The sequence below is a fragment of the Daucus carota genome, chromosome 6 (genome assembly GCF_001625215.2).
Source record: "Daucus carota subsp. sativus chromosome 6, DH1 v3.0, whole genome shotgun sequence".
Lineage (NCBI taxonomy): Eukaryota > Viridiplantae > Streptophyta > Magnoliopsida > Apiales > Apiaceae > Daucus > Daucus carota.
In genome coordinates, this window is record NC_030386.2 from 30,874,674 (window position 1) to 30,932,032 (window position 57,359).

The 57,359-nt window shown below is 35.6% G+C and overlaps 10 protein-coding genes across 12 annotated transcripts; 6 read left to right on the forward strand and 4 right to left on the reverse strand.

Moving 5' to 3' along the window:
* The first annotated feature begins 966 nt into the window (after positions 1 to 966).
* Positions 967 to 10,228, forward strand: LOC108227219 (protein ESSENTIAL FOR POTEXVIRUS ACCUMULATION 1). Of its 2 annotated transcripts, none has more exons than XM_017402259.2 (10): positions 967 to 1,129; positions 2,846 to 2,946; positions 3,137 to 4,057; positions 4,134 to 4,239; positions 4,350 to 4,400; positions 4,842 to 5,603; positions 5,750 to 8,354; positions 8,917 to 9,098; positions 9,175 to 9,234; positions 9,544 to 10,228. In XM_017402259.2, the coding sequence occupies exons 1-10, from the start codon at positions 991 to 993 to the stop codon at positions 9,930 to 9,932; spliced, it is 5,316 nt and encodes a 1,771-aa protein (XP_017257748.2). In that variant the 5' UTR covers positions 967 to 990; the 3' UTR covers positions 9,933 to 10,228. The 2 variants fall into 2 exon arrangements, with proteins under 2 accessions (XP_017257748.2, XP_017257749.2); XM_017402260.2 differs by having other exon boundaries at positions 4,842 to 5,597.
* A 959-nt stretch (positions 10,229 to 11,187) lies between these two features.
* Positions 11,188 to 15,093, forward strand: LOC108224970 (outer envelope pore protein 24, chloroplastic). The gene is made up of 3 exons (XM_017399744.2): positions 11,188 to 11,479; positions 11,610 to 11,969; positions 14,800 to 15,093. The coding sequence occupies exons 1-3, from the start codon at positions 11,279 to 11,281 to the stop codon at positions 14,878 to 14,880; spliced, it is 642 nt and encodes a 213-aa protein (XP_017255233.1). The 5' UTR covers positions 11,188 to 11,278; the 3' UTR covers positions 14,881 to 15,093.
* Positions 15,094 to 16,886: 1,793 nt separating this feature from the next.
* LOC108192884 (uncharacterized membrane protein At1g75140) lies at positions 16,887 to 19,278 on the forward strand. The gene has a single exon (XM_017359406.2). It carries the CDS (start codon positions 17,017 to 17,019, stop codon positions 19,087 to 19,089), a length of 2,073 nt encoding a protein of 690 aa, XP_017214895.1. The 5' UTR covers positions 16,887 to 17,016; the 3' UTR covers positions 19,090 to 19,278.
* A 1,233-nt stretch (positions 19,279 to 20,511) lies between these two features.
* LOC108224788 (cytochrome P450 734A1-like) lies at positions 20,512 to 22,948 on the forward strand. Its single transcript, XM_017399509.2, has 4 exons — positions 20,512 to 21,116; positions 21,272 to 21,516; positions 21,666 to 22,029; positions 22,337 to 22,948. Exons 1-4 carry the CDS (start codon positions 20,637 to 20,639, stop codon positions 22,757 to 22,759), a joined length of 1,512 nt encoding a protein of 503 aa, XP_017254998.1. The 5' UTR covers positions 20,512 to 20,636; the 3' UTR covers positions 22,760 to 22,948.
* Positions 22,949 to 23,412: 464 nt separating this feature from the next.
* LOC108192952 (probable protein phosphatase 2C 55) lies at positions 23,413 to 28,608 on the forward strand. The gene is made up of 5 exons (XM_017359499.2): positions 23,413 to 23,641; positions 25,155 to 26,074; positions 26,346 to 26,670; positions 27,738 to 27,887; positions 28,050 to 28,608. The coding sequence occupies exons 2-5, from the start codon at positions 25,317 to 25,319 to the stop codon at positions 28,344 to 28,346; spliced, it is 1,530 nt and encodes a 509-aa protein (XP_017214988.1). The 5' UTR covers positions 23,413 to 23,641; positions 25,155 to 25,316; the 3' UTR covers positions 28,347 to 28,608.
* Positions 28,609 to 30,949: 2,341 nt separating this feature from the next.
* LOC108227653 (deSI-like protein At4g17486) lies at positions 30,950 to 35,025 on the forward strand. The gene is made up of 4 exons (XM_017402926.2): positions 30,950 to 31,309; positions 32,782 to 33,044; positions 34,077 to 34,364; positions 34,609 to 35,025. Exons 2-4 carry the CDS (start codon positions 32,831 to 32,833, stop codon positions 34,842 to 34,844), a joined length of 738 nt encoding a protein of 245 aa, XP_017258415.1. The 5' UTR covers positions 30,950 to 31,309; positions 32,782 to 32,830; the 3' UTR covers positions 34,845 to 35,025.
* A 1,111-nt stretch (positions 35,026 to 36,136) lies between these two features.
* LOC108227652 (lysophospholipid acyltransferase LPEAT1) lies at positions 36,137 to 43,502 on the reverse strand. Of its 2 annotated transcripts, XM_017402925.2 has the most exons (9): positions 42,904 to 43,501; positions 42,173 to 42,292; positions 42,027 to 42,064; positions 41,443 to 41,507; positions 40,809 to 40,877; positions 40,225 to 40,358; positions 39,999 to 40,139; positions 36,762 to 36,825; positions 36,137 to 36,316 (listed from the first exon to the last, which is right to left on the reverse strand). In XM_017402925.2, exons 1-9 carry the CDS (start codon positions 43,354 to 43,356, stop codon positions 36,297 to 36,299), a joined length of 1,104 nt encoding a protein of 367 aa, XP_017258414.1. In that variant the 5' UTR covers positions 43,357 to 43,501; the 3' UTR covers positions 36,137 to 36,296. The 2 variants fall into 2 exon arrangements, with proteins under 2 accessions (XP_017258414.1, XP_017258413.1); XM_017402924.2 differs by lacking the exon at positions 36,137 to 36,316 and having other exon boundaries at positions 36,438 to 36,825; positions 42,904 to 43,502.
* A 1,012-nt stretch (positions 43,503 to 44,514) lies between these two features.
* LOC108226796 (UDP-glycosyltransferase 72B1-like) lies at positions 44,515 to 46,377 on the reverse strand. Its single transcript, XM_017401789.2, has one exon. The coding sequence runs from the start codon at positions 46,177 to 46,179 to the stop codon at positions 44,749 to 44,751; it is 1,431 nt and encodes a 476-aa protein (XP_017257278.1). The 5' UTR covers positions 46,180 to 46,377; the 3' UTR covers positions 44,515 to 44,748.
* A 2,737-nt stretch (positions 46,378 to 49,114) lies between these two features.
* LOC108226597 (UDP-glycosyltransferase 72B1) lies at positions 49,115 to 50,710 on the reverse strand. The gene has a single exon (XM_017401579.2). It carries the CDS (start codon positions 50,688 to 50,690, stop codon positions 49,260 to 49,262), a length of 1,431 nt encoding a protein of 476 aa, XP_017257068.2. The 5' UTR covers positions 50,691 to 50,710; the 3' UTR covers positions 49,115 to 49,259.
* A 3,364-nt stretch (positions 50,711 to 54,074) lies between these two features.
* LOC108226230 (anthocyanidin 3-O-glucosyltransferase 5) lies at positions 54,075 to 55,478 on the reverse strand. The gene has a single exon (XM_017401177.2). The coding sequence runs from the start codon at positions 55,476 to 55,478 to the stop codon at positions 54,075 to 54,077; it is 1,404 nt and encodes a 467-aa protein (XP_017256666.2).
* Positions 55,479 to 57,359: the final 1,881 nt, after the last annotated feature.

The following is a 57,359-nucleotide window of genomic DNA, read 5'->3' on the forward strand; positions in this document are numbered from 1 at the left end:
ATAATCTTAGATATATTCAGTTTAGTTGAACACATGAAAGTTTTATAAAATATCATTTAAAACTCAACAATGTTTAGAAGAAATATTAAATAATATTTTTATTTTGAATTTACACAAATTATAAGAATTTTTATTCTAATTTGTTGGTTAGCGCAACTAACGGGTCCTAAATTAGATTTGTAACGGTTGAGCTATTGTTTGCCTATGCTATTTTCAATCCAAATAGTTTATGTCTAAGTTTTGGTACTTTCAGTTATGTTTGTATTCAGCCACAGACAATCATGTATGTAGTAGCGTTACAGAGTATCTTTTCACTAAAACCCTAGTAAGGTTAATTTGGTAATTACATCAGGTTGCCTGAGTTTTATGTGGCCGCAAACTGATTTTAAAGAATGAAAGGACTCTAAACGCTTTATGTGACTCGTCCATTTTGGAAAACAAAGAGATTAATATCAATTGTCTTGTTTTGACATTCATGTCAGAATTTTTTTTTCACGAATAAAAGTATCTATTTATTTTAACAATTGAATTTATCATTTATTATTGTTATTTTAATAACATATTTTCTTAGAAAATATCATCTCTCAAATCAACAATTTTTATCAATGACAACTCAAATATTTTTTGGATACACGAAATTATAAGAATTTACCATCATTCAAATATAAAAATGACAGAAAAATGAAAATTTTTATCCATATAGAATTAATGTAGAAAACTAACATCTAAAATTTCAATATATACTTTTCACTAGATAAAGTAATGAATTCCTAATAAACAAAGGGTGAAAAATCCACATTACTCCTGCCTCAAATATAAATGTGTCATTACAATAACAACTCTTATTTAAATTCAGAAAAAAAACCTTTTAAAACCTCTAAAAATTGAACTTTTTCCCCAATTTCCCAATATTATATATTTTTAATAAAAAAAATACATTTATCCATAATTTGCCCTCGAGTAAATTTGTGTATCTATATAATTACATACATGGTCGCTCTCATCTTGTCTACAGACACCATCAAGCAAGAGCAGTCAATCAAAAAGAAAAGAAGGGTTTCAATTCGCAGCAGATCATCATCTTCCATGGCGTCCCACCTCGATGTTCGCGACAATCAGATCTCCAATGGTAATCTACAGTGTCTCTTCTTTCCAATTGCTCTCTTCTTTTATTTCCCCCAATTGTTATGTCTCTGTTAATTGGCAAACCCTAATATACAAATCATTGATTTGTATCAGTTTTTAGTCGCGATACTTGCTAAGTGTATTGAAAGAATTTGTAATTTGTCATATCGCACAACCCCATTTCCGATTTACCCACAAATTTTACACCAACAGCTTAAAGTTTCAAATTTTAGGTCTTTTTTGTTTATTTGCTTTTTATGTGTGTATGTATATGTATTGATATGTAAGTGGGTTTGTCTAATCTGAAAGTGTCAGTAGCAAGAACTATTTTTTCTTACATCAATTGTTTATTTAACTCCTGAGAATTGTACTTTGTTCCTTGTTTGTGGGTTCACTCTGCCTATCATATGTCTGGTACTGATATTTGCTATAGTGTTTGTAATACAAAGACACTGCACTGAGTATGATTTTGGGTTATATAGACATAGTTGTTTTGACGCTCTGGTCATATAAATAATATGCCTCTGTTGGCAATTTCACTTGTCTATGGTATTGGTTAATATAATTTTGCTGCTCTTGGTTTGGTTTTGTATCCTTAAATTTGTTTTTTAGTTATGTGATCTTTTGGGCAAGCAATATAAAGCAGAAATTAGATGACCAATGATTGGTGAAATAATTATGTTGAGTGTGGATGTGGGCACTCTCTTGCAATGTTTCTTGTCAAAAGACATGTTTGAATGTATCTAAGAAGAGATACACAGTCATGGATGAACTCAATTTTTTTTTCCCTTCGGAGTGGAATATAGCCTGGATTTGTATCCAGACACTGTATGACTGTAATGTTTGCGGCGTTGACATTAGTTACTGTGTGGCTTATATTTGTTGTTTTTCCTGCCATGAGTATACAATCAAATTTTGATGTTACTTTTAGTGAACATGAACGGGTATTGTGATTTTTTAATTTTGGTTTTGGTGGGAAATAATGGAAGCATCGGGTGTAATTCAAGTATCTGTTTATGCACAGTGTACTGGGTACTCTGGTTGGTTGAAATGCCCAGTCTACGTATCAAATATATTTAACTGAAGAAAAAAAAGTGGCACTGATTTAATTTGTCCAAAGAAGATTTATCAATTAGATTTGCGAAATTAAGGGTGGAATGTTTAGTTGTCTTTTAGTTTATAACAAATTAGAAGCCGAGGCTTGCTATTGACTGAGTGGCCGTCGGCAGATATGTCACTGCTACCATGAAAGTCTCCTTGTATGAATGATAGGTTAATATTTTGATTGTTACTCAGAGTACCCTGCAGAAGCCTCTAATGTAAGAGCAAATCTTGTAGTTAGCCACCAGATTATACATTTTATATCATGTGCTTTTACTACTATACATGAGAAGGTGAATGAGATTTATATTGAAATCGGCATCTTAGGTCATATAGAAGCTAAAACATTGCACTTAAACAGAGTTAGGTTGTATATTCATGTATTGCATGCTTGCACGTGATGTTTCTTATTGCAATGCTTATCGTTGATGTCATTCCGTTTTATGGAATTGATATAATTTTGTGATGCGTATATGGTCTCTGTACTGAAATCTTTCTTATAAATTGTTGTTATTATTATTATTATTGCTTTAATAACTTGATTCTACCTCTAGAATATATGTTTTCCTTAACAGAGATCTTTTCTAGTAATTAACCAGGTTTTGTGTTCTTCATGTAGATGGGCAAGGATTTAACAATCCCAATCCCATTCCCATTCCCCTTTCGCCACAGTGGCTTCAGACGAAGCCTGGTGAGAATAAGAGTGGAATATCAACTGGGGTATGTTATCTATCTGTGATTGTTATTCTACATAATATGTAGCTTGGAGTGTATGTATGTCAAACATGATGTTCCGTTTTGAGGCCACCTGGCATCTGTGACTTATTTGGTGGCCTAAAAAATGTTATACTTAAACTAGTAGTTTGTGCATTAAGCCAGTGGTACTCTTTTGTATATTTTTTTGTCGCAGGAGAACCAGTTCGGTCCACATTCAGGTCATGGCGGTCGTCCAGCGGATGTTGTGAAGTCACCAGGTAATGGTGAAGAGGTTCATGATGTTCCGAAAAAGAAGGATGTGTTCAGACCATCCATCCTCGATGCTGAATCAGGGCGCCGTGATCGTTGGCGTGATGAAGAAAGAGATACGAATTCCTCTATCCGCAGGGATCGATGGAGAGAGGGAGATAAGGAGCTTGGGGACAACCGCAAGATGGATCGATGGACTGAGAACTCGGCTGGAAGACAGTTTGGAGAAGTTCGTCGTGCTCCTCCCGAGCGGTGGACTGATTCAAGCAACAGGGATACTAATGATCAGCGTCGTGAGACAAAGTGGAACACTCGCTGGGGGCCTGATGACAAGGAGTGTGACAATTCGCGTGAAAAGTGGCTGGATTCTGGTAAAGATGCTACCGATGTGTCCCTCGATAAGGGGTTATCTCATCATACTTATCACGGAAAGGATGACAAGGATGGAGATCACTACCGGCCTTGGAGATCCAACTCATCTCTTAGCCGAGGTAAATCTGATCCTCCTCATCAACAAACTCCAGTGCTTAACAAACAGACCACTTCATTTGTTCAAGGTCGGGGACGTGGAGAAAATGTATCCTCGACATTCTCTCTTGGACGTGGCAGGGTTCCTTCTGGAGGCAACTTCAACAATAGCTTGTCAAGTTATCAGCCCTCTCTTGGTTCATTTGCAGAGAAGGGTGATAATCATGGAGATCCATCTCCATTGAAATATAGCCGAATAAAGTTGCTGGATCTATACAGGAGTACTGATATGAGATCCCGTGGTAGAATATTAGATGGAATTGCACAGGTGCCTTCGCTTACTCAGGAAGAACCTGTGGAGCCTTTGGCCTTCTGTGCACCGTCTTCTGAGGAGCTAGTAAGCTTTTTAGTTATTGTGTTTGTGTTTTTTTGTGCATTTGGCAAAGTTAACCTAGTGTTCAAATTCTTGATAGGTCGTTATTCAAGGAATCGACAAGGGAGACATATTAAGCAGCGGCGTGCCTCAAGGCGCTAAAGATGGATCTCTTGGATATGCACCTTCAAGGCGAACAAGGCTAGGTACTGCATAGTTTTGGTGTTTCTCTTCCTCTGGAAATAAGGTTGATGTCATAATCCTGCTCTTGAAACTGTAATTAATGTTTCTTTCTTTTGGGTTTTACTTTGAACAGGAAGCAGAGAAGATATATCTATTGCTACCGAAGGGAATGACATGTCTAAAGGTGGATTCCCATATCATTCTAATGACTTTCCCCCTGAAAATGTTGTGAATTCTATGGATCAAGTAAATTTTTTGACACCATGGTCCATGGAGGATTATCAAACTGTCTGATTGCAAGTTAAACTCCGATGCTACATCAGTACATATTCTGTCAGACCCATTTTATGCTGCCAAATTATCATGTGCTGTGTTATGCATGTGATATATATTTTAGATTGCAGGTGTTAAATGTCTTCATGATATGATAGGTAGTATAATTTCCTACAATAATCTGATTTTCAGTTACTATTTAAATAATATATGCTTTAAGACTTATGATAGGGTTCTTATCACGCCCGTGTATGCTTGGTACTTGATACATGGAATTAAATTTAGTTTTTTCGTGAGTGACATGGTATTCACTTTCAGTTAATGTCACCTATTTGATACATTGTTTATGCAGATTTAAAAGAAGATGGTGCTGCTTTTAGGAGGAATGATCAGGTCATTTCAAACAAGGAATCAAGTATGCAGGGAAATTCCTCTGTTCTTCCTGGTTCAACATGGAGATCATTATCAATGGGAGAACGTATGCATTCTGCCTCTCCTGATGTGGGAGACGTTCCTTCTGATGGCCGGTCAAGAACTTCAGATTTTGGCTGGCCACAGTCGCAGAAGGACCTAGCTAATGATTTGGGAAGTATACCGAAGTGGAAATATGGTGATGATCCCATCATTAAAAGGCAACTATCTGCAGTTCTGGACAGGGAGCAGGAACAGCGTAATCTCTCTCAGCCCCCACCTGAAGAATTGGTCCTCTTCTACAAAGATCCTCGAGGCGAAACACAAGGGCCTTTTTCTGGTGTCGATATTATTGGTTGGTTTGAGGCTGGATACTTTGGCTTAGATCTCCTTGTTCGCTTAGCAAATTCACCAACTGACATGCCTTTTGCATTACTTGGTGATGTTATGCCCCACTTGCGTGCGAAGGCCCGCCCTCCACCTGGATTTAGTGCACCTAAATCGAATGAGATTCCAGATACATTAAATAGGCCTACAGTCAGTAATGTTGGGAAATTTCATGCTGGTATAAGTGAGGTTGATATGATGAGAAATGAGCCACGGTATATGCAGGGTTCAAAAGATGCGGAAAATAGATTTTTAGAGTCGCTGATGTCTGGTAATATGAGCAGTACATCGTCTGAGAAATTTGCTCCTGGTGAAGGTTCTCTTGTCAAATTGTTTTGGCTTCTTTCTTTCAGATAATTTTTCTTTTGTGCATGTTGGCAATATCTTGCTTATAGTATTTGTTACATATTGCAGTGTGGTCCTTTTACCTAAAAAATAACATGGATTAGATTCACTCTGCAGGTATGCAGGGTTACTATGGATCTGGGGCGGTGCCGCCTTTAGGAACTGAGAGCGGGGACAATCTTCATCTCTTGGCCCAAAGGATGATTCTTGAAAGGCAAAGATCTCTGCCTAGTCCTAATCCATTTTGGCCAGGAAGGGATGCACCTTTAGTTGGTTCAAAATCAGAATATTTACAGGAATCACCATTGCAACATCCAAATCTACTGTCCCCAATCACTGAAAACCCTCGTTCACAAATTCAATCCCAGAATGCAGACTTCCTGTCTATCCTTCAAGGTTTATCTGATAAGTCTCCTCCTGTAGTCAATAATGGGGTTAGTGGATGGTCAAATTTTCCTGTCCAAGGAGGCCCAGACCAACTTCAAGATAAGCTTGACATACTGCGCGGCCAGAATATTCCTCCTCAAGCCAGCTTTGGATTGCAGCAGCAGAGACTGCAGCCCCAGAACCAACCCTCTTTAAGCAGTTTACTAGGCCATGGTGTTGATAATACATCTGGGATGTTAACCCACGAAAATTTTCAATCTTCGGGCCTATCTCAAGATCCACAACTGTTAAGTTTGTTGCAGCAACAATACTTGATGCAGTTGCAATCCCAGAGTCCACCTCCCTCACAACAGCTTTCTGTGTTAGATAAGCTCTTGCTGCTTAAGCAGCAGCAACAGAAGCAAGAGGAACAACAGCAATTATTGCGCCAAAAACAACTGCTATCGCAGGCTCTCTCTGAACAACAATCTCACCAGCGTTTTAGTGAGACATCTCATGGGCAGTTGCAGGCCGCTGGTTTGCTAGATGAGAATGCGTTTAATCGGTTTCAGACATCTCAGGAGTTGTTACAGACTGGGCCACAAATTCAAGTCCCAAGTATGCCAGATGAGCGTGTTACCAACTTCACAAAATTACCGCCAAATCTATCTCAGGAGACTGGCATTGCTACAAGTTCAGAAGCCTCTTCTATCCAGTTGCCTCATGAAATGTTTTGGGGTGCTAATCCGCCTGAACGAATAAATAGCATTCAAACAAAGGCTTCTTTAATAACGGCAGCAGGGTTGAATATGCCACCTATGTCACAAGGGGTTGAAAATTATCATCAAGAGCATGTTTCTCAAATTAATTTGAAAACTGATGAACCTGTCTTAGCTGAAAGATCCGAGGCTGGTGTAAGCTATTCTTCTGTTGAGGAAGTGTCAGTACCTGTAACTGAGCCAAGTGTTGAGAATGAGATTCTTTTGCTTGGGAAATATAATGATTTAAATGCTACACTGGCAAGTGTTGCTGCTGATACACAGAGTGGAAGATTACCATCAAACGACCTCTCTTTAGTAAAAGAAGTAAAAAGCATTGAAGACAATGAGGTGAAAAAGAGTTCAGAGAAGAAGTCAAGGAAGCAGAAGTCATCGAAGGCGCAATCTTCTGATCAAGCTAGGGGAGCACCTAAAATCCTTCAACTAAAAGATTTAGATATTGAAGCTAAAAGTGGCATTGATATTAATTTAGAATCTCAGGCAATGTTTCCTTCAGAGGAGAGTAGTCATGAGGTGCCGCGGCAGGAATTAAATGATAACAAAACTGATTTGGCTAAAATCGCATTGCCCGGACATGTTTCAGTAGAAGATAGCAAATTCACGGGGGTCAAGAATGGACCAGGACAAGCCGGGCACCGAACTTGGAAGCCGGCTCCTGGTCTAAAACCCAAGTCCTTGTTGGAAATTCAACAAGAAGAACAAAACAGAGCTCACGCAGAAATGTTAGCTTCAGACACCTTCCAGTCTATCGGCTCCACTAATATTTCGAGTCAGACTCCTTGGGCTGGAATCGTTGCCAATTCAGATCAGAAATCATCCAGGGAAAGCCAACTTGACGGAGGTAACTCAGGCTTACAGATGGGGAACCTTGGAGGCTCTGGGAACCTGAAGAGCAAGAAGAGTCAATTGCATGATATCTTGGCTGAAGAAGTCGTGAAACCAAGTGAAGCTGTTAAGGTTCTTGATGCTAAATCTAACCTGCCTACAGTACCGGTTAAAAGCTCTGAAATATATGCAGTTGACGATGACAACTTCATTGAAGCTAAAGACAGTAAAAAGAATCGTAAAAAGTCTGCAAAAGCTAAGAATTCCGGAGGCAAATCGTCAGTGCCTGCTCCTTCAGCTGATGCTTCTTTTGCTTCAAGTCCTATCGAGAAAGCCAAAAGTTCTCGTCTTGCACAACAGGACAAGGAGGTTTTACCTGCTGTCCCATCAGGTCCATCTTTGGGTGATTTTGTGATGTGGAAGGGTGAGAATGCAAACACTTCTGCTGCTCCAGCGTGGTCTACCGACTCAGGAAAGATCGCAAAACCCACTTCCCTTAGGGACATTTTAAAGGAACAAGGGAAAAAGGTCTCTACAGGGCAGCAGCAAAACTCGATCCCAATTCCTAACAAATCACATCAGACTCAGTCTGCTCGTGGAAATGGTTCTTCAAAGACAATTACTGGGTCCTCTCCTGCCAAGGTTGCAACTCCAGTGCATAATAATTCCCAAGCATCATCACAGGCAAAGAATAAAGTAGATGACGATTTCTTCTGGGGTCCATTAGATCAACCAAAACAAGAAGCAAAACAGTAAGACCCCTTTTTATCAGTTTCAAGTTTTTAATGTGAATTTTATGCCTAATTATCAAAAGTTTATCAAATTTTGAACCTGCAGACGATCTTTAATCTAATTAGTCATCCTTGCTCCTTTGAATACAGAAATCAAAATGATTGACATTCAGATATACTCTCAATTAATCAAAAGGACATTGTCACTTAGGTAAAGAATATTAGAATAGACATCGATTAGATTTGATGATAAGATTTTAGTACTAGAACTATGGCTTAGAGAGGTGTAAGCTGCCCAAAGCTGGCTTGTAGACCTGTTATATTGTATGGCTTTTTTTTTAAATGGTTAGTTTTGAAGAATATTGACTTTGGCCCAGATTTTATACACTTGTAAATTACATTGATTGACTAGCTGAAGTCATTTGGATGATGGAATTCATTTCTAAATATGTTAATAGCCATTTCTGAGATGAACAAGCTTTACATATATTGGTTAGTCTTATGTTCGTCTGAATTAGGCTCTACTCACTTTCAGTTCTAATGTTTAATTCTGTATTATGGTATTGGTTCTATGACTCTGCAGGTCAGATTTTCCTCAGCTGGCAAATCAGGGTAGTTGGGGGAAGAGTTCTCCAGTAAAAGGAGCTCTTGGTGCGTCAGTCAGCAGGCAGAAGTCGATGGGTAATAGAACAACGGAGTTCACATCATCTGCTTCAGCGCACTCTTTTCAGAAGGGGAAAAAAGATGCAGCGTCTAAACAATCAGGTAAGCAGGCTATATTGATTTCCGTTTAATGTTTGATTATGGCAATTTGATCTCACTTCACTTTTCCCCTTTGCAGAAGCTGTAGACTTCAGAAATTGGTGCGAAGGTGAATGTGTCAGGCTCATTGGGACAAAAGGTACATTGTACTCATGTGGCTTTCCTTGTTTCTTACTGTTGTGATATCAGGAGTGGTTGGAAAGTCTCTTAATGGCAGGTGGAATATTAAACAAAAAGGTTTTTTTTTTTTTAAAAAGATTTTGTCTGCACAAATGTAAGACTAGAGAGACTGTCAGGGAACTTGTTTTCTTTCATTTTCGACATTAGAGAGACTGTGGGGTAACCACGTTCTAGGGTTGTCAAGTTCCCTTTACTTTTTTGATTCTGGATGATATTCTTTCCCATGAGGTTCTGTATGAGGTGATAGTAAATTTTTTCCTCTTACCAGATACAAGCTTCCTAGAATTTTGCCTGAAGCAATCCAGATCAGAGGCTGAAATTCTCCTGAAAGAGAACCTTGGGTCATATGATCCTAAGCACGAATTTATTGAGAAGTTCCTTAATTACAAAGACTTCTTACCTGCAGATGTTCTTGAGATAGCCTTGCAAGGCCAGAATGATCAAAAGGTCCCAGGATATGGGCCTGGAGATGTGAGTTCAGCTGTCAATGGTGTTGGGAACTCTGACCAGGTTAAGGCCACAGCTCCAGACGGGACCATAAAAGGTGGAGGAAAGAAGAAAGGGAAGAAAGGGAAGAAGATTAGTTCTGCAGTTTTAGGATTTAATGTCGTGAGCAACCGGATCATGATGGGAGAGATTCAGGCTGTGGAGGATTAGTTTGTCCGTAGGTGTAAATACCTTTGTCCAATGTACTTTGTAAATGCGCGTTAGATTTTTGGGAGTCCTCTATATCCTCTTAAAGGGTGTTGCTGCAGCGCTCTTTAATCTGCGCCACCAAATTTTGTGAAGTAATAGTACTTCGGCTAACTTATTTCTCGTTTCTGTTTTATAGACCTTGGGTCGAAAACATATCAGACTATGTTTTTGCTTGTACTCTACAGTTTACTGATATACTCGTGCAGTACCCCCTTTATTTCAATACAGCCGCTCAAACATTAAGAATTTGAAGTTTCCATGCTTAATGTCATATCACTGCATTACTAGTACTTCCTCTGTCCTCATTTCTTTACGGTTTTTTCACACTGCTCGACACGCATGTTAAGGCGTGTATAAAATATAGTTCTATAACTTATTTTTGAATTTTTTTTTTATAAAAGTTTAAACATCAAATTTTAATTCAGAAGAAAAAAAAGTTCAAAATAATTTATCTAATTACGTTTTACGAGAGCATTAGAATGCGTGCCGAGCTTTCTTCCCCACACTCAATGTAAACAAATGAGGGGATGAAGGGAGTAATACTTTATATCTGTGCGGCTGTGCTATATGCGGTACACCGTATGTTTCTCTTTTGAATAAACAATTCATTTTCACCAAAGTTTGTGTTTATTGTTTTGTGTGCTCTTGGCATACATTAGAATGATCGTATTTTTAATTATGATAAAATATCAAATTATTTAAAGCGAGCGTATAAAACGGTAGATACAGCTAGAGATGCACAAAAGATCTGTTCGGGCCGGATCCAGACCGGGTCAAAAAAATCCGGATTTTTTTAAAACCAGATCGGGCCGGGCTTTTTTAAAAATTGGGCCGGGCTTTTCCAAAAATACTAGGCCTGATTTAGTTATAAAAAGCCCGGATTTTTCAAAAATCCTGATTTTATCCGGATTTTTTTGAAAATACAAGGCCTGTTTAAAGCCCTCAGACCGGGCCGGGCCAAACCGGGTTTTTTTCGGATCGGGTTTTTCAGATTTTTTTCCAGATCGGATCGGATCAGATTTCAGATTTTTTGAACATCTCTGGATACAGCACAGAGTCTTGCAGTTCGATAATGTAAATTGTCAATGGTGAATATAAAAAACAACACATATTATTTTTGATATAAATTTTACAAAAAATATTTGTGTCCGAAGAAAAAACAAAAAAATCCAACAAACAAACAAAAGAGCGGTGAGCCAGGTATAGCCTGTGTTGCGTTTGTATATAATTGTGTGCGAGAGTGAATAGATTGAAATTGTGTAGACCCAATTTCTTATCGCCCATCTTCTCAATTTCATCGTCTAAAAATGATTAAGGGGTCACTTAAAGTCAAAAACACCAACGATAAAAACTCCGCCGGCGCCACCGTCGCCGTCAACGCCGGCAATGTCAAACTCCGAGCTTCCATGACTGAAGCCATCATTGTCAACGGCCCCTCTTTCAACGGCCTTGCTCTCTCTCTCGAAAAACCCGGTTCTTTCATCATCGATTACAACGTCCCCAAAAAGGTACTCCCCCTTAATTTTTGTAAATTAATAATTTTTTTCCGATCACAACATAACGACACACGGTGTATTTTTTAATCTCGATAAATGTAGAATAATGTTGAGCTGGTTTGTGTTTTGTTGTGTGATTTAGGACCTTAGATTTCAGTTTATGAACTCGGTTAAGGTTGCGGAGAAATCGATAAACTTGAATTACATTCATTTTAGAAATGATAACCGGACGATACTTGATGGGACTGTGGTGTTTGATTCGGCTAATAAGGTGTCTGTCAATCATGTGCTTGGTTCGGGAAATGCTAAGTTGAAGTATGTTTATTTGCACCGTGGATTGACTACGTTTGAGCCGAGTTATGACGTGGCTAAGGATTCGTGGGATTTTGCGGTTTCGAGAAAGGTTCACGGAGATGGTATGGTTAGGGCTTCGTATCAGACTTCGAAGAATTTGTTAGGGCTTGACTGGACTAGGACGACTAAGCAAAATGGATCTTTTAAGGTATGGTTTTGTTGTTTGTTGTTATATAGTGGTGTCTTTGATGTTAATAGTATTGATAATTAATTGTAGTGACTCGTGTCTAAGTCTGGTCTCTAATTGAGTAATTGATTGTTTGCCATTGGAAACGAATGTACACATGGAAGCTACTATATATTTGCTTCTTTAGGGTATCTTCATCGAGCTTTTCAAAGTAACTTGCAATATTCTTAATTAAAAGGGTTGTTAAAATCTTGTTTTGTTAAAAAAATTGTGATTGGTATTACCTAATGTTTATTCTCATTCATCATATTCGTCATGGTGCACACTGGGTCCACTGTATAGCCGTAATCTAAGCTGCTACTTTATTGCAGTTAGACAAAAATCACTGGTTCTAGTGATACCTTTAGTTGATCCACTTTTTTCCATCTCTGTGGAGAAAAGTATGTTCTTTTCTTCTGTGTAGTCCATACTCAATTGGTTTTGTTGTCCCTGTGCTTCGTCAACATCATGACTACAACACTAGGAACAGACTTGCTTCCTAGTAGCCCTGGTTTGAGCATATGGGGTCACTGTGTAGTCCCTGGTGTTTTGCTTCTGATTCCCAATGAACCCTAGGCAGCCCTGAAATGTGTTGACCCGGCTCAAATCTGTTTTGACCCGACAAATTTGAGATGGTTTAAATAAAAGTAAAATCACCTACTAGTAGCGGTGGATCCGTTATCACATTGCAGTAGAAGCCACAACTCAAACTAAATACTTTGATGGTTACTCTATATGACTTCTTACTTGGTCAAACCATTTCTTACAGTAGTTGCAAAGTTGGGACACTGTGGCGTGCGACAATAACGCTTGTGAAAGCCGTTATATTACTGTGGGGCAACTTTTTGTTGGTCAGAAAAAATTAGTAGCTACTGATGGAAAAATAGATTTATATATATATAATATTAAATTGTTTATCTATGTCTAGTTCTGGGAGGATTAAAATTATTTGTTTATATGTTTTATATTTGGGATTAGTACTTTAGTAGGTTATGTAATAAGCCCGATTGTTATCGAGTATTAGTCTGTTAGGTTATTTAGTTAGGGCTCGTATTCCCTGTATAAAATTGTAATCCTCACATTATAATTAGACTTAAAAAATGGAACTTTTCTTGGAAATAATACTGATTAATTATACTTAAGATATTATAATCTGTGTTTATATCATAATCCTCTTTCTACATCATGTCCTTCATCACCTATTCTTTTAACACGCTTTTTAAAATCATAAGTTCATAACCCATAAACAATTGTACAACTCAATTTAGGGTTTAATTAACACCACTGAGTACAAAATCATTGTAATTTCATAAACGTAATATAAAAATAGTGGTAAAGAAGGGAAGAAAAAAGAACAATGATGGTAACAGGAGCAAAAGGTTTGGTGTCAGCAGTTGTTAAAGCTCTTTTCAGCCAAAACAAAAAAAGAGAATAAGCATTATGTATATAGGCTAATGATCAAATAGAAACAATTTAAAGTTAAAACTACAAACCACTCACAGTCATTACACATTTTCCCACCCCCTATTTCACAACACCTTGCCTTGCCCAATGGAAACACACCCATCCACCTCCTTTCCCGATCATCTTTTCCGGCGATCTCTCATCGTAATACCTTGTCCGTCTCTCTCCTAAGAAAGCAACTTATCCCTCCCAACCTTCACCCATCTTTGGCCTAAACCTCTCTCTTGCCCTCCCCCACATTCTGCCTTTTTTCATCTGTTTTCGTACTTCCCCCTATTTTTCTTAATTAATAAATTATATCCCCTAGTTACAGTAAATCATCACTAGTTATCTCTTCGATAAGCAACTTATCCTCCAAACCTTTACCCATCTTTGGCCTAAGCCTCTCTCTTGCCCTCCCCCAGGTTCTGCCTTTTTTTTTCCGCACTTCCTCCTATTATTCTTATATAATAAATTATATCCCCTAGTTGCAGTAAATCATCACTAGTCATCTCTTCGATAAGATGTGATCATCATCTCGGTCACCCACTTCTGGTAACACTCCAACTCCACTGAAAGGGTAGGTGACCATATGTAATGAACGAAGTGCATACATTGAACTAGGTTGGTAGATAGTTGTGATTGATACTTCACTTCATCAGTAATTCACTTGCCTGCTCGAAATATATAATATTCTGTTTCCCTGGTGTCATTTTGTATGTAAATCGTTCTGCTATGGACTCTTACATCATCCAGTGCTGAATATTTGCAAGCAGTTGGGTTTTGTGGAACATTTGGAAAATGGCACAGAATTCCAGTTTATTTCTATAGCATGTTTTTGATTTAGGGCATGTTCTGTAATATGGATTTGATTTGGCGGGGAACTTTTCTAGTGTTTAATAAAGTTGTTTCACACTATACTTTCCCTGTGACGTTTGTCTTGATTTTGTGCTCTCTGTTCCTGGAATGAATCCTTGCGACATTTTTTGATCTGTGCTCTGAGCAAATATAATGTTTTACCTGCAAACTATGATTCCAGTTGCAACGTCTTATTAAAGAATAGTTCCCTCCCACAAGAAGATATATACAGTTTAATTTTTTCATACTTTAGCTTTTCTATTATTGGACAGGAGTGATCGTGGTCCCAATTGGGGGGAACCCCATAAGTTAATGGTATATCTATCTTCTGATGCACTTAGTAGTTTTAATCTGCAGTTATCTGAAAACACAGTGCTTGCTGTATCTTCATGAATCCTTGAGAAATTTCCTTTCTTTCTTGATCTAAATTTTCCTCAACCTATTCTGATTGAATGCAGTTTATTGTTTAGCAATAAGTAAATATTTAACTCCAGATTATTTCTTTTGCCAGATTTCAGCTTCCTTCACAGTGGGAGAGCAATTGAAAATCCCGAACGTAAGCGCCGAGAGTTCATGGGATTTTGAAATGTGACCGCTTATTTGTTTAGGAAATCATGAATAAGTGGATTCTTATCTGTGGGTCTCTGAGCCGTGGACCTGGTTCTTCTGCCCTTATAACAGAGCCTGTTCCTGGTGGCCATTTACTTTGTCCAGTTTATTTTGGCATATGTACCATTATAATTTCCAAAATTAAACTTGTAATTGTTATATTACAGATTCTGAAATTTTAAACACAATTATATCAGTATCATGCCCGAATAGGTGATGTATAGCAATTTAGGAAATTAATTGAATTGTTTCAATCTCCGGTTCTTGCTATTAATTGTTTTTTGGAGTATTGGTAGATTGCGAGTAACCGGAGGTTTTTAGACTATTGATAAAAAAAAGGGGTTTTTATGTGTCACACTAGAATAAACTATCTTTACTGCTCCGAGAAATCCACGTAGTTTTGAAGCATAAACAAATACACTGGACAATATGCATCAAGTGTGGAGGATTGAATTTTTTTGTAGAAGTAGACCATATTACATTTGCTATTCAATTTATTAACCTCTTGTTTTTTAATTTGTATATATCCAAATTTTCGTGTACACAAAATTAGGTAAGTACAATATGCAACACCGTTCCTGCAAAGTAATGAGACGGCTAAAAGATTTCAACGAAATAAATATAATTAATATTGAGATGATTACAAAATAATAAAAAGGAAAAAAATTAACGATAATAATTATATTTATACTGTACATAAATATTACTAATATTTAAATTCATGTTAATTTGTCACTGTCATTGTCTCGAAGTGGAGTATTTTCTCACTTTACATATAAATAAAGTATTTTTTCATATGATCCTATTGTTATCGTTGGAGAGAAATATCAGTATATCTCTCGATCAATTATTCAAAATATGATATGACTTGATTAAATAAAATCTTATCTGTCTACACAAATATAACGCTTTTAAATATATTTATTCTGTAAATTTCTCAAATAATTTGAGACAACAAATCTGGAAAACGAAAACCCAAAACCGAACGCTTCACTTGCTTGGCTTAATTGCAAATTGCATCTCTAAACTTGGGTCCAAACACACTTCGGTCAACATACTTTTATAAATTGCATTTTGCATCCTCTCGGTATTTAGTGCGCTACAATGTGCAACCTTTCCGTCAAAAGATAACGGAGCCGTTTAAAAATCAAGGGCAGTTACGGTAATTAAAAAAAATTTAAAACACTAAACCACTACTCATCAGTTAATTACAAAATTAACATCTAAATCTAATAAAACTATGCGCAAATCATAACCATCCCACCAGAACGCGCACGAACTAGTCATCGGAGCGAGCCTCCGTATTTATTTTCAGCCACAAATAATGAAAAATACAATGATGATGCAAGGAAAGGGCTTGAGATGTATATCTCATTGTTCATTGACTGATGCTCCCATGAAACTCTGTGAAGTACTGTAGACGGCTGGGTAATTTGCCGAGTTTGGAGATTCTGTTGGTTCTCCACCGAAGCCTGTAGGATCTGTATTATCAAATGTTGGTGGGCTAGGCATCGAGTCATATCCAGTTGGTGCACTAGGAGACGTAGGAGTTGGATAAATCGGTGAAGGAATTATATCAAGGTTCTAAGAATGATTTTTTCCCCATATATTTCACTATATGTCTGCTTAATTGATCTATACGCATATGATGTATTGGCTCTTGATGATCAAATATATCTTTTCTAAAGAAGAGAAGAGACTAAGCCAAAAAATTAGGGCTAATACAAACAAATTTAGGGCATATATAGAAAATTGGGGAAGAAGATTGTTGAAAATGGATTTTTCCTGTTCTACCCTTACTTAAGTAATGTTGAACACTGAGATTTAACGGATTTGGACGGAAAGGTTGTACATTGCAGCTTGCTAAATACCAAAGCGTTGCAAAATACAATTTATAAAAATATGTTAACCGAAATGCGTTTGGGTCCAAATTCAAGAATGCAATTTGCAATTAATTCAAAATATAAATAAATTTTGGCCACCAGATTGACCGAGTAAAGAAAAAGAAGGGAATTAGGGATGCCACAAATCTACAACCCAAATAGGAAACTCTAGTCAAAAAAAGACAACCCAAAATCAATTCTGGATCTGCTCACTTTCAAACCCCACTCTTTGATCCATGGCAGTCCCCCTCAAAGGCAAGTCCTTCTCTCTCTATCTCCTCTTAATCTCTTATATTCTCAATTTATCTCTAGTTTTTGCAGATACAAGTTTTGATAATTCTAATGAACCCCATGACACAATTTCTCACACACCCAGTAGCAATATAGCTGATTTAAATGTATTGAATCAACAACAAGTTCAGATTAAGAAGCTTGAAGAGGTCGTTAGGAATCTGACCCAGTTGGTTTATAAGTTAGAGTCAATAACGATTGAAACTTTTGGGGGAAAAAAAAAAGACCCTATTCATAAAAAGGTTAAAAGAAAGACAGAGGATGGTGGTTCTGTAAGTAATGTGAGAGATGGAGAGATAAGTGGAGCAGTGTCGATTACGAAGCATAGTCTTTTTTGGTCTGAGAGGTTTCAGTTTGTTTCGGCTGTGAAGCTGGATTCTAATGTTACTTGTGTTAGTGTGTTGCCGTTTAAGGATTCGGAAGGATTAAGCAAGTATGTTGTGGTTGGGAATGATGAAGGGAAGGTTTTTGTGTTCTCGAGAAATGGGAATGTGTTGCTTGAGTTTAGTACGTTGTCAGATTCACCGGTTACAGCTTTGTTGTCGTATATGTCTTCACATAATCAAAGTGTCTTGGTCACGGGGCATGAAAATGGAATTATTTTAAGGCATAGTATATCGGAGGTGTCGAGTGGTGAGGAAGGGAATTCACTTTTTATGGAGAATGACAGAAAATTTATTGTATTGGAGATCGAAGAAGAGGGGTCGCCGATTACTATCTTGGAAGTACATCATGTTGGGAGGACAAGGTACATTATATCCATTGATAATAGTGGAAAAATTAAGGTTTTTAAAGAGAACGGGTCTCTTCATGGGTTAGCAGTGCCAACAAGTAGACCACTTGTGTTTCTGAAGCAAAAGCTCTTGTTTCTTACCGAGACTGGGGCAGGATCACTGGATTTAAGGACCATGAAAATTTTGGAGTCTGGTTGTGAAGGTTTGAACTATTCTTATGTCTGGAATTTTGCATTTGATGCTACCGAAAGGTCAAAAGCATATGGTTTTACATCAGAGGGTGAATTGATCCACTTGTTGCTGTTGGGTGATTCAAAGAACTTCAAATGCAGGATCAGATCTATTAAGAAGTTAGATATGGATGAACCTCTAGCTATTCAGACTATTAAAGGTTATTTGCTTGTTTCTAACAGGGAGAAGGTATTTGTCTACAATGTTTCATCTCCACACTATGCTAGGTCTGGTGGGCCTCGGCTTTTGTTTTCTGCTGGTCTTGATGAAATAGTAGCCTCCTTTCTCAACTATCAGTTGGAGTTAGATGCAGAAAAGGATGGGGTCATCCCATTGATAGGAAGTGATCAGGAAAAACTTGTTGTTCTCAGTCTTGGAAGTGGATACGTGGGAGTCTATCGCTCAAATCTTCCAATATATCGAGGAGAATCCAGTTCCATGATATGGGGCACTCCTCTGGTAATTTTCATTGTGTTCGTATTTGGAGCATGGAAATTCTTTGCCAATAAAAAAGAAGCTTATTCCTTGTGGGGACCTGAAGATCCCTTCACTTCCACGTCGGTTACAAATGAAAATGAAGCTCCTTTAGTGTCAAATTCAGGGGAAAGATCTTTTATGGATTCTTCTTCTAGGAGTGATATAATGGATTTGCGAGGTGGTGGTCTAAGAGGCCCATCGAGAAGGTATGGCTCACCATCTCGGTATCCTGGTGGAGCAGCTAATTCATTTAGGCCCAACTCCAATGATACCAATTCCAATTCCAGACCAGCCTCTGTCGATCAAAATTATAGGCCCACAACATACTCCACTGAGACCAACTCCAGACATGCATCTGTTGATCCAAATTATAGGGCAGCATCAGAGTTGAAATTCAGACCGAAACTGGAATCTGCCGCTTACTCCTCTGACACCAACTCCATAACCTCTTCTGTTGATCCAAATTATCGAGCAGCATCAGAGTTGAAATATAGGCCAAATGTGGATTCCACAACATACTCGCATAGGAGAGAGAGCTTATATGGAAACAGTCCAGTTGGCGATGATAGCAGTTAACTTGTAAAATCATGTTCATCTTGTAAGGTACTACCAAGTTGGTCCATTTGAGATTTAATTTTCATAAAACAGCTCACTGCAATTGTAAGTTTGTAATTGAGCTTTATGATAAAAATAATGATAAATTTGTTATACATTCTAGATACTGTAAATGAAAACCAGCGCAATATAACACTAAGATTTTCTTTATGGTTTTGCATTTATTATAATGTATATATTTACTGTATGCATCATTCCCGTTATATCTTCAATTGAGCTTTCAGTAGTTCATTGTATGGCCTCTTGCTATTTCTGTTATTACAGTTATTATTATTACTATGTTTGGCATCTACTTTATACATTTACAATATGTAGAAAGCATCTTTACATGCACCAGCTCTTCCATCTGGATGAGCTTAACTAGCGATCTGTCTGGATATGTCTAATCAACCGGAGAAGCAAATCTGTTGAAGAGATATGGAAACAACTGCATTTTATGCAGTTACTAGTTCTTTATGTTTATATCATCAGAATGTTTGTGTTTGTGTTTTATAGAAAATCTCCAGTGATTCGGGGAAAGGTTCTTTGAAATTACAAAACATCACTGAATCCAGCAATGAATTGATTGACACACAGTGGTGGTTCATAATCAGAACAATGCTGTGGGTTTATCCGGAAAATATTCAAGAAAATGGCTCATAATATACAGTGTTTGCAGGAAATTCTTGAGTGCAAATGCAAAGTGTTTTTGTTTTGATCTCGGAACTGATTCTGCCAAAACAATATGCAGCTATCCTACCACTGTGTAGTGTCATATACTCATTTCTCACCCCAACAACTGTCAATCCTACTTAATTTTCGTCCCTGAGCTGCAGCAGTACTTCAGTGACCCTTGAAATGGATGAAAGCTTCAACCTTCCGTTACTTAAAATATGTTCATGCAATAGCAGGTACTATAATAGATAATTTTATGTTCAGTAAAAAAAATCTGAACTTCCTTCGGAACCTTAGTTTTACCGCAAATCAGCTGTAGTTACTCATGAGATTTTAAAAAAAAATATTAAGAAGTCAACAGTATTAGATAATGTATCGATTCCCAGTTGTCTGATTTATCAACAGAACAGAATGCAGACGATCTAAGGATTTGTTTAAGCAGTAGGTGAGTGGTCACTGGTCAGGATGAACTTTACTAGTTAAGTAAGCGGCCATATATATTTTCTACAGCTTCTTAATAGGACAATGTAAATAATTTAGTTCCTGTTAATTTTATCCGTTCGATTTTCATTTGTCCTTACCTTGAAAATTCTTTATATTTGCTTGTCATCTTATGATTCTATATATTTGACCAGTGACGTAACCAGAATCTCGAAAAATAATTGTTGAAGAATTAATAAAAAATATTTTTGTTATTAATTTATTATCTATAAAATCAATCACTAATTCAAAATTCATCAAGTTTCAAAGGTCAACATGGGAACTTGTATTAGTCTTCCCCTAGTACTCCTTTGCATATAGTTATCATCAACAACTTCTGCACCAATATCAGATTTCTTTTATTTATAGCTGCCATGATTTTCTTGGTTCTTGCCATCTTGCTGATTTTTGTGAGCTTGAAGTCTCTCTACTCGATTATATGGGTTCCATGGAGAATTCAGCAGTTCTTCAGAAAACAAGGTGTAAACGGCCCCAGCTACCGTCCATTCTATGGGAACATAGCAGAGATCATGCAAATGACTAAGGAAGCTCAATCAAAATCCATTCCCTTCACTCATGATATTGTGCACCGTGTGTGCCCAGATTATTACCAGTGGTCTGCCAAGTTTGGCAAGACTTTTTTGTGCTGGTTCGGGCTCAAGCCAAGACTGGCTTTGGCAGATCCAGAGATGATTAAAGATGTCTTGCCCAATTCAATCGATATGATTGATAGGCTTGACTACAATCCCTTGGCTAGGCTGCTCTTTGGCCAGGGACTTCCTGGCTTGACGGGTCACAAATGGACTGCTCATCGAAGGATAGCAACCCCAGCATTCAATATAGAAGAAGTGAAGGTTTGAGTTATTTGACTAGATTTAAATTGGTTGCACTAGATACAGATATATGGTTTTCTTTTGTTGTATTTGTACTTTATATCTAATAGTATTAGGAGGTACATCATAAAAGTTTATGCACCTACTTTTTTATATAGCATTTTGGTGTTAAACAGGCTTGGGTGCCAGAGATGGTGGCTAGTGTTTCAAAAATGCTAAAGATTTGGGAAGATAAAAGAGGAGAGAAGGATGAAGTGGAGATTGAAGTTTACAAAGAATTTCATAACTTGTCAGCTGAGATTTTATCAAAAACAGTTTTCGGGAGTAGTTTTGAAGAGGGGAAGCGCATATTTGAGTTGCAAGAACAACAAGTGACCCTTACGATGAAGGCTTTGCAGAGTGTCTATATTCCTGGATTCAGGTGATCCAAGATTCAGAAAAGTTGTTTAATTTTCTTATTTACAAGTCTATATCTTGGATTTCAACTTGTCTTGAATGTTGTGATTACTCATGACTGTTAAATTCAATATACTCTAATGCCTGAATATTACCAAATCACATTGCATTCAGGTTCTTGCCTACTAAAATGAACAAATTAAGGTGGAGATTAGAGAAGGAAACTCGAGATGCAATCAGGGTGATTATTGAGAGAAACAGCAAAACAACTGACAGTTCAAATAATTTAATAAGCCTATTAATGTCTGGTAGTAGTAACACGAAAGAACTTGGACCTGGGCTGGAGATTGAGGAGGTCATTGATGAGTGCAAGACATTCTATTTTGCTGGAAAAGAAACAACAGCGAATGCTGTTACTTGGGCAGTGCTCCTTCTAGCACAACATCAGGAATGGCAAAGCAAAGCCCGCGGGGAAGTTTTTCAAGTGTGCAAAGGCAATGAACTTCCAACTGAAGATAAGATGCACGAGTTCAAGATAGTAAGTTGATTCATTACTATTAGTCTCTGTGGCTTTCGAGCCTCAATAAATCATTAGTAATTGACATGACAAGCTGCAATTCAGTTTTTCAGTTTAATTATAAGTACACTAGTTAAACATGTTCAAAATGTAGTTTGTATACATCCTTAGTTTTGTTCAGTACTGGAAATCTGGAATCAGTTATAGCTAGATGCATCTTTGTGTGCTAGCGACTTCGTATATGGTAAACTATGTTGCTAGCAACTTTCGTCCATAGAGTTCTTTCTAGTAAAATAAACTATATTTATGTTGTTTCTGATGTTGACAGATTAGTATGATACTGAAAGAAACACTTAGACTCTACAATCCAGTGAATCGTTTGTTGAGACGGAGCTTAAAAGATGTTAAGATTGGCAGCTTGAACGTGCCAGCTGGAACAGAATTCTACGTGGCACTAGCAGATGTCCATCATGAAACAGAGATATGGGGACCAGATGCCAATGAGTTCAATCCTTCAAGGTTTGCAGAACCTCCAAGGCATTTGGGTTCATACTTTCCATTTGGCCTAGGATCCAAAAATTGTATTGGTCGAAATTTGGCATTGGTTGAGGCTAAAATCATCCTAGCTATGATCATTAAGCAGTTTTCCTTTGTGGTTTCACCATCATATGTTCATGCTCCAACGATGAGGCTCGCGTTGCAGCCTCAGTATGGTGCTCATATCCTTGTTAGGAGGATCAGTGATTATTAACTAATGATTATGTCCCGAACATAAATGTATACATAAGCAATCTATGTTTTCTTAAACCTTTTAGTTTCTCTTAATTTTTGTGTATGAGTTCTTCATGTAAAGACTGCAAGCCAAGTGACTAGCTCTGCACATGGAGTTCTTGAAAGACCTTTTTTTATAAATAATACCAATATAATTTATACCAGGCCACTCCATTGTTTATAGACTCTAACTCTGTTGGAATGTGAAGACTAATTAGTGTATGTTTTATAAGACCCTTATTTTCTATATTTAAAGATTATTATTTGGATTTAATAAATTGATATTTTTTTAATTTAATAATCATATTTTAGTCTAACTAATCCAAAAAAATTGATAATAATACCGTATTATCAAAATCAAAAGGCTAATTGAACCTCAATATAAAATTCTGGATAATTTGCATAAAAAATTTCCTAAAAGAATGTTCTATAAACAAGTTTTCATAGGTTTGACTATTTATTAATAATATTGAAGCACAAATATTATATTTTAGATAAAATATTATAATATTACAAAAAAGTAATTATAATATTAAATCCAACTTTCCTAAAAAAGATATTCAATTCTGTGGTAGAAACGTTAATATCTAGAATTTACTATAAAACGAAATATAAATGACAAAACGCCTTCCTATAATCGGCAAGTGATAAAGAATACAAAATTCCCCAATTTGACTTGTGTGTATCTTCATCCTTTATTTTGTAATTATTAGGGTTTGCTCTGAGCTCTTCCCTTTTTAATTCAACATAATTATCAGAGCTTTTGTATTTCAACATTTCATAGTTATGAAATTGAGTATCATGCGATACTAACGTTTGCATCACTTTACCAGAACACCATAATTCGATTCTTGTTATAAAGGTATGATTTTTATGTCACTCTTTACTGTAATTGACTCATATCTTGATATTTATTTCTTTTTTTACTGTTTTGTTAATCATTCTTGTTATCAGTCTTGTTTACTGATGATATATACATGTATGTATGTTTTTGCATATAGTAAGGTTATGTATAGGTAATCTTTAACAAGCGCTGCTCAAATTCACGTAATTAGTCAGTTAGCTTACTGAATAGATGTGTGTCTCACGTATGAATTCGATAATATGTAGCTTCTTATAAATTATACAGCGACTCGGATATCAATTTGTAACAATATGTTTAGTAGATATATGATCAATTTATTTGTTGAAGATATATGGGAGAAATACCTTATCTATAAGCTCTACTCTACAATTCTGAATCCAATGGAAATAGTTGTATGATGATATTTTGGCATTATCTCGACATACACGTGGTTAGATCATCAGAAATTGTGACTCGGCATACTTATAGGCCGCACTAATAGAGAAGTTCTGTGTAGTGACCTTTAGAGACTCTTTTGTATATCAATAAGTTTCCCACTTTCGGAGATAAGTTAGTGTAGCTATTAATGTTAGTCCACACACTGATTATGCATTAGAGCATAAGGTTACGATTAATAATTATTTTGATTATTCCCTTTTTGTACTAGTTGACTAAATAAGCACTTATGTTTTGGCGCTTTGTTCAGCCTTGTACTTTTATAAATGGATGGTAGGAGCGGAGTATCTTTTCCTCGCTCCATATATGTTGCTGTTATCTATGAAGACTCCGATGTTATATCCATGCTATGTAAATGTACTTAGTTTTTTTCGCATGAAATATTGCATTTCTTCAAATACTATATAAGTTTCTTTGTTTCAGTGCTGAACTTTAATGTCACTGAATGATAATGATATGTCTTCTAAATATTCGTCACTTTGGTCCAGTTATTTAATACATTGTAACTAGAGTTGATAATTCTGATGTGGAGAAACTGTCTCCTTGCCTTTCTTACTAAAAATAGCTAAATGAAATTTAAGAAACGAAAAACGCTCGGTCAAACTTTAACAAACTGACGTTTGAGATCAGCCATTATGTGTTGAAGAAACTAAAAGGACATGAAGCAGGGGCAGAGGTATTGTGTGCCGAGGTACAGGCATGCACGTCATGTTTATTTTTATAAATAATGTCATGACAAATATTTAATTTCTTGCCTATGAATGTCCTGTTGCCTTTACTCTTTTAGTATTTAAAAAATGAAGAGAAGTATTTTCAGGGAAATAGGTTTCCTGTCGATAAGTACAATTTGGCTCACACTTTACTTTAACAGTATTGAAAATGGTGCTTTGTGATTTTTCACGGCTTCACCACCGCTAACAAGTTCTTACTTAGTGGTCTAATTTGAAGATTTACCTTCAACTTTCTACAACTGCAATTGTATATTTTGTTAACTTATTCTTCTTTCAAGTTTAAACCAGTGAACAGGGTTTCAGTTTGCTCATCTGTTGTGTGCCTTTTTGTATTTGCATTTCAGCATTCTACCTACCTTCATTTCGAGGCAAGCGGAGGTTCTTACTTTCTTGCTTGTACATAGATGTACTCCGAATCATGATATTATCCGTCAGATACTGTGTAAGCAGTTTTCTTTTCTCGGATACATCAGTGCAACTGACAGATCTTTGTGTAAGAGGCTAAGATGCCATTTACTTACCTATCTACACTGAGGGGTGCCATCAGGCAAGAAGTCAAAAAATTATTTGTCGGGCGAGAAGTTGGTATCCAGGATTCTGTTGAATTCCGTATAGCCCTAGGAAACTTTTTTGGCAACTCTAGGCTGTTGCATTCTGTACCGAACCCATGTCTTCCTAACCTTAATGTGGTTTTAGAGCCTAGTCTTGTTGCTGCACAATCAAGTGTACATTTAGTGAACCGAAGAAAAAATATTTCTTTAGTTGGAGCAATTTCTCGTACATTTTCTATTCCATCTATTTCTGGGCCCTCACTCCAGGTCTGTGGGTATCACGCAGATTGCCTGCTTATTGAGCCTAGTCAGTTGTCACTTGACAGTCACTTGCAGAAGACATCTATGGCCATTAGTAGTTCCATAGCTTTGCTTGCTGATTGTTCAGTAAATAGCATAACATCTCGGCAGGGGCATCTTCTACGGAAAACAAGTAATGCAGATACCACTTATCGCATTATATGTTTTGACAGTTGTAGAAAAGCTTGCATGAAACTGAAAAATAAAGAACCAAGTAATAGTTCTTTATATGGACTCTTATCATATCATGTGATAAAGAGGAGTGGGAATTCCTATCCAGCATTGGGGTTTGGCATGAGAAGTTTCCACATATCAGCACCTACTTTATTCTCTGCAGGGACTGCTCCTGACGTGTCCGTTGAAAACTCTGATCGTTTAGAGCAGACCACTAGTTCTGCTGATTCTTCTGAAAAGTATGAACCTCTCTTTGCTTGTCCTTTTTCTTGCATTTATTCTTCTTAAATCATGTGTATTGTGTATCAAGATTATGATATATAGTAGATGATTCCGACTAGCGGGATCCGTTCACTGTTACTGATGTGGCTAATCATGTGATGAAGATATAGAACAAATAATAAATACTGACAGGTCAGGGGAGTAGATTTAATTAAATGAACTTCCTACCATTTTTAAGATTTTTTATTTGCACAGAACACTTTTAATGTAACTTGTTATTGGCTATAGGAAAGCTACAGCGGGCAGATCATTGAAGCTGAATTCAGGGTCATGTTATCTTCCCCATCCTGATAAAGAAGAAACTGGTGGGGAAGATGCTCACTTTATATGCTCCGATGAACAAGCAATTGGTGTCGCAGATGGTGTTGGTGGCTGGGCTGATCTTGGTGTTAATGCAGGGCTTTATGCAAGAGAACTTATGTCACATTCAGTTGCCGCAATTCATGATGAACCTAAGGGTTCCATTGACCCATCTCGGGTGCTGGAGAAAGCATACTCAAGCACTAAAGCCAGAGGGTCTTCTACTGCTTGCATCATTGCTCTCACAGAACAGGTAATACCATTGCTAGTATCATGATTTAGTTTTTTATCTAATAATATGAACAAAATAGAAATCAACTTTGAAGGCATAAGCTTTGATTATTACAACATAATAATTGCTTATATAGCCTACATTTAAAGAATAAAAAAGGAAACACTCCTAATAAGTAAACCAATAAGATTGACGGACAAGGCAAAGTATTTTCAAAAACCATGATTTTAATTTCCTAATCTACTCGATTGCCTCAATTAATCAAGATAATATGGAACTCTCCCTAGTTATCAAATGATACCTATTTATCTAAGATAATATAAGATAAGATTGATGGGCAAGGCTAAGTATTTTCAAAAACCATGATTTTATTCCTAATTTACTCAAGTGCCTCAATTAATCAAGATAATGCGGAACTCTCCCTAGTTATCAAATGATGCCTATTTATCTAATATTATGTAAATGTTAACAATGATTAAATAGTTAACACTATCTCAAAAGTTATATTCTAAGTTGTTTAGGTCTTCTGGTTTAGTTTATTATAGGACATAGTATTATGTATTAACCAATCTAGCAACTGATGGAGTACATAGTCAGTCATTAAGCGATCATAAGTTATATACTAAGTTGTTTAGGACTTTTTATTTAGTTTATTATAGGACATAGTATTAAGTATTAACCAATCTAGCAACTGATTGAGTACATAGTCAGTCATTAAGCGTATCGTTGGAGTTATTTTCGTTTGGTGATATTCTTTGCATTGTTCTAGAATTAAGATTTATACTCTCTCAATTAAAGAAGCTAATTTATTTGAAGAGTGCATAGTTATTCCAAATACATGGGAAGTGTTTAAAAGAAAAATTACAATATGTTATATATAATCTTGAATTAGGTTATTGTGTTATTTTAATCTTCTCTCTAAACTCATCGGGATGGTTTCTGGTCCGCTTTAAACTATAGGATGGATTTGTATTTCTTTCGTGGTTGTGATTGTGCATCTTTCAAATGAATGTTGAAGCTTATTCTACTAGTTTGAGCAATTGAAAATGATATCCTCCCGTTAAAGTTGGAGTTGTGTTTATATGCAGGGTGTCCATGCCATTAATTTAGGTGATAGTGGTTTTATGGTTACAAGAGAGGGGTGCACCATTTTCCGGTCAACTGCGCAACAACATGATTTTAATTTTACGTATCAACTGGAGAATGGCAGTGATGGTGATTTGCCTAGCTCTGGTGAGGTTAGTTGATGCAACTCCAGTTTGTTATACCCTCTTTATTACTCGAACTCGAGTCTGAAGCCTGAAAGGAGTCCGTCATTTTTATAAGGACTTCATACCTTTGTTCACTTGATAACTATCAAATAGTATTATGAATCAACGTGAGTTAACTATATTGTGCAGGTGTCAACATTCCCTGTTGCTGCAGGAGATGTCATAGTTGCAGGTACAGATGGGCTATTTGATAATTTGTACAATAATGATATTACCTCTGTGGTTGTTCATGCCGTGAGAGCTGGTTTAGCTCCTCAAGTGACAGCTCAGAAGATAGCGGCATTGGCACGCCAAAGAGCAGAGGATAAGAACCGACAGACGCCATTTTCCACTGCAGCGCAAGAAGCTGGATTCCGCTACCATGGTGGAAAGCTCGACGACATCACTGTCGTTGTTTCATATATAACGAATGCTGATGCTGCCTAGCATCTTTTGCTCTCTCCCTTCCTGAGGAATCATTTCAAGCTTGACTTTCCAGAAATGAGTTCTGTATGTTTAGCCTAAATAAACTCTAGTCGGTTATTATTTTGATTGAATATGTATGATAACTTGTTTTATCAGGGTTACTTTTCTTGACTGAAAGATAAAGAATAGCTACTAAAGGGTATTAAATTTTTGTACAGTTTCTCGAAGTTATATATGTATATATGGTGGATAAGCAGTTTCAATAAATTATTCTTCATATGCAGCAGACTGGTAGAGTGATATTTCATTCTCGGAGTACCAAGGTTAGTGCACTGTTGAGTAGTCTGAATTGTTAAAATGCAAGTCGGTAAAAATTATCTACGCGAATGTTTTCTATAAGTTGATTACTAATTAACTGTCAGAGTATGTGTATCGATTTTTATCTTTTCTTCTTCTGGTGGATGATTGTGTATTCAAGCATTTCAATTTTACGACTGATTAGTGCGGAACTGCGGCAGATGAATGCATCATTTGCCTTTAAAGTTTTAAACACAAAAAACAAAAAAAAAACAAAAATACTCCCTCTGCCCCTCATTTATTTACGTTACTTTTCGGCATGTTTTTCCATACTCGTTTAAAGTATAGTTCCATAATATATTTTTTTTAAAAAAAATTCATTTAAATTTTTATTCAAAAAAAAAAAAATTTAGAAAAAAGTTATACAACTATACTTTATAGGAGACTCAAAATGCGTGCAAACAGTGAACGTAAACACCATGGGACGGAGGGAGTACTTTTATGTTTCTTTAAGTTTATTTACGTGTACGGATGATAAAAAGTAATTATTCTGTTCTTTGTTTATTATTTATATAATATATTAATACGGAAAAGCAATTATTCGGTACAGGTGTTTACCGGTGTCCGGTAGTAGTACTCCCTCCGTTTCTTTATTCTTTTCCTATTTGGGATGTCGGTACTGTTCATAACATGAGACAAATTACTAATTTACATCTAATCTATAAAACTAAATATAGTCATGAGTGATCTTGTTAGATTCGTATTCACGAGTACTTTAATACGGTGAAAGATATTAACGATCAAAAGTGTGTGTTGGCAAACGTGAAAAGTACAAACAAGAAAAGTATTTAGAGACGGAGGGAGTATGTAATATGTATTAGAACGACAAGTCATGAGTTCGCTAAGGACGACCGACCACATGTAGAAATTTCAAATCATGTGTTTCTTTCTTTTCTCTTAATTACTTTAAAAGAAAGTTAATATATAAATTTAACTTTCATAATTGGGAAAAAATAAAAGACAATAAGTAACATTAAGTATGCCATTATGCATACGGAATATTGTTTAAGATTTATTTTTTTGACAATGCAGGCTTTTATGCCTTTCAACTTAGTATCTGTTCTAATAATCCTCGGGGTGAGCCAGATTGTTGTTTTATTTAAATCAGTATGCTAAACAATGCATTAAACATCCACTTATTCTAGACGGAGTTGAAATTCGAAACGCTTCGATTTTGTATTAAACGGGTGATTAAATATTTTTGAAAATTAAGCGCCGTCTAGGCAAAATCGGGATGTAATACTAAACGGGTGATCAAGCATTTTTGAAAATTAAGCAAACTATTAAACAGATTAAGCGATCATTAAGCGGATTAAGTGATCATTAAACGAAATAAGCTGTCAAAATAATGTTGACTTGTTAATTTTTTTATAATAATTGAAAATTAAAAATTATATATTTTCTTAAGAATATTATAAATTTAAATTTTTACCACATCACAATTTTAAATTTAAATATATTAATATTATAATTAAATATTTAAATATATATTATTAATCTATTTACTTAGAAACGGTTACTATTTGCATTTTCCACGAGACTTATTTAAAACAAGAATACGATCACACCTTGGTTTTTCTAAATATATAATAAATAAATTATTTTTAATAATTTTATATATTATATTAAATAATAATTCCAACCATTATCTCTATTTTGTATTCTTTATTATCATTATAATATTAATTGAATACAAATTTTATTAGTGTGAGATAATGTAAAAAGGCAGGAAAAAGTGTAAAAATTACGAGAAATAGATAAATTATCATTAAAATAAAATAAAGAATGGCCGACCATTTTTATTTAGCATTTTAAACAGTGTTTCAATGATTTCTAAATATAGAAAAAATAATTAAAAAAATAAGAAAATGTAGGAAGAATGTGCAAAAGACGGAGGTTGAATATTTAGTAGAGTCCATGCATTCAAAACTTTACCATAAAAATCCAATAATCCAACATCAATTTAACAATCAGTTCCTCGAACTAAAGATCTCATCTTCACTCATAGTCATAGCTAACTTTCATCATCCTCACTCATATAAAAATATTTATTTCATTATTTTCATTAGATTCATTTCTCTTTTCGAAATCATCTCGAACCAGATATCTGTACTCATGATAGATATCTTGGAATATGACAATATAAAATGATACCCTAATTATTGTAAACATTAATTTTAAAGCACAGACTTGGTAGAAATCTTTTGAAAAATAATTGAACCCTGCATTTAAATAATATAAAAGAGAAACAGGACAGGTAACAGAGTACTGGAGATAGAAGGTGGTGGGGGACTAATGTCAGTTCTGCCTTTAATTGCTTCCACAAATTGAACACCCCCTCTTTTTCTCTCCTCTATCTTTATTTTTCTTGCCTCAAAATTAAATCCCTGATTCAATATAAATGTATTAGCTTTTCTTTTAACAAGAATTGATATTGGCCTATTTATTATACCAAGAATGAAGAATCACACACACACACCTAGCCCATAGGCTAATATACCTACACAGTTTTGTTTTGTTTTACCAGGTGATTCTTTTCTTTTCTCCTTTTAGTAAGGTGGGTTTGCTGCATTTTCTTTTCAGACCAGGATTTTCATTTTGGGCCATGCTTAAATCTCTTCTACTCTGTAAGTGATCACTTTCTGCTTGTTTTTCACTACTTTTTGTCTTGTGGGTGTTTCTCAAATGTTGTTTTATGTTTGTTTTCTTGATTTCTTCATTGGGTTTTGTTTCTTTGTTGTCTTATTTGCCTGATCTATTATTAAAGCTTGTCCTTTTATTTGTGTATATTTATCTGTTTCAATTTCCAATTTTTGGGTTCTGGCACAAAATGGAAGTTCAAGATTTATCATTCAGATCTGAAATGCTTATGCATGCATTTTCGGTTTCTGATGCTCACTCTCAGTTCTTGATTATCCTCATCAGTTGTTTCATTCAGTTTACTGTTAAAGTTTAGCAAATTGAATGCTTTAGTAGACTCTTAGCTTGGAAGGTTTTGGTCAATTTCATGGTGGTTGAGACTTTCCATCACTGTCATTTTCATTTTGCTAAGTTTATCATTGTCCTACGATTAGTTATAATATTGGAGTTGTTCGTCTGGCATGTGCAAATTACAGATCTGTGAGTAGCATACATCTCTGCTATGTATCGGACACTTGAGTGAGTTGCACATAATAAAAATAAAGTTCGAAATATTTGAAATCCAAGTGATCCTCACAAGTAACGAAATTTGTTGTTTACTCTTCGTTACAATTGGTGGATGGCATTTTCAATGGAATTTGAACTGCAAGTTTCTTATCATAAAAAGATTCTCCTACTGCAGTGTTACAGAATTCAATGAATTTACAGTTTACATCCCGCTTTGTTAGTAGGTTGAGTAATTATGTAGCTACTTATTCTACTTTCAGGGCTCATTAGTTTATTAATATAAACAAGCAAGCATATAGAAATCACTAGTTGTATCAATTATCATGGACTTCAACTCATGCCATCTCTTAATTTCTCCAGAATCTGAGATTAGTTTATAGTTTGAGTTGAACATGTGCTAGCCCTTGATCTCGGGAGCCATCTATATATTTTTATTTTCTTGTGTATTATTTTATACTAACACTGTATGATATACCTCTTTTCAAAAAGAAAAAACTGTATGATATACCTGCCACTTTTCAAGGTCAACAGACTTTAATTAATTGCACTAAATGGTTGGTACTTATTACTAACAGTTAGAGCAGTAAAATGTAGTATTTTAAACTATTGCTTCTCCTACATCATTTATCTGTATCATTTCTTTATTATCCTTCTCTAATCTTGACTACAAGATCGTATGAAATTTTGTTGTTCGTATTCTGCACCGATGTAATTTTGACAAAAAAAATATGACGAGTTATATGTCTTGTTCTATTGGTCTGGTGTGGTGTTAGATGACTACTTAAAGTCTTACAATTTTGCTGGTCTTCTATTCTATAAAACCCACAATGAAGTGGCTTTTGCTTGGATGCTCCCTAGTTTTACTGCATATATCCCCCTGAACAATTATTATTGTTGACTTGAAACTGAGAATGTTAATCTCATCCTTGTATGTATACTTCTAATGGGACAGAATGCAACTGGCTATGGTTTGACTAATTCTTGGTCATCACTGAAGCACCATGAAATTTGGAGTAAAGAAGGGATCCTGGAAGGCTATAGTACCACTTCGCTTGAAAGGGAAGTCCGTCGCACGTTTTGGTCTATTTCCCAAACCAAAGTCGGCCGATCATTGTTCTGGAAGTACACCAGTTTATCTCAATGTATATGACTTGACGCCTATGAATGGCTATGCATATTGGGCTGGTTTTGGTATCTTTCATTCTGGTGTGGAAGGTATAGTTGTTAATCACGTCATCCATTAAATGTTTGGTAAATCGTCTATATAAATATTATGGAGACCTGTCACATACCTTGCTTTTATCAATATGTTAAAGATCATTTTTTTTTGACAAATATGGCTTATAGCCTTACAAGTAAGTATCTGTTCAAATAATTCTCGGAGTGAGCCAGGGTCGAACCCAGGACCTGGGACGACAGAGGATAAGCTCTTAACCACTTGAGCTATTAGTTGAGTCCTAATTGTACAATTCTGATCCAAATCATATTGTTATGACTACCACAGGCAGTGAATTTAAATTACATATATAACACATTATTACGAGTATCTGATTGAGTTTCTACAGTTATTGGGTTTCGTCATCCAAGTTTAGTAAGGCAAGAAATGAGTAGAATAGTAGCGTCATGGTGTTCTCTGGTATCATTTATAAACATAAATAATGATGTGTTTCTTATCTGAGACTATATTGAGTATTGATTCGAATATACAGTATGTATTGATTCGAATATATGTTATCAATGTATTTAATATCTCCAGTAGTTCGAGTAATAGAGCTGAACACCACACTTTCTTATCTACTCTCTTTCTTATCAAGCTTCACTTTTTCTTACAATTCCTTGTATAATTCATGAATAAATTCTAGTAGTCATCGAAGTGTTCTTCTTTATCTACAATCTTAGTTACGGTGATGATAACATCTAGAAAAAGCTAAAAATTTCTTATGTGATTTGGAAGGGTGGGTCATTACTATTGAACTCAAGGTAAATGCTTTTTTTTTTTTTTTTTGTCACAGAACTCAAGGTAAATGCTTGTTTGACATATTTACATGCCCTTGTATTCTTTATTGTTCTTTGAAGGCAAAGACTTGGTTCTACAATATTTACAAAACCTAGAGTTCCATATATAGTAGTGGCCACTAGCTCACTATCAATTGCTGATTACTTTGGGCATGCATTTGAATATTTGTTATGCCTATATCATGTATTTCCTTTTGCAGTCTCTGATTGATTTTACTTGTATTTTGACAGTTCATGGTGTTGAATATGCATTTGGTGCTCATGACTATCCGACCAGTGGTGTGTTTGAGGTTGAGCCCCGACAATGCCCAGGTTTCAAGTTTAGGAAGTCAATTTATATTGGGACTACATGTATGGATCCTGACCAGGTAAGGGAATTTATGGAGCATCACGCAGCAAGCTATAATGGCGATACTTATCACTTAATTGCCAAGAACTGCAATCATTTTTGCAAAGATATCTGCTACAAATTGACTGGGAAGCATATTCCGAAATGGGTGAATCGACTTGCAAAAATAGGTATATTTAGTCTCACCTTATTGGCATCATATATATCAGGGCATCTAGGAGAAAAGAATCTTCCTCATGACCTTTTATAGCTTGCAACTTTTAGGCACACTCTACAGCATTGTCTTAAGTGTCTATTTGATCTCGGTTTGCTTAGAGCTAGTCAAATATAGCCTTGGAAACTGCTGCTCAGAATGCTTTAATAATATTCATAATTTAACTTTGCACTTTGCTTCCTTTTTACCTTTTGTTTTAGGTTCGATCTTCAATTTTGTACTACCTGAAGCCCTTAAAATTTCTGCGGTGGAACATGACCCCAATTACCAAGAATATGATAGTGACAAGAGGAGGCTAAGAAGTAGCTTCAGTAACTGCCTCTCTTCAATCTCAACAAGGCAGAAACAGTTATCTTCATCTTCGTTGTTTATACAGTCTCCATTAAAAGGCTGCTTACCAACATGGGAATTAAGTCGATCGAAGAAAATATGCTGAATGGATGGGAAAGATTATATATTAGCAAGAGAAAGTGTCTCTTGAACTTGTGTTAGATAAGAGCTAGCTTCATGACCAAATGTTTTGATTGAATATTCATCAGCCTGTTCAATAGAAGGAATATTTGTAAATTGTACATTTATTATGCAGGCATTGGAAAGGTGCAGTTCACCACCAGCCACAGCCAGTGTCTTCTTTGCTTTGCTCTTATGGGACAGCGTTTTCGTTTTGCATGTAGTTTCTTTCCACATGTTTGTCTCTTATTATGGTCAAGGAAGAACAATTGACCATAACATAAACAAAAAAAAAAGTTCGCAATTATGTAGTTAGTAACTTACAACTAAATTGCACAAAATATGGTCATTAATCATGCCATGTCAAACTTAACAGAGAAAAATTAACAAAAATCATGCTACGTCAATGTGGTCGATTATTATAGTTGATTTAAGATATAAAAAACACAGTTAGTCAAGACTTACTTATATCAATAAATCCAATTATAAAAAAAATGAAATGCCTAATCCTTGCAAAGCATGTGGATTATAACTGTATTTTATATGGTTTGGAACAAAAATCTGTGATTATTAGAACAATTATTGTAAAATTAGTTGAACAACTTTTTTGCTTTATGAGAGCCTCTTAATGTGACTTAAAATGATAAGTTTGGATAATTTTGACTTATTAATGTCTTATGAATTATTAAAAATATAATAATAATACTAAAATGTTTTTTAGATAATCTATCACTTATAATTAATTTTTATTAAAAAAATTAAGTCACTAAAATTATAACTCAAACTAACAGATATTTTTTAATTTAAAGACAGGAACAATTTTAAAACTGGGACTTGAAACCCGGAGAAACAGCCACAGGCTCTAGGCGGGAACTAATCCAAGACCGTGTCATAAAAACAACAAACGCAATTTAAACGGCTAGATGCCACTAACCAGCTTCTTCATGATTCTGTTGCCAGTCATCTTTCAATCCGATGACTGTAGGAATTCTTCTATATCCGAAGTTTACCTTCAGGCATCGAGAGAAATTTTTTCTATAATTGATTTAAATCATTAAATATGATACCTAATAAATCATATGGACACTGTACATACTTTCAGTAATAAAGTAGATTTAACCACACAAGCACCCTTTCTAAGAGCAGCAAGATCATACACTGGAAATTAGAAGCTCTCCCTCAGTCTTGAGAAACACATCCAGCTAACTAACACCATAAACTTATGTAGCTGCTATAAACAGTCTCCACGAAAGTAGACGACACATACACCATGTTCAATGCAGAGGAACGAATATATTAGTATAACGCAAATGCGGGACTTACATGTTCCAAAATTACGAGGATTCAAATAATTGTTCCCACCTACGTTTGTGCAAGTGATTTTCTACTTTTCTAGACAACAAAATAATACAAGAAATATACAAATGGCGTATCCGAATTAGCTTTGAGAAAACAAACCTGCAGGAACATGAAACAGATGCTTCAGATTTACAATATGCAGACTCCTTGCATTTATTCCCCAAGGACTTGTATAGGGCACTTATATATTAATAATATATTATGAAAAGAACTCTAAAAAAAGAGAAAAAGGCCACAGTGCTAAAATAATGCTGGAGCTCCACTTCTGGGATACCCGCTAAAAAACATCGAAATATGGTCACTATGGAGCTTCATTTTATTATAATATTACAGAGCTATAATCGCACACAATACTTGTTATTGGTTGGTAAACCCCAAACAACAATTTTCTTGTTTTACTAGGTGCAATCTCCACCCTTGAACTGCTGTATATTCCAAATTCAGTCCTAACAAGAACTAAGTAACCTAAAATATCTTTTGAAAGCCATGCCATGAAATTATCATTCGGCTTTCTGATGCAAAACAGTACGCAGGCTATTATTACCATTGAGAGCAGCATGATATTCTCGTTTTTCTGCCAAACCAATGTCCGCCATTATCAAATTACCCTGCACAAACAGCAAAAAGAAAATGAGACTGGACAGAAAGAATAAAAACGCAAAAAACATACTAGATTAAATTTACTAGAATTTGGCATCTACAACCCCACCTCAATTTTTTATTAGTAAATTCAACATTAAGAATAGGGATGGCACAAAAATCTGATCTGACAGATACCCGATCCATTTTAACCTGATTGGTTTGGATCTCAACGTACCCGGATTTGGATTTGGATCTGGATCTTAGGCATTTTTAACAGTAATTAGTGTTATTAAACTTGATATGCGCATAGAAGCGCAAACGTCCCCCAGAGCATAAGCTCAACACGTAGATTCATTGAAGACAAATAAATATACACATATATAAATGGCCGTATGATAGTATATCATGTAGAATATTGTTAAATTATAGATAAGACGGCATTCACTTAATAAAGCAACCAAATTCAATCATTGTATAAACCCAAAGTAGAACAATTTAGAGTCAAAGCAATAAAGAAATGCAAAGTTTTCCATTATTTTCTTCTTCCTCTTCATCATCAAGATTCACAAAATCATCTTCTTCACTACTATGATTCGGATCCTCAACAAAATCTTCTTCATCATCAACCTCAAATCTTATGTATATATAAATCAGTATATACAAGATATGAGTATATCTATATGTGTGTATCTGTACAAGAATCATATAAGACGATTGAGTTGAATCTTTGTCTCTCGTCCTTGTATGTATATCTGGTTTGTATCTATCTGTGTCAGACTGTCAGTTATAAGTGTAGCTATAAAAGTGAGTGCATCATTGAAGACACATAGCATCTCTGAAGCAATGCATGCGCATCACATCTGTGATTGTAGCCTGACCCGAAATCAATCCCAATATATATACATATACATATGTGATTTATAATAGGGACTTTTTAATTTTTGGTTTTACAAGTTCCGACGCTGAGAGGAAATTAGGAAATACCTCAACCCATTAATTTATTATTCAACACCAAACAAAATATAGAGAAACAGAGTCCTCACTCCAAACCCTAAAAAGTAGATTTCACTTTCCACTTTCCACATACGGGCTGCGCGTCGCGCACACATCCTTTCAAGAATCAAGATTCAAATTTGATTGTTTGGAAGGTTCTTTCAAGCTGGTGGGTTAAAGGCTTGAAGCAACATGCCAACCGTTTATTTATTAATAGTATAATACTCTTTTTTGGTGCAAAATTAGAATTTAGACTTGATTTTATGTACGTAATGTCCGAATATGTTGGACCATCTTAGGCTACTGAAGTATTAACTATATGTAATCTCTAACATTTGTGAAAGAATTTGGTTTGTAGTTCTTTAAGTTTTAAACTACTGCAGTAAACCACTACTTGTTTACAGGGAATCTGAAACCAGGGTAAACCCGAACCCGGTCCAATGGATTGGATTTGGATTTCAAATTTTAAAATCCAATTGGATTAGATCAGTTTTGAATTTGGTAATTTTCGGGTTCGGATTTGGAAATCTCCAAAATCCAATCCGACATTGCCATCCCTAATTAAGAAGAGATGTTTCAAATATTATTATTAAGCAACTCTCATCTAGGAAACAGTAATACTGGCACGCAATAAGGTAATAAAGAGATTCGAAAAATCCAAAATACGTGGATTCAGCTGCTAGGGGATAAGGCATTTGTATATGTATATAATATAAATTTACTAAAAAAGTCAGTAACATTTGTGTATATGTGTGTGTGTGTGTGTGTGTGTGTGTGTCGGTTATTAGATACAAACGTAGATATCTAGACAGAAGTAAAAATTCAGCAGACGCATTTTTACATTATTATACACAGGGAAAAGGTTTTATATATGTAAAACCACTTCTGCTAATTAAGCTCGAGTAATAATTAATCACATCATTCAAGAGTGTTTGACTGATATACAGATATAGCATATATTTATTTGGTCAATTGTGAAGAAAGAAAAAGGGTCATTTAGAAGGAGATGATTGGAGATTCTGGGAAGAAGCAAGCAGTCGCAGAGCAACTAGGGCTTTCCCTACTTTCTCGCTGACTGCGACTTCTGATCCATATTAGGGCTTGCAACACAAAAAAGTACGTCACACAGTGTTATTGCACGTCAGACAGTCTTATTTCCAGACTCCCTCTCTCGCACCCACTGCATCCCTAACCCCAGAATATTAGAACTTAGAAGCAATAGCAAACCACCCAACCCTTTAATGTTACTACCATCCTGTAAGCGGGATGACCGTGTCAGGAATCGATGAGTTCCTGACAAGTTTTCATGTTTTTTTTGTAATTTTTTATAGTTTGGAATAAGAACAAGGCAGAAAAAGTAGAATTTGGAGATAGATTCTGGAGTTCAGATGCAGAAACAGAGAAGAATAGATCAGAATGTTGAGAGATAACAGAAACCAGTTGGGAACTTGTGGAGAAAGACATAGTTTTAAAGAGAGAAACAGCATAGAGAGAGTTTTGGTGGAACTAATCCCATTTCCATATATTCCAATCATACCCAAATATTACAACTGGGTAACTGGCTTGGTAGCTAGAGGCCAGCTGGGTAACTGACTTGGTAATTGGCCTATAGTGCTTCAGAATATAATGGCCATCTGCAACTGCTTCAGAATATATATATTATTTAATAAAATCTAAGTTAATTAAATTAACATATCGTCAAAGATATTCTTCTAATCTTGGCCCTTCAATAACAATAACAGAAGTCGAGTAGGGTATGTTCTACAATAACGGAGTTCAAACCAAAGTACATTGGGCTTCAAACTATAGCAATGGAATCCCATCCAGACAACACCAACCATCAGGTATTTCTTTCCTAAGGAGAATACCTAGATGACAGAACTAAAAATCCCTTAAAAGAAACTGGCGATCAGTCATTTAATATGTCATTATTATTTAACATTTACTATCAAGCTACAATCTATTTATACAAATAGCAATGGAACCGGAATACCAATGTCCTTCACCAAGGTTCTCTGCTGTTATACTTGATGGGCATGTCCTAAAGCTAAGATTACAGATTGTGTAGGCATCAACCTTAACTACAATTTCTAGTTACAGAACCAAAGCTAAAATTGGTTGCAAAATGATAAATGTTGGCAACGCATACATCTAACAACAATCTTCAGTTTTAGAAGCCCAAGGGAGGATTAGAAAAATAGTATACCTTGTCAGCCATCAGCTTCCGAACATTATCAGCATAAAGCTTTGGATCATCCTTTTCCTCTTGTGAAGGGCAGTAAACTGGAAGTCTTGTAACTTCTAAATGATTTACAAACTGACAAAACAGAAGAATCACATGTCGTACCTGCAAATGAAAGTCCATAAATAAGAACAACCTGTAACTAGCTCGTGGCGCGAAACGACCTTGAAATTTAGCAAATAAAACTCACTCCGGATATGGTGTCCCAGGCAGGACTAAACCTCTGGTATGGATACCGTAGGATTACCGGAAGAACCGGAGCTTTTGGTAAAAATGCACCAGTCTTAAATGGAAGCAAGTATTCTCCATTTGTAGTTGTGCCTTCTGGAAAAATGTAAAGGAGCACATTTATATTGTTAACCTAAAACAGTATTATCTCCAAATTTACGAAATCAACTGATCAAGTTTAAAACAAAGATTTCTCAATTAACACATCATTGCTTTGTGAACACTAAGTGAATCCATGCCATTACTTATCTCAATATAGATAGAGGAAGTTACATACTAACTTCACAACTATCATACACCTATTACGAATTTATTTGAATTTAGATGCTCTCCAAATTTAGTATAACTGCATATGTTCCTGCAACTGTTTATTGCAGCGTGCATCAGGTCAGGGTATTTACCCATCACAATTAATCTTAAAACATGGAGATATATTTTTTCTAGATATGTTAGCTTGAGTTTCCTTATTTTTAGAGTATGTTATTCATCATCACGGAGGAGAAACTAAAGGTCACAAGAATATTAGTTAGCAAAAAAAAGTATAACCTGGAAAAAGCATCATAACCGGAGCGGACTTGTTCTGATGAGCTTCTCGGACTCTTTCGTTAACGACACCTGCAAGCGACCACGGATAATAAATAGCATGAAATTCATCCAAAATCAACATATCACATGTAATTGTGGGATACAACCCACATTATTTTATCATTTCATCTCAAAACACCAAGATAATATTTAACAGGCTTTTAGCATTCAAATTCATATAATTGATACACAAAGGGAATAAAGTAACATGACCTACAAGAACACAATAATTGAAAGGCATGAGGAAGCAAACTCACTTTCCAACTACATTGAAGGGAAAGTTGTAGGATGGAGAAAGTTATCTTAAAATCATGAAGAAAAATATGTATAGGATGAAAGATTGTCAATGGATGTGTGTAAATAATCAAAGACAACGTTCTGTCTTTAAGACAAGTTACAGTCTATCGTCCTTGTCTCCAGAGAAAAGGGATTTTACATTTGTAGAAATTTGCATTATTCATATTGGCGGACAAACTTTGATCTATATTATTTTGATTTGTCAACACGCGTGTGTTGATATGTAATTTGCAATCGCTGAAAAAAGATGACAAACGAAATACAGTTACTTATAAATATGCCTTATAGGTCTGAATACCTGAAACGCCTTTAAAGTCCGACGATTTTGACTCCCGTTGGACATAAACACAACCAAGGCATTTGCTGTAAAATAAATAAAAGAATTCGATAAGTAAATAGTATTTACTAAATACCCTTTAAGCATCTCCAACCCATTGCATAGTGTAACTTTTACAACATAATTGTATAAAAGTTACACTATTTCCAAATTCAGCTCCAACTGGACTACACCAAATTCTACACCAAATAAATTTTTTGTGCTACATAGGTTGTTCTATTGTTTAAAGTTGTTGTGATGTAAAAGGAATAAAATTATTTTGGTTAAAAAGTACAAATATGACGTTGGGATTTATAAAGTCTTTAAGAGTTACACGAAAATTTGGTGTTGTACAGAGTTTAATGTCGCACCAAAATAGTGTGACTTTTAGAGTTGGAATTGAATTTTACACAAAAATGGTATAAAGAAGTACATTTATAGAGTTAAATTGGAGATTGTCTAAGCAAGAGTATATTCACTAAAGACTACTAGCAAATAACATAAAAGGATGTAATCCTGTGCCCCTAATTTATTGTGATACAATTAAAGAATGGACGCCAACTAACCTGATAAGGCCAACAAGAGGTAGTTTACCCACTGATCTCTTCATCAAGAATATGAAAAAGTAAAATTAGTAGAGGATGATTATAAATTTATGACCGTAAGCTTCAGATAATTTTTTTGCCAAATACACCGGAAAGAGTTAACAAACCTTGGCAACAAAGCTTGGAAAAGAAGCTGACATATGGTATAATATGTCTAAATAAGAGATATGATTAGATACAATTGCACCAGGTCTTATAGCTTCATCAGATTGATCACTGCGCTCTGCCTGATAAAATTAAAAAAGGCATAAGATATAAAGAAAATGGACAAAATATGCAATAGAGAGAAGGTAGAGACCAGAATAAGAAGCACCAATTTGCAAAGATAAACTTCAAACTTTTAAAACGTTTCCCGTTATTTGATTTCCTTAAGAACGATAATACAGAACCAAATAAGATACGCTAAATACCACAAAAGAAGAATGTGCAAGTTTGTCGTCATGTGACTGACTCGGTGAAGACATATCCAAGTCATTTAAATTTTTAACTTCTAGAATTGTAGAAATTACGTCATCATAGTATCCACAATTACCACACCTTATTACTTCGATAAAGTGATAATTCCTAAACAACTATCAGTCTATCACAAAGATAAAGTAAATCCCAAATACCCCTTGACTGCCTTACAAATATTTCTCATCATCGTGTATAGCTATTAATATTCACCAAAGCTTCAACCTTAATCTCCCGAAAATTAAGACATTGTTACCCAATTACACAACTAAACAATCCCTAACCCCTATTCTGATCAATTCAGACATTACAGTAGTAACTAACAAATCATATCAGTATACCGGACATTGATACAGCATGTCGAGACACACACAAAGAGATTTACCTCTTGAGTAGAAGTCTCTGGAATCCAATAAAAGCCGATAACAAAGAGCAAAGCCCTAGACAAAAACATGCCACTCTTGACCACAACAGTCTGTCTCCACCCACCCATATGCGCATAATCTTCTTGCTCATCATCACCACTGGGCTTCGAAAACATGGTACAAACTCTACATATCAAGTAATAAACCACCAGAATACTCAAAGAAAGCACCACTCTGAGTGGCAAAAGCGTAATTAAAGCAAACCCAATCAAGACTTTCTCCGACCAGGGAATCTGGCCCCGCCCCATTGTGCCATACACGTCGTGACGGACATAGGCGGCGCACTTGGTCTCGAGGTCGCGGATGTCGGGTCGGGTCGGGGAAGACGGGTCGGGTTTGAGGAGAGGCTGGTCATCGGATTTTGGGGAAGTGGGGTTGATGGGTTTAAGCTCGGATTCCATTGACATGGTCATTATATCGCATTGCCTTGAATTGGATACGTCGTACTTGTCAAACTCAAACAGCCAGAGATATAGGGGTTGTAGTTGTGTGTTGTTCCAGACTAGGCTGGATCTTACATTTGTGTTTGATTTGGATACTGTCTCGTACACATGCGCTTCCTGTGAAATAACCGTAAATGTTTTTCAGATTTTTTATATTTCCTGTAATTGTTAGGTTTATTTTTCAAAAAAAAATAGATTTTTATATATTTATATATTTCATTCATTTTTTAGTTATTGCACGTAACTTAAATGGAATAATAAACCTGACTTTGTCTTATCTTGTTTTTGTAAAATTAAGATAATTATATGTCAAAACATTCGTAAATATTTATTGTTTCCGAAGATGGAATAATAAATTCAACTCTGTTTGTTTTATCTTATTTTTCAAAAATAAGATAATTATTAATCAAAAAAGTTCATAAAATATATTTTTTTTGAATATAAGTACATCTATGCCTCAAATAAGTAATGCTAAATATTTTTTAAATAGTTAATTTTAAAAATTTAGAGCTTTGCTGGTGACAATATAACCCAGAACCAATTTGATAATGAATTACACGGGTATCTTATCTTGATATTTAATTGAGGTTTTTTAAGAATTGTTTCAAATCTTAAAATCCAAGTGTATTTAATTTGGATTTTAAAAGATATATAAGAATCTTAAGATATTTAATTAGAATTTTAAAAGTAAAATATAAGTGATGTTTTGAAGAAAAAATGTCAGTTACAAAATTATTATAGTGAGATTTTGTGAAGTAAGTGAGCAGTGGGCACATAATATTTCTTTCCAGCAAGAATGAATGACATAATTTATTTATTTTTTGATTAATATAGTTTATAGTTTTATAATTTGAATATTGATAAATTAGAGTTCAATTCCGGACCTGGCCAACAACTCGTAATCACATGGGTCATAGGCTATCAGCGTGCTCAATGATAGAGGTTTTTTTGTCAAAATTTAGAGCGGATTTTATCAATACGAAAGAGGCTCAATCAGGACAAACTTCAACTAATCGTGTAACCGGTTGAAAAACAAAGTTAAAATTTCATTTGATCTCAAAGTCGGAGGTGAGAAATGTGGCTAATAATACAAGAGATGTAATCAAAGAATGAATGAAAGAGAATATATTCGAAATTTTCATTTCAGTCTTTTCAAATTCATTCTAGACAGTAAAATATTTGTTTACAAATCTATTCAGTCCAACAGATAAAAATTACACGAGGCCCATTTCTTAAATGGACAATTCGGTTCATACTCCATCCATATTAAGATGCTATTCTACTGCCATACAATCCTTCCAATCCCACAATTTTCAACTCAACTCTAAGAAATAGACAACATTTGTTCAGCCTCTAGTCATATTACTTCCACGATTTCACAACACAAGAAAGGGAGTCATAAGATGATCCCCCATGTTTTAGTGCCTTGGCCGCACTCTCTTTCAGCTCTCCCATCCGATTCCTCATGACCTTCCCTTCTTCACCTTCCATCACCAATCTCACAACTCTCTCCACTTCCTCCCTCCTCACCACTCTCCTTCCTCCCTGCAACACCCCCTCCGGCTTCACCGCCACCCCCACCTCCTCCGTCAACAACGTTGCATTTATCCTCTGCTCCGCAAACAAAGGCCAGGCAATTATCGGCACTCCATACGCCATGCTCTCCAACGTCGAGTTCCATCCACAGTGAGACAAGAATCCCCCAGTCGCCTTATGGCCTAGCACATGCACCTGCGGAGCCCATGTTGGCACCACTAAGCCAACTCCTTTAGTCCTATCTAGAAACCCTTCTGGTAAATACGTCTTCGGATCATCAACATTGCTCCCGGCATTAAAATAAGTACCACAAACATCAATGTCACTGGGCTTCCGCACCACGAAAACGAACTTCTGCTTGCTCATCTCCAAGCCTAAGGCCAATTCAGATAATTGCTCACTCGTCATCGTACCACCACTCCCAAGCGCCACAAAAAGCACAGAATCACATTCTTGATTATCCAACCACGACAATATAAAAGCGTCCGATTCAGCCACCGCTTCGTCGTGCTTGATCAGCGGCCCCACCCGATATAACGGTGGAGCAGGCAGGTTCCGGAAATAAGGATCATTGTTTAGGCCATGAAACCAACTGGACTTGGACTCAAAGTCATCCCATGTGTTGACAAAAATCCCAGTAGCCATAGTTAACCTACTTGCATGAAGCATGTTCCATTTGTAAGCTTCGGCCTTTCGGTTCTTGAGTGAATCCTGCAAATCATCAACGTAGATAGATTTACAACCGGGGACTCGAATCGAACCTTCGGCAACATCCACGAACTCGCAGTCCACTTCCTTGTCGAGCTTTCGGAGATATAAAGCCAATGCCAGGGATTTAGTAGCGGAAGTATAGAAAGTATACACGGGAACATTAAAATTCTTACAAATATCGAATGCATCGCCCATGAAATTATCGATGATCAGGGCTTTCGGCAGGCTGATTTTCTCGAATATCGAGCCAAGCGGTTTAACCGATTCTCGACAGAGGAGGGAGAGTTTGGTGAGGATAGGCATGTCGGGGGTGATGACGGAAGACACGTCAGCAGGCGGGAGCTTGATGACGTGGAGATCGGAAGGAAGGGCGGCGGAGTCGAGGTAGCGGCGTTGTGCGGGGGATGATTCGGTGGTGACGACCAGAAAGCTGACGTGGACGGCGTGGTGGGTGGCGAGGCGTTTGGCGAATTCGAGAAGAGGGATGAGGTGGCCCATACCGGGGCTTGGAAGGACGGCGACATGGGGTTTTGTGGCAACGGCCATGGGAGACAAGAGAGAATCGGAGGAATAGAGAGAATAGAGATTGAGTAAGCGGGAGGAATTAGAGATGCATGGGATGGAATGAGCATTCCATGTATATAGGCACCAAGCTCGTGGATCCACAGCAGTGATTCAGATTGTTATTAAAGAAATTACCTAAGACAGGGATTACTTTTCTTTCTCAGATTTTTCTAGAGAAGACAGCATGATTTCAGCAATACGTTTTATGTCGCTAACCGATGCTTTTTTATCACCTCCGGACCGACTAGAGGTGTATCATGAAATTCGAGAGTAATCGATTGAGATTGATTAAAATCCATTAAAATCTTGAGTTATTCAATTGGGATTTTAAATTATGCTACAAAATCTGGTGATATTCAATTGGAATTTTAAATTATGCTTTAAAATCCGATGGTATTTAATTGGGATTGTTTAAAATCCATTAAAATCTGATGGTATTCAAATGCTGATAGATTTTTTTGCATTTCTTAAAATGATGGATTTTATGGCATTTTTCAGTGTATTTTAAGTTTTTTGAAATTCCACCAAAATCAATGGGATTTTGAAGTATTGTGCTTAAATCTTATCAACTCTGCGACATTTTATCAAGAATCCGCACAAAATCAAAATCACACACAATCCACTAAAATCCATGGACTAAAAACAATCTATTAAAATCTCAATCAAATACATTCCTGTAGGTGAGAAATATTAAAGATGGATTCGATTCCTATTTTAATATATTTATATGTAATTTATAAATTTTAATAGATTATATATGATTTTTTATTTTATGCGAATTTTGGATAAAATATGATTAAATTAATATAGATTATTCAGTATTTAAACAAAATCTTTTAAAATATAAGAAATTTAGGCGGGAATATAAAAAAAAATAAGATATGCTGAATAATTTCACAAAATTCATCAAAAACTTAGCCTCCATTAAAGATTTTTAAGGGGGCTTTCATCGGTTTTCACCAGAAAGCTCCAATTCTAATTTTCAATTTTCTTGTTTTGAAATATTTTTTTCCATTCAATAAGTTTCCAATTTATTTGGGTTTTGTTAGTCTCTTTTTCTTGTGAGAGTTGTTTGTTTTGTTTTGGTATGTTTTGATTTTCTACATAGCCGAGGTTATAGATCGGCATGATTTCCATAGTTTTGATTTAGGTTTGAAGGTTACTATGAGATCGCATCTATGGTCGAATATTTAGAACAGTTAGGTGAAAACTAATCAGATGGAAACAAGTATATATATTCAAATTAGCTTCAAATCGTTTAGTATCCTCTCCAAGAAGGAAGGATTAAACATCGATATTTTTCAGCATTTGTCTAATTTCAATTATATTTGTAGATGTCGTATGATTTTTAATTAATGAATTGATTTTTTTATATGACGGAAATGTTCCATTAGTAAATAAATCAGTTTACTGCAGTGGTAATTGAACACGCTATAAACGAGCTATCTGTATAAAAAGCAATTAAGATTGTTTGCTGTCATGGAAACCTGGAACCACTAGTTTTGGAGAGGCTAGTTCAACGAAGGGGCAGTGAGATATGCCACATATGTGATTACACATTTAAAACTTGTAGGTGAACGTTCAGTTGTAATAATATACTAATGTCGACAATATTATAATGCTGAAGCTGACCTGCAGCTGCAATTTGGTAGATATTTATAACCTCGTACGGAGAAAAATCTAATTGCAATGGAAAAAAATTTCACTCTAAACTGAAGGATTAATTAAACGGGATTTTAATATATATTATGTGCAATTCATAAATTTTAGTGAATTAATCTAATTTCAATTATATATGAATTTTAGATAGAATGTGACAAGTTCATATTCAGGATTTAAGAATGTTTTAAAATTTCACAAATATTGGTGAGATTTCAAAAATTTAAGGTATTCGATTAGTATTTTAATAGATTGTTTTTAATGTATGGATTTTAATGGATTGTATAGTTTTGTGCAGATTCTAGATAAAATGTCGTGGAGTTGATATAGATTCTTTAGGATTTAAGTCTCGTGGATTATGATGAGATTTCAATAAACTTAAAATGCATTGAAAAATTCTACAAAATCCATCATTTTATGAAATCCAAAAAAATCTATCAGCATTTGAATACCATCAGATTCTAATGAATTTTAAACAATAATATCTTAATTTTGTTATAAATGAATTCTAAATATTCTCATTTGAATACTATCAAATTTTTAGATGTAATATAAAATCTTGAATGAATAGAACCGTATAATTTAAAATTCTAACTGGACATATCAAGATTCATTTTTGAATTCGAGTTGAATACATCAGAATCTCATAGATAAAAAAAAATCTTATAATATTCTTATTGAATATATCCCAAGAGTTAAGTTCTATGGAGTACAAAAAAAATTGGAGTATTGGAGTACAAAGTTTGATAAAATGTAATCTAGTCATCTAAATTTCAATTTTTTTTGTCCAATAATATTTGTAAATATTTGACAACCTGCACATTATGTTTTGCAACATAAACATCGTGATCAAATGGTTGAATAATTATTTTTATAAATCATAGGACTCTATGTTCTGCAATATTACTAATAAGCAGAACAATAATCTTAATACTTGTTAAAGTTGAAAGATATTAATGATTAATTGACAATTATGTGCAAGACAACTTATAAATGATAGATTATATCAAAATTTGGATAATCAAAGATATTATATAGGATCAAACTAAAAAATTATGATTTGTACTCCAATACTCCAATGTTTTTATGTACTCCATAGAACTTAACTCTATATCCCAAATATATAATATTTCAAAAGTTTTATTGAATTATAATATGTGTATTATCTTGGGGAAAAAAAATGTGTATCCAAAATGTGAAACCAATCATATTACCAACCAAGATTTGGGGAAGAAATTGGATGGCAATTTTTGAAGCGTCTGGCATATTTCTAATAATGTATATTTTATTATTAAAAAGGAGGACTTCGAACAAGCATCAAAGCTTTAATCATAATTCAACAGTTATTCTTCTTGAAAAGAAAAAAAGGAACAAGATATCATCTCTTAAGCAATCTGCGTCGTTTAGTTCCAAGACTTGACAATCGACGAAACCAATTCGTAAGAAGAGCCTCCAGGCTTAAACGCTTTTGCTGCAGTTTCTTTGAGCTCATTAGCCTTGACCCTCATCAACTTACCTTCCTCGCTTTCCATCAACAATCTCACCACCCTCTCCACCTCTTCCCTCTTCACAACACTACTCTTTCCTCCTGCCTCAGTAGCCACCGCCAATGGCTTCACCGCTATCTCAATCTCCTTGATTAACGAGGCCGCATTCATCTTCTGTTCCGCGTACAAAGGCCACGCAATCATTGGAACGCCATGCACAAGGCTCTCAAGCGTTGAGTTCCATCCACAGTGGGACAAAAAACCTCCTGTCGCCTCGTGGCGGAGTATCGCAACCTGTGGGGCCCATGTCGGCACCACCAGGCCTGCTCCAGCTGTCCTCTCGACGAACCCTTCCGGCAGGTACGATAACGGGTCATCGTCGCCGCGGCCCGCGTTGAAAAAAGTGCCGGAGGAGGTAAAGTCATTAGGCTTCCGCACAACCCACATAAACTTCTGCTTGCTCATTTCCAGGCCTAGAGCTAACTCACTCATTTGCTCACTTGTCAATGTGCCGCCACTACCAAGTGACACTAGAAGCACAGAGTTAGGCGATTGATTATCCAGCCACGAAACGATGTAATCGTCTGATTTAGCCACGGCTTCGTCTCGCTTGATCACCGGCCCCACCGGGTAAATCGGGGGAGCTGGCAGGGTCTTATAAAACGGGTCGTTTTTAATCCCGTTTTGCCAACTGGATTTGGATTCTAGATCTTCCCATGTATTGACAAAAATCCCAGAAACCATGGATAATCTTTTGAAATGGCGCATGACGTCATCCCCCACGTCCAATATATTTTCCGGCAATTCATCTATTCCAACAGATTCACAGCCCGGGACATGGATGAGATTCGGAAGTCCCGCAAAACGGAATTCCTTCATAAATCGGGCGAGGTAAAAAACCCAAGCAAGCCCTTTAGTATTGCTGGTAAAAAAAGAGTAGACTGGAACGCCCAATTCTTTGCAAATCAAGATCGCATCTGTGCTAAACATATCAACTATGAGGGCTTTCGGGAGGTTTAATTCAACGAGAATTTCACGGAGGTGCTTGAGAGATTCTTGGCAGACACGAGAGAGTTGGGTGATTAGGCTTGTGTCATCGTTGAGAGATGGAGAGATGTTGACTTGCGGGAGATGAATGACATGGAGGTCGGGTGGGAGGGTGGAGGAGTCGAGGAGCTGGTCTTGAATCGCCGAGACTTCGCCGGAGCTCATGATAAGGAAGCTGACGTGGACGTTGTGGTGGACGACGAGGTGTTTGGCGAACTCCAAGAGGGGGACCAGGTGGCCTATCCCGGGGCTGGGGAGGAGGGCGATATGAGGCTTTGCGACTTGTTCAGCCATCGTCATTTCTGCACAGAGGGAAGAAGAGGAAAATATGAGCATATATACAAGTATCTACCGGTCAAAAAAAAGAGAAAATATTGACTGGTATTAATGAAACAATCCGGGTCAAATCCCGAGTCTTTTTCGAAAATCGGGTCAAGTCCCGAATTCCGAATCCGAAAATAAGCTGAAATAAACTGGCCCAATTGCAACAACTTGGGTAATCCACAAGCCCACCACAGGCCCCCAAAAGATCATGATTTGTTGGTGCAATTAGTAGTAGTACTTATGCTTATAAACTGAACTAAAGTCTCCACACTCCTCGATGTGGGACTGGGGTGTTACAAACTCCCCCACTTAAATTCCTGACGTCCTCGTCAGGCCGAAACGGATAGCCCATAGGCCCAGATCGTGCCTCTCTAGCCATTGTGGGATAATACCGGCTGGCTTCGTGTCCCCGCCTCCGGATCTCTGTCCATTGCGGGATAATACCACCAGCCTTCGTGTCCCCACCTCCGGCAACTTGACGAATCAAGCTTTCGAGAACCTCGCTCTGATACCATATGAAACAATCCGGGTCAAATCCCGAGTCTTTTTCGAAAATCGGGTCAAGTCCCGAATTCCGAATCCGAAAATAAGCTGAAATAAACTGGCCCAATTGCAACAACTTGGGTAATCCACAAGCCCACCACAGGCCCCCAAAAGATCATGATTTGTTGGTGCAATTAGTAGTAGTACTTATGCTTATAAACTGAACTAAAGTCTCCACACTCCTCGATGTGGGACTGGGGTGTTACAATTAATCTTAGATTCTTACCCCATATGAATCCATAGTTTCTACTCTGAGATCCAAGTAATAATTAAAGAGAAAATATTGATTGATATTAATCTTAGATTCTTACCTCATATGAATCCATAGTTTCTACCCTGAGATACAAGTAATAATTAATATGTTCTGAGATATTTGAAGAGAGTCGGTATTTGATAACGTGAGCGGTGAGCTTGATCATTTAAGTACTTGTTTGGTATCAGGTGTGGTAAGTAATTTTCTACCCAAATTTTTACTACCCATTTTTGCTAAATACTGCCAAGTAATACAAAATTGTTTGGTTGACGTATTGGATATTGTACATTTTTTGTTTGTTTGTATTTTTAACTTCCGACCTAATATATTTTAATAATTATAGTGTCTTTGTTATATTTAAATAATAAATAATATTATTTGATGAAAATAATAATCATACAAAAGTTATATGAATTTTAAAATTACTCCAATTTTTTTGGCAATAAAAATATTCCATACCAATAGTTACACAAAAAATTGATTAATAAATTTATTTTTTATTTTACATAAATTTGTATATAAAGTTGTTAAACAAATTAATTATTCAAACTTATTCATGTTCTGGATTAGATTATACTTTTTAAATTTTGACGAAATAATACTATTAACATGTTATTATTTTCTCAATATTTTTTTTTTAAATTCAAAGAATGTATTCTATATTCTTAATGAAAAAATATAATTCAACAATAATATATTGAGTCAAATATGATGATGAAAATAATACTAATAAGAATAATATATAGTTTTTACATTTTTTAGAATTTAACTAATTATTATTACTATTATATGTATTAATATAATAATTTAGAAAGGTTTATGTATTTTCACTCATATCTTACATAGAAATTATATCTATCGGAAGTGAATCAAGGGGACTTAGGTGAGTGACTTCCTAAGATTTTATAGATATTATAACTTCCTAGCAACTCGGACTTCCGGTGTTTTTGCTGAATCAAACAACTAGATAGATAATCACTTTTCAAGTATTTTAAATACCTGACTAACTCCCGTCAACCAAACGACTACCAAAGGTTGAGAAAACTGATTACATTTGTAACATCAGTAGCGGGTTTTTTCCCTCCGTCCCACTAGGTTCTTTATACGGGGACGGAGGGCTCGACACGTATTTTAAGCCTTCCGTTAGGTATAGTTTCATAATTTTTTTAAAATTTTTATTTTTTGAATAAAGATTCAATGTTTAAATTTTAATTGAGAAAAAAAAAATCAAAAATAAGTTGTGTGAGTAATATTTAACGAGAGTCTTAAAATGCCCGTCGAGATTACGTGCTACGATGTAAAGAATCCGGTAGGACGGAGGGAGTATTACTGATATCTAATTGATTTTATTATTGGTGGTATATTCGATTCTTTTATTAATCATTTATAATTTTTATAGATTATATGTAATTTTCATTTTGCAAGAATCTTAGTAATAATGATTATCTGGGATTTCAATCCGTTAAAATCTTGTTAATAATGTAGCAATTTCAAAAATTATAAAATATATGGGCAATTCCATAAAATGATGAAATTTACGAAACCGAAAAAAATATAAGATTTGTCTAAAAAAACTCAAGTTGTAGAATAATTTTAAAATATATTTTATTATTAAATGTTATTATGTTGGTAATGAAAAGAGGACTTCGAACATGCATCAAAGTAGGGGTGAACATAAACCCGTTTAACCCGCTAACCCAACCCAAACCAACCTTTTTTTAGGCCGATTAACCCGACCCGTTCGAAACCGAAAAATAAATGGGTTAATTTTTAAAAAACCCGATAAAGTTGGGTTGGGTCAGGGTTTTACAGATGTTAACCCTAACTGACCCAACCCAACCCGATTATATATATGTTTTTGTGTGTGTGTGTATGTGTGTGTGTGTGTGTGTGTTTATATATATATATATATATATATATAATATTTACATACTTATCTTACATTTACAATAATAATATGAATAATTTTAAGTATCTTGATAACTATAAAATGTAAATGATGACTTTTGGAATTTGAACATGGTTAATGATCTGTTAATAAACTGATATACAACTTATAAATAAAAGTCCATAACTGATGATGTATACACCAATTTCTTATTATTTCACTATTATTCAAATGTTTCACTAATGTAATAAGCTTCCCTCTTCAATCAGAAACTTACACATCGACTAATATTAGTGAATGATTCATAGAAACTGAATAACTATAAATATGTATGCCGACTGTTACTAGCTATCGACGTGCGAGTGAGTATTTTTTTTTTCCTATCCCGATGAATGACTAAATTTTTATTAATTATTATTTTCGCAAGTTTAACCCAAACCAATCCGACCCAACCCGAATTAATTGGGTTGGGTAAGGTTGGGTTACATAATTTTTTAGCAGTTAATAGGTTAAGTTTTTATTAACCCGCACTAATTGGGTTGGGTCGTTGTTTTCTAAAAACCCGCCCAACCCAACCCATGTTCACCCCTACATCAAAGCTTCAATTATTCAACAGTTATTCTTCTTGAATAGAAAAAAAAGAACAAGATATCATCTCTTAAGCAATCTCCGTCGTTTAGTTCCAAGACTTGACAATCGACGAAACCAATTCATAAGAAGAGCCTCCAGGTTTCATTGCTTTCGCTGCAGTTTCTTTAAGCTCATTAGCCTTGACCCTCATCAACTTACCTTGTTCGCTTTCCATCAACAATCTGACCACCCTCTCCACCTCTTCCCTCTTCACAACACTCTTTCCTCCTGCGTCAGCATCCACCGCAGATGGCTTCACCGCTATCTCAATCTCCTTAATTAACGAGGCGGCATTCATCTTCTGTTCCGCATACAGAGGCCATGCAATCATCGGAATTCCATGCACAAGGCTTTCCAACGTGGAGTTCCATCCACAGTGGGACAAAAAACCTCCTGTCGCCTCATGGCGGAGTATCGCTACCTGCGGGGCCCATGACGGCACCACCAGGCCTGCTCCAGCTGTCCTCTCGACGAACCCTTCCGGCAGGTAAGATAACGGGTCATCCTCGTCGCGGCCCGCGTTGAAAAAGGTGCCGGAGGAGGTGAAGTCGTTGGGCTTCCGCACAACCCAAACGAACTTTTGCTTGCTCATTTCCAAGCCCAAAGCTAGCTCCCTCATTTGCTCACTTGTCAATGTGCCACCACTACCAAGCGACACCAGAAGCACAGAATTAGGCGATTGATTATCCAGCCACGAAACGATGTAATCGTGAGATTTGGCCACCGCTTCGTCTCGCTTGATCAACGGCCCCACCGGGTAAACTGGGGGAGCTGGCAGGGTCTTATAAAACGGGTCGTTTTTAATCCCGTTTAGCCAACTGGATTTGGATTCTAAATCTTCCCATGTGTTGACAAAAATCCCAGAAACCATGGTTAATCTAGTGAAATGGCGCATGTCCTCGTCACCCATATTCAAAAATGCACCCGGCAATTCATCTATTCCTAATGATGCACAGCCCGGGACATCGCGACCGCATTCCTTCTTAAATCGGGAGACGTAGAAAGCCCAAGCAAGCGCTTTAGTACTGCAGGTAAAAAAAGAGTACACCGGAACGCCCAAGTCTTTGCAAACCGGGATCGCATCTGTGGTAAACATATCAATTACGAGGGCTTTCGGGAGGTTTAATTCGAGAGTTTTACTGAGGTGCTTGAGAGATTCTTGGCAGATACGAGAGAGTTGGGTGATTAGGCTTGTGTTCTCGTCGAGAGATGGAGAGATGTTGACTTGCGGGAGATGAATGACATGGAGGTCGGGTGGGAGGGTGGAGTCGTGGAGGAGCTGGTCTTGAATCGCCGAGACTTCGCCGGAGCTGATGACAAGGAAGCTGACGTGGACGTTTTGGTTAACGACGAGGTGTTTGGCGAACTCCAAGAGAGGGATCAGGTGGCCTATCCCGGGGCTGGGGAGGAGGGCAATATGACGCTTTGCGACTTGTTCAGCAAACGTCATTTCTGCACAGAGGGAAGAAGAAGAAAAGATGAGCATATATACAAGTGTCTACCGGCAAAAAAAAAGAGAAAATATTAATTGGTATTAATCTTAGATTTTTACCCCATATGAATCCATAGTTTCTACCCTGAGATACAAGTAATAATTAATATGTTCTGAGATATTTGAAGAGAGTCGGTATTTGATAACGTGAGCTTGATCATTTAAGTACTTGTGTATCACGTGTGGTAAGTAATTTTCTACCCAAATTTCTACTACCCATCTTTGCTAAATACTGCTGAGTAATACAAAATTGTTTGGTTGATGTATTGGAATATATTTTTTGTTTGTTTGTATTTTTAACTTCTAAATTAATATATTTTAATAATCATAGTGTTTTTGTTATATTTAAATGATAAATAATATTATTTGTTGATAATAATAATCATACAAAAGTTATATAAATTTTAAAAATTACTCCAAATTTTTTGGCAATAAAAATATTCCATTCCAATAGTTACACAAAAAATTGATTAATAAATTTATTTTTTATTTTACATAAATTTGTATATAAAGTTGTTAAACAAATTAATTATTCAAACTTATTCATGTTCTGGATTAGATTATACTTTTTAAATTTTGACGAAATAATACTATTAACATGTTATTATTTTCTCAATATTTTTTTTAAATTCAAAGAATGTATTCTATATACTTGATGAAGAAATATAATTCAACAATAATATATTGAGTCAAATATGATGATGAAAATAATACTAATAAGAATAATAAATAAATTTTACATTTTTTAGAATTTAACTAATTATTATTATTATTATATGTATTAATATATTAATTTAGGAAGGTTTATGTATTTTCACTCATAACTTACATACAAATTATATCTATCGGATGTGTGAGTAACCGAGGGGACTTAGGTGAGTGACTTTCTAAGTTTTATAGATATTATAACTTCCTAGCAATTTGGACTGTCGGTGTTTTTTGAACCAAACAACTAGAAAGATAATCACTTTTCAAGTATTTTAAATACATGACTAACTCCCGTCAATCAAACGACTACCGAAGGCTGAGCCATCGTCATGAAGCACATAGGGAAGAAGAAGAAAAGATGAGCATATATACAAGTATCTCCCGGTCAAAAAAAGAGAAAATATTGATCGGTATTAATCCTAGATTCATGCCCAAATATGAATCCATAGTTTCTTGAGATACAGGTAATAATTAATATGTTCTGAGACAATGGAAGAGAGTCGGTATTTGATGACGTCGGTTTGATCATTTATGTACTTGTTTGGTATGACGAGGGAAGTAATCTTCTAGAGAAATTTTTGCTTCCCATCTTTGCTAAATACCAGCTGAGTAATACAAAATTGTTTGGTTGACGTGTTGGATATTGTACCTTTTTTGTTTGTTTGTATTTTTAACTTCTGACTTAATATATTTTAATAATTATAGTGTTTTTGTTATATTTAAATGATAAATAATATTATTTGAAGAAAATAATAATCATACAAAATTTATATGAATTTTAAAAAATTACTCCAATTTTTTTGGCAATAAAAATATTCCATACCCGATAATTACATAAAAAATTAATTAATAAAATTATTTTCTATTTTATATAAATTTGTATATAAAGTTACTAAACAAATTTATTATTCAAACTTATTCATGATCAATTATACTTTTTCAATTTTGACAAAATAATACTATTAACACGTTATCATTTTCTCAATAATTTTTTTGTTAAGTTCAAGAATGTATACTAAATTCTTAATGAAGAAATATAATTCAACAATAATATTTTCAGTTAAATATGATGATGAAAATAATAATAATAATAATAATAATAATAACAACAATAATAACAATAATAATAAT

Coding starts and splice junctions, on each gene's coding strand:
- LOC108227219 (XM_017402259.2), top strand. CDS start 991: ATGGTCGCTCTCATCTTGTCTACAGACACCATCAAGCAAGAGCAGTCA. Junction 1,130..2,845: donor CGACAATCAGATCTCCAATG/GTAATCTACAGT, acceptor TTCTTCATGTAG/ATGGGCAAGGATTTAACAAT. Junction 2,947..3,136: donor AGAGTGGAATATCAACTGGG/GTATGTTATCTA, acceptor TTTTTGTCGCAG/GAGAACCAGTTCGGTCCACA.
- LOC108224970 (XM_017399744.2), top strand. CDS start 11,279: ATGATTAAGGGGTCACTTAAAGTCAAAAACACCAACGATAAAAACTCC. Junction 11,480..11,609: donor ATTACAACGTCCCCAAAAAG/GTACTCCCCCTT, acceptor TGTGTGATTTAG/GACCTTAGATTTCAGTTTAT. Junction 11,970..14,799: donor AGCAAAATGGATCTTTTAAG/GTATGGTTTTGT, acceptor TTCTTTTGCCAG/ATTTCAGCTTCCTTCACAGT.
- LOC108192884 (XM_017359406.2), top strand. CDS start 17,017: ATGGCAGTCCCCCTCAAAGGCAAGTCCTTCTCTCTCTATCTCCTCTTA.
- LOC108224788 (XM_017399509.2), top strand. CDS start 20,637: ATGATTTTCTTGGTTCTTGCCATCTTGCTGATTTTTGTGAGCTTGAAG. Junction 21,117..21,271: donor TCAATATAGAAGAAGTGAAG/GTTTGAGTTATT, acceptor GGTGTTAAACAG/GCTTGGGTGCCAGAGATGGT. Junction 21,517..21,665: donor GTCTATATTCCTGGATTCAG/GTGATCCAAGAT, acceptor CATTGCATTCAG/GTTCTTGCCTACTAAAATGA.
- LOC108192952 (XM_017359499.2), top strand. CDS start 25,317: ATGCCATTTACTTACCTATCTACACTGAGGGGTGCCATCAGGCAAGAA. Junction 26,075..26,345: donor TCTGCTGATTCTTCTGAAAA/GTATGAACCTCT, acceptor TATTGGCTATAG/GAAAGCTACAGCGGGCAGAT. Junction 27,888..28,049: donor ATTTGCCTAGCTCTGGTGAG/GTTAGTTGATGC, acceptor TATATTGTGCAG/GTGTCAACATTCCCTGTTGC.
- LOC108227653 (XM_017402926.2), top strand. CDS start 32,831: ATGAAATTTGGAGTAAAGAAGGGATCCTGGAAGGCTATAGTACCACTT. Junction 33,045..34,076: donor CTTTCATTCTGGTGTGGAAG/GTATAGTTGTTA, acceptor GTATTTTGACAG/TTCATGGTGTTGAATATGCA. Junction 34,365..34,608: donor GAATCGACTTGCAAAAATAG/GTATATTTAGTC, acceptor CTTTTGTTTTAG/GTTCGATCTTCAATTTTGTA.
- LOC108227652 (XM_017402924.2), bottom strand. CDS start 43,356: ATGACCATGTCAATGGAATCCGAGCTTAAACCCATCAACCCCACTTCC. Junction 42,065..42,172: donor TTCCAAGCTTTGTTGCCAAG/GTTTGTTAACTC, acceptor TTCTTGATGAAG/AGATCAGTGGGTAAACTACC. Junction 40,878..41,442: donor GGACTTTAAAGGCGTTTCAG/GTATTCAGACCT, acceptor GGTCGCTTGCAG/GTGTCGTTAACGAAAGAGTC.
- LOC108226796 (XM_017401789.2), bottom strand. CDS start 46,179: ATGGCCGTTGCCACAAAACCCCATGTCGCCGTCCTTCCAAGCCCCGGT.
- LOC108226597 (XM_017401579.2), bottom strand. CDS start 50,690: ATGACGATGGCTGAACAAGTCGCAAAGCCTCATATCGCCCTCCTCCCC.
- LOC108226230 (XM_017401177.2), bottom strand. CDS start 55,478: ATGACGTTTGCTGAACAAGTCGCAAAGCGTCATATTGCCCTCCTCCCC.